The sequence below is a fragment of the Pristiophorus japonicus genome (genome assembly GCF_044704955.1).
Source record: "Pristiophorus japonicus isolate sPriJap1 chromosome 24 unlocalized genomic scaffold, sPriJap1.hap1 SUPER_24_unloc_2, whole genome shotgun sequence".
Lineage (NCBI taxonomy): Eukaryota > Metazoa > Chordata > Chondrichthyes > Pristiophoridae > Pristiophorus > Pristiophorus japonicus.
This window is the reverse complement of record NW_027250649.1, coordinates 437,328-509,416: the sequence shown is the minus strand read 5'-3', so window position 1 is coordinate 509,416 and position 72,089 is coordinate 437,328. Positions and strand designations below refer to the sequence as shown.

The 72,089-nt window shown below is 46.0% G+C and overlaps 1 protein-coding gene and 1 non-coding gene across 2 annotated transcripts; one reads left to right on the top strand and one right to left on the bottom strand.

Annotated features, from left to right (window-relative positions):
* Positions 1-20,083: 20,083 nt before the first annotated feature.
* LOC139241220 (zinc finger protein 615-like) lies at positions 20,084-51,267 on the top strand. Its single transcript, XM_070869881.1, has 4 exons — positions 20,084-20,141; positions 24,896-25,083; positions 25,123-25,257; positions 50,489-51,267. Exons 1-4 carry the CDS (start codon positions 20,084-20,086, stop codon positions 51,113-51,115), a joined length of 1,008 nt encoding a protein of 335 aa, XP_070725982.1. The 3' UTR covers positions 51,116-51,267.
* LOC139241235 (U2 spliceosomal RNA) lies at positions 43,791-43,986 on the bottom strand. Its single transcript, XR_011588828.1, has one exon. It is a non-coding gene; the product is annotated as a U2 spliceosomal RNA (small nuclear RNA).
* Positions 51,268-72,089: the final 20,822 nt, after the last annotated feature.

The window sequence follows — 72,089 nt, the reverse complement described above, 5'->3', positions numbered from 1 at the left end:
TTGAGTACAGGGGCAGGGAGGTGTTACGACAGTTCGACAGGGCCTTGGTGAGGCCACACATGGAGTATTGTGTGCAGTTTTGGTCTCCTAACCTGAGGAAGGACTTTCTTGCTATTGAGGGAGTGCAGCGAAGGTTCACCAGACTGATTCCCGGGATGGCGGGACTGACAAATCAAGAAAGACTGGATCACCTGGGCTTGTATTTGCTGGAGTTCAGAAGAATGAGAGGGGATCTCATAGAAACATTTAAAATTCTGACGGGTTTAGACAGGTTAGATTCAGGAAAAATGTTCCCAATGTTGGGGAAGTCCAGAACCAGGGGTCACAGTCGAAGGATAAGGGGTAAGCCATTTAGGACCGAGATCGAGATGAAGAGAAACTTCTTCACCCAGAGAGTGGTGAACCTGTGGAATTCTCTACCACAGAAGGTTGTTGAGGCCAATTCACTAAATATATTCAAAAAGGAGTTAGATATCTTTACTACTAAGGGGATCAAGGGGTATGGCGAGAAAGCAGGAATGGGTCCTGAAGTTGCATGTTCAGCCATGAATTCATTGAATGGCGGTGCAGGCTTGAAGGGCCAAATGGCCTACATCTGCACCTACTTTCTATGTTTCTATGATGTAATTGGCATCACAGAGACATGGCTCCAGGGTGACCAAGGCTGGGAACTCTACATCCAGAGCTATTCAACATTCAGGAAGGATAGACAGAAAGGAAAAGGAGGTGGGGTGGCGTTGCTGGTTAAAGAGGAAATTAATGCAATAGTAAGAAAGGACATTAGCCTGGATGATGTGGAATCGGTATGGGTGGAGCTGCGGAATACCAAAGGGCAGAAAACGCTAGTGGGAGTTATGTATCGACCACCAAACAGTAGTCGTGAGGTTGGGGACAGCATCAAACAAGAACTTAGGGCTGCGTGCAATAAAGGTACAGCAGTTATAATGGGCGACTTTAATCTACATATTAATTGGGCTAATCAAACTGGTAGCAATGCGATGGAGAAGGATTTCCTGGAGTGTATTAGGGATGGTTTTCTAGACCAAAATATTGAGGAACCAACTAGAGGGCTGGCCATCCTAGACTGGGTGATGTGTAATGAGAAAGGACTAATTAGCAATCTTGTTGTGCGAGGCCCCTTGGGGAAGAGTGACCATAATATGGTAGAATTCTTTATTAAGATGGAAGGTGATACAGTTAATTCAGAGACTAGGGTCCTGAACTGAAAGAAAGGTAATTTCGATGGTATGAGTCGTGAATTGGCTAGAATAGACTGGCAAATGATACTTAAAGGGTTGACAGTGGATAGGCAATGGCAAACATTCAGAGATCACATGGATGAACTTCAACAATTGTACATCCTTGTCTGGAGTAAAAATAAAACGGGGAAACATAGAAACATAGAAAATAGGTGCAGGAGTAAGCCATTCGGCCCTTCGAGCCTGCACCATCATTCAATAAGATCATGGCTGATCATTCACCTCAGTACCCCTTTCCTGCTTTCTCTGCATACCCGTTGATCCCATTAGTCGTAAGGGCCATATCTAATTCCCTCTTGAATATATCCAATAAACTGGCATCAACAACACTCTGTGGTAGGGAATTCCACAGGTTAACAACTCTGAGTGAAGAAGTTTCTCCTCATCTCAGTCCTAAACGGCTTACCTCTTATCCTTAGACTATGTCCCCTGGTTCTGGATTCCCCAACATCGGGAACATTCTTCCTGCATCTTGCCTGTCCAGTTCTGTCAGAATTTTATATGTTTCTATGAGATCCCCTCTCATCCTTCTAAACTCCAGTGTATAAAGGACCAGTCAATCCAGTCTCTCCTCATATGTCAGTCCTGCCAACCCGGGAATCAGTCTGGTGAGCCTTCGCTGCACTCTCTCAATAGCAAGAACGTCAGATGAGGAGACCAAAACTGAACACAATATTCCAGGTAAGGCCTCACCAAGGCCCTGTACAACCGCAGTTAGACCTCACTGCTCCTATACTCAAATCCCCTAGCTATGAAGGCCAACATACTATTTGCTGCCTTCACCGCCTGCTGTACCTGTATGCCAACTTTCAATGACTGATGTACCATGACACCCAGGTCTCGTTGCACCTCCCCTTTTCCTAATCTGCTATTCAGATAATATTCTGCCTTTGTGTTTTTGCCCCCAAAGTGGATAACCTCACATTTATCCACATTATACTGCATCTGCCATGCATTTGCCCACTCACCTAACCTGTCCAAGTCACCCTGCAGCCTCTTAGCATCCTCCTCTCAGCTCACACCGCCACCCAGTTTAGTGTCATCTGCAAATTTGGAGCTATTACACTCAATTCCTTCATCTAAATTATTAAAATATAGTAAATAGCTGGGTTCCCAGCACTGAGCCCTGCGGCACCCTACCAGTCACTGCCTGCCATTCTGAAAAGGACCCGTTTATCCCGACTCTCTGCTTCCTGTCTGCCAACCAGTTCTCTATCCACGTCATTACCCCCAATACCATGTGCTTTAATTTTGCACACCAATCTCTTGTGTGGGACCTTATCAAAAACCTTTTGAAAGTCCAAATACACCACATCCACTGGTTCTCCCTTGTCCACTCTACTAGTTACATCCTCAAAAAATTCCAGAAGATTTGTCAAGCATGATTTCCCTTTCATAAATCCATGCTGACTTGGACTGATCCTGTCACTGCTTTCCAAAAGCACTGTTATTTCATCTTTAATAATTGATTCCAACATTACACTTGGTCCCTTCATCCAAGTTGTTAATATAGATTGTAAATAGTTGGGTCCCACACTGATCCCTGTGGCACCCCAATAGTTACTAATTGCCAACCAGAGAATGAACCATTTACCCCAACTCTGTTTTCTGTAAGGTAGCCAATCCTCTACCCATGCACAATATTACACCCAACCTCATCACTTTTTATCTTGTGCAATAACCTTTTATGTGGCACTTTGTCAAATGCCTTCTGTAAGTCCAAATACACCACTTCCACTGGTTCCCCTTTATCCACCCTGTTCCTTTCATCCTCAAAAAATTCCAGCAAATTTGTCAAACATGACTTCCCCTTCATAAAATCCATGCGGACTCTGCCTGACTGAATTAAGCTTTTCCAAATGTCCTGCTACTGCTTCTTTAATAATGGACTGCAACATTTTCCCAATCACAGATGTTAGGCTAACTGGTTTATAGATTCCTGCTTTTTGTCTGCCTCCTTTTTTAAATAGGGGCGTTACATTTGCAGTTTTCCAATCTGCTGGGACCTCCCCAGAATCCAGGCAATTTTGGAAAATTACAACTATTGCATCCACTATCCCTGCCGCTACTTCTCTTAAGACCCTAGGATGTAAGGCATCAGGTCCAGGGGATTTATCTGCCTTTAGTCCCATTATCTTACTGAGTACCACCTCCTTAGTGATTGTGTTTGTGTTAAGTGCCCCCCATAGCCCCTTGATGATCGATTGTTGGGATATTTTTAGTGTCCCCTACCGTAAAGACTGATACAAAATATTTGTTCAGAGTTTCTGCCATCTCCATGTTCCCCATTACTAATTCCCCGGTCTCATCCTCCAAGGGACCAACATTTACTTTAGCCACTCTTTTTCTTTTTCTATACCTATAGAAACTCTTGCTATCTGTTTTTATATTTCATGCTAGTTTACTTTCATCGTCTATCTTCCCTTCCTTAATCATTTTTTTCGTCATTCTTTGTTGGCTTTTAAAAGTTTCCCAATCTTTTGTCCTCCCACTAGTTTTGGTCACTTTGTATGCCCTTGTTTTTAATTGGATACCATCCTTTATTTCTTTAATTAGCCACGGATGGCTATCTTTTCTTTTACACACTTTCCTCCTCACTGGAATATATTTTTCTTGAGAGTTGTGAAATATCTCCTTAAATGTATGCCATTGTTCATCAACCTTCCTACACTTTAATCTATTTTCCCAGTCCACTTTAACCAACGCTGACTTCATACCTTCATAGTCTCCTTTATTTAAGCTTAGTACGCTGGTTTGTGATCCAACTTTCTCACCCTCCATCTGAATTTGAAATTCAACCATGCTATGATCACTCATTCTAAGAGAATCCTTTACTAGGAGATTACTTATTAATCCTGTTTCATTACACAGGAGGCAGGCTATCACAGGACAAGATCTATGACAGCCTGCCCCCTGGTTGGTTCCATTACATACTGCTCAAGGAATCCGTCCCTTTTGCACTCTATGAACTCTTCCTCAAGGCTACCCTGACCAATTTGATTTGTCCAATCAATATGGAGGTTAACATAGAAAATAGGTGCAGGAGTAGGCCATTCGGCCCTTCGAGCCTGCACCACCATTCAATATGATCCTAGCTGATAAAGCAACTTTAGTACCTCATTCCTGCTTTCTCTCCATACCCCTTGACCCCTTTAGCCGTAAGAGCCACATCTAACCCTCTTTTGAACATATCGAACGAACTGGCCTCAACAACTTTCTGTGGTAGAGAATGCCACAGGTTCACAATTTTCTGAGTGAAGAAGTTTCTCCTCATCTCAGTCCTAAATGGCTTACCCCTTATCCTTAGACTGTGACCCCTGGTTCTGGACTTCCCCAACACTCATCATTATTGCTGTTCCGTTTTTACAAGCCCCCACTATTTCTTTGTTGATACTCTGACCAACAGAGTTGCTACTGTTAGGGGGCCTATAGACTATGCACACCAGTGACTTTTTCCCCTTATTATTCCTTATCTCCACCCAGACTGTTTCAACATCCTGATCATTTGAGCCAATATCATTTCTCACTATTGCAGTGATTCCATTCTTTATTGACCCAGCTACCCCACCTCCTTTTTCTTTCTGTCTGTCCTTCCGAATTGTCTAGTACCCCTGAATGTTTAGTTCCCAGTCTTGGTCACCTTGCAACCACGTCTCTGTTGGCTATCAGATCATACCCATTTGTATTTATTTGTGCCGACAGCTCATCTAATTTGTTACGAATGCTGCGTGCATTCAGATAAAGAGCTTTTAAATGTGTTTTCTTAAAACTTTCTCGTGCTGTGGTCCCAGTTTCTGATACACTCTTATGTTTATAGATTCTGTCCCTTCCTCATTGCTCTGGTTTTTGTTTCCCCTAATGCTACCCTGCTCTATTGCCTTCACCTTGTTCTTTGAGCTTGTAGGTTTCTGCTCACCTGAACACTCCCCGGCCCCTCCCCCCACCACCACTAATTAGTTTAAAGCTCTCTCTGCACCCCAGTTATTCGGTTCGCCAGGACACTAGTCCCAGCATGTTTAAGTGGAGTCCATCCCAACGGAACAGCTCCCTCGTACCCCAGTACTGGTGCCAGTGCCCCTGGAACCAAAACCCATTTCTCCCACACCAGTCTTTGAGCCACGAGTTTAGCTCTCTGATCTTATTTACCTTCTGCAAATTTGCTCGTGGTTCAAGATGTAATCCGAATTATTACCTTTGTGGTTCTTTTTTTTTGGCCCCGAGCTGTTCATAATCCCTGAGCAGAACCTTCTTGTCTGTCCTATGTATGTCATTGGTACCCACGTGGACCACGACAACTGGATCTACCCCTCCCACTCCAGGTTCCTCTCCAGCCCTGAGGAGATGTCCTTAATCCTGGCACCGGGCAGGCCACACAGCATTCAGGACTCATGCTCACGGCTGCAGAGAACTGTATCTATCCCCCTAATGATACTGTCCCCTACTCCTACAATGTTTCTTTTTACTCCCCCCACCGCCTGATTGTCCCCCTGTACCACGGTGCTGTGGTCAGTTTGATCATCCTCTCTGCAGTCTCTGCCCACGTCCACACAGGGAGTAAGAGCCTCGAACCTGATGGACAAGAGCAAGGGCCGAGGCTCCTCCATCACTACCTCCTGGATCCCCAGACCTTCCTCACTCGTAGTCACACCTCCTGTCCTTGACCACTAGCCAAATCTGAGTTCGTTAACCTAAGGGGTGTGACTACCCCCTGGAACACAGTGTCCAGGTAACTCTCCCCTCCCTGATGTGTCGCAGTGTTTGCAGCTCGGACTCCAGCTCATCAACGCGGAGCCGAAGTTCCTCGACCTGTAGACACTTGCTGCAGGCACGGTCACCGTGGACCTCAATGGGGTCCACCAGCTCCCACATGTTGCAGCACTGACACATCACCCGTCCTGCCATCTTAACGTTCATTCCGTTTTATTTTTAGCCCCACCAATGCACAGAATTCTAACCCTTGTAAAACACACATGATTGCTATTCTGTAAACAGTTGAATCATTAATTAAGCAAGAAAGGAGACATAACTCATCAGCCAATCACTTCCCTGCTTTCCTGTGATGTCTGACATAGTCACACAGTTCCACCTCGTCGCAGTCACCTACCTGCTTCCTGCAGTATCGAGCCCCCCGCCCTGCCCCGAGTATCGAGCCCCCATGCTGCCTGTGGGTGGGGGGGGGGGGGTGGGGGGTGAGGTGCTTACCTGAGATCGTGGTGGTCTGGAGCTAAACTAGATCAAACAATTAAGTAATCAAATTTAAATAATAAAAAATTATGAATGAACTAATCAAATAAAGAAAAGTTAATAAAAACAGAAAAAGCTGGAAATCTCAGCGGGTCAGGCAGCATCTGTGGAGAGAAGCAGAGCCAACGTTTCAGGTCTGTGACCTGTCGTCAGAACTGGCAAAAGTTTCAAATGTAACATATTCTTAAGGAAGTGCTGGGGCCCTGAAAGGGGGAGGGGAGGAGAGAACAAAGGGGAATATCTGTGAAAGGGTGGGAGGCAGAAGAGATTTAAGAGAGAAAAGCGATGATCGACCAAACTGATACAGTAATGGCACAAGTTCGGAAACAAAAGATGAGTCTAGATAGGGTGTGAATGTGTGAATAATTACCAGCTGCCACGGGAAACTGGGAGAAGGTTGTAAAAAAAAAAGGGAGGAAAGGGAACAAAATATGGGCAGAGATTATGGTCTGAAATTGTTAAACGATGTTGGTCCAGAAAGCGATAAAGTGCCTGAAAGAACGATGAGGTGCCGTTCCTCGAGCTTGCGGTGAGCTGCACTGGAACAGTGTCGGAGACCGAGGACGGAGAGGTCAGAGTGGGAGTGGAGAATTAAAGTGACAGGCAACCGGAAGCTCAGGGTCACACTTGCGGATTGAATGGCGGTGTTCCGCAAAGTGCTCACCCAATCTGCATTTGGTCTCCCCAATATAGAGGAGACCACACCGTGAGCAGCGAATACAGTATAGCAATTGAAAGAAGTACAAGTAAATCGCTGTTTCACCTGAAAGGAATGTTTGGGGCCCTGGACAGTGGGAAGGGAGGAGGTAAAAGGGCAGGTGTTGCATCTCCTGTGCTTGCTCGGGAAGGTGCCGTGGGAAGGGAAGGGGTTGCCAGGGGCGACTGCGGAATGGACCAGGGTATCGCGGAGGGAGCGGTCCCTTCGGAATGCTGGGAGGGGAAGTTGTGATTGGTGGTGGGATCACGCTGGAGGTGGTGGAAATGGCGGAGGATGATCCATTGAATGTGGAGGCAGGTGGGGCGAAAGCTGTGGATAGAGGATTGGCGAACTAACAGAAAACAGAGTGTGGAGATAAATGGGTCATTTTTCGATTGGCAAACAGTGATCAGTGGGTGCCGCAGAGATTGGTGCTGGGTCCCCAACAGTCTATATTGATAACTTGGATGAAGGAACCGAGTGTAATGTAGTGAAGTTTGCTGATGATACAAAGATAGATGGGAAAGCAAATTGTGAGGAGGACACAAAAAATCTGCAAAGGGAAATAGACAGACTAAGTGAGTGGTAAAAAATTTGGCAGGTCGAGTATAATGTGGGAAAATGTGAGGTTATCCACCTTGGCAGAAATAATAGAAAAGCAAATTATTATTTAAATGGAGAAAAATTGCAAATTGTTGCAGTACAGAGGGATCTGGGGGTCCTTGTGCATGAAACACAAAAAGTTAGTATGCAGGTACAGCAAGTAATCAGGAAGGCAAATGGAATACTGGTCTTTATTGCAAGGGGGATGGAGTAAAAAAGCAGAGAAGTCCTGCTACAACTGTTCAAGGTATTGGTACGGCCACACCTGGGAGTACTGCGTCCAGTTTTGCTCTTTCTATTTAAGGAAGGATATACTTGCATTGGAGGCTGTTCGGAGAAGGTTCACTAGGTTGATTCAGGACATGAGGGGGTTGACGTATGAAGATAGGTTGAGTAGGTTGGGCCTATATACATTGGAGTTCAGAAGAATGAGAGCTGATCTTATTGAAACTTATAAGCTAATGAAGGGGCTCGATAAGGTGGATGCAGAGAGGATATTTCCACTCATAGGGGAAACTAAAACTAGAGGGCATAGTCTTAGAATAAGGGGCCCCCCATTTAAAACTCAGATGAGGAGAAATTTCTTCTCAAAGGGTTGTAAATCTGTGGAATTCTCTGCCCCAGAAAGTTGTGGAGGCTGGGTCATTGAATATATTTAAGGCGGAGATGGACAGATTTTTTTTGCGATAAGGGAATAAAGGGTTATAGGGAGCGGGCAGGGAAGAGGAGCTGAGTCCATGATCAGACCAGCCATGATCTTATTGAATGGCAGAGCAAGCTTGAGGGGCCAAATGGCCAACTCCTTCTGCTATTTCTTATGTTCTTGTAAGGGGAAACCTATTGTGACTCTGAGAAGGAGGGGAAGGGGTGAGAACAGAAGTGCAGGAAATAGAACGGACACTATCGAGGGCCATGTTAACCATGGCGGAGGGGAATCCTCGGATGAGGAAAAAGGAAGACATTTCAGAGGCACTCGTGTGGAAGGTGGCATCGTCAGAGCAGATGTGACAGAGACGGAGAAACTGGGAGAATGGAATGGAATCCTTACAGGATGTGGGGTGAGAGGAAGTGTAGTCCAGGTAGCTGTGGGAGTCCGTGGGCTTATAGTGAATGTCTGTCAATAGTCTATCCTCAGAAATGGAGACACAGAAGTCGAGGAAGGGAAGGGAAGAGTCAGAGATGGACCATGTGAAGGTGAGGGAAGGGTGGACATTGGATCCAAAGTGAATGATATTTTATAGTTTAAGGCGAAAGCAGGAGACGGCACCGATATAGTCATCAATGTACCGGAAAAAGAGGTGAGGGAAGGGACACGAGTAGGACTGGAAGACAGAATGTTCCTATATCCCTATGGAAAAGGCAGGCATAGCTAGGATCCATGCAGGTTCCCATAGCAACACCTTTAATTAGGAGGAAGTGAGTGGAGATAAAGGAGAAGTTGTTCAATGTGAGAATAAGTTCAGCCGGGCGGAGGTGGATGGGACTGGTTGGGCCTCTGCTCCAGGAAGAAGCAGAGCACCCTCAGGTCATCCTGGTGGGGATGGAAGTGTAGAGGGATTGGACATCCAGTGAAAAGGAGACGGTTGGGGCCAGGAAACTGTTAAAGTGGCGAAAGGCCTCGGAAGAGTCACGGATAGAGAATTCAAACAGGCTGCATTTAGACAGACTGTGAGAATTCACAGACACCAAGTCAGAGATGCATTAAGTCATCAATCAACTTGACATTTTAGGACTTTGGGTAGCGAGCCAATTAAAAGGTTAAAATACTATTAATTGAGCCAATAAGGTCAAAGAAGGCGAGTTCTTTTCTGTAAATTGATCCAGGGATAAGTACAGCCATTTTGACCATGTAGTCTCAGAAGGACAAAGACCTGGCTTAAAGCCAAGAGCTTCTTACAGCTGCCAGAAATAAAGTGACATTAAAACTACAATCGGAGTTCGTATTTCATTGGAAATTAAGAGATCCAACAATTTTGGCGTCACGAACACGATCGCTGAGGAAAGAAACTGAATTTTGGACATCGGACCAACATACTGAGGTAAGGACTCCTCTTTATAAAAGTCCTCGGTCAAAAGTCTAAATTCGCCTCCTTCTACGCGATTCTGAAAGCCTCCGGTTTGCGAACCCTCCGGTTGGTAGTCGGTTCAAGGTCCCATAGACGTCTAAACTTCAGCGGTGTAATCACCGACCTGTTGATCGGCTGGAAAGCCTACGACTCGAGACCCCAGTAAAGAAATCAGTATTATGGCAGCAGGAGATAAGAGCAAAGAATTGCCTACAACTATTAAAGGTGGGCAGGCACCACCTGAAGTTTCGCTAGATTTAACTCTCGAACAGTTTGAAAGAATACATAGAGCAACAATTCAATTTATCTAAAACCAAAATTAAGATCGAACAAAAGTACGGAACCTCCAAAGGACAATGGTCCTTGGACGAGATTAAAAAGGTCTGGGGAAAAACGACCCATATGAAAAATAAAGAGTGAATTAGATGGTCCCTAGCCGTTATGGGCCAGATCCGAAACCGGAATGAAATTATAATGCGTTCCCAACATGATCGAGAACTGACCAGTACAAAGGATCAATTGCAAGCAGTTTGTGAACAGCTGCGACAGAAAAAATTGAACTTGAAAAGCTGGAAGCGGAAGTTAAAGATCTTAAAGGTGAAATTAAAGAATGGAAAAAATCATTCGGTCAAGAGACAGTAATCGGAAAAGGAAAATGTATCGGTCAATTCCCAGGGTACCCATGTTTGGATAAATTAAAAGCGCAAACCCGAAGACACGACCGAGGAATAGATACGAATCCAGAATCCTCCGACGATACAGGGTCGGAGGATGAAGAATTAGGGGTGCGCTTTGCCCCGTTTAAAAAAAAGACGAGTTGTGGTCAAATCAGAAGAGACTGCAGATGAGGGCGGAACCAAAAAAACGAAGAAAAGGCTGCATAAAAAATACTTAGTTAATGATCCGGCAGACCTAGAGAAAATTGATAAATGGTCCAAGGAATTGCCCAATCTAAAGAAAGGGGGAGTAAAAACGTGGGACCAATTGGACATCTTAAGAAATATATATCAACTTCATCCCTGGGACGGAGTGCAAATTATGACCATAATGTTGCAAAAAACACAGGGAAGAAAATTGCACGACAAGGTAGAAGAAGCTTTGGGGCAGAATGAGCAAGAATTAGACGCAGGATGGGAGGTGATTAAACACTGGCTGCAAGCCTTCAGTCCAGCTAAGACAGACTGGGGAAAAATTGCAGCCTGCCAACAGAAAGGAACAGAGGAGGTCCTGGAGTATGACGAGCGGTTTAGATGCACGTGGCCAGAACATTCGGGTATGAATAAGAAGGATGAGGAAATGGATGAACAAGTGTTTGGACCCCTGAAAGCAGCTTTTGTGGCAGGTCTAAAGCCAGAACTGTCCAAAATGCTTAAGGTAGTGTTACCGGACTGGGAAGGTAGAGGAACTACCTTTGCAGCATTGGTGGATCGATGTAACCAATTCGATCGGGATATGGGAGCTAAAGTCCGAGCTGTACAGGCTATGGGATGGAAATCCCAGGATTCCGATAAACAGTCATTTGGAAAATTACCCAGAAAATATCATTATTGTGGGAAAGAAGGTCACTGGGCCAAGACGTGCGGGGCAAAACAGCAAGGTCGTGGCTGGGGAAAGAGGACGCAGCCAGGGATACAATTCAGCCAACAAACCAGGCTTGTCACAAGATAACGACCTCATAGAAGCATTTAAGCGACTGACAATACAACAACAGAAGGGAGTTATTTGGGATAGCAAAAAACGATTAGAGCCCACCCTGGCCCCCCTCCTCGCACTAATACAACAAAGGGGAGATGGGCTATATATAACTGTGAGGATGGGTGATAAAGATGTAGACTGTCTTTTAGACACAGGGGCGGAATTAACATGCTTACCCCTACAATATGGAGACTTTTTGCCGTTGGATGGTCGTGCATGTACAGCCTATGGAGTTGGGGGCCATAAAATGGAAATTAGAAGGACAACACCGGTACTTATAGGGTTGGGTTCACATGAACTAACCATGCCGGTCTGGATAGGCCCAGTAGATCAACTCCTTTTGGGAATGGACGTTCTAATCCAAATAGATTAATCGTTGCATTTCGAGAATGGTCGGGTGACATGGTCAATTAGAACGTTGAAGAAAGAAGAATTGAAGGAACACCCGATATGGCCTAAAGATAAGAACAATTGTGGCCTGCTCCAGATGGAGGCTGCGTCATTTAGCGGGACCAAACCTCCATGCACTAAACAGTATCCCATCAGTCCAACTGCCATCGCGGGAATCTTACCAGTTATTCAGCAATTGGAGAAACAAGGGGTGCTTATTAAAACACATAGCTCCTCCAATAGTCCCGTGTGACCGGTACAGAAACCGATTGAGACTTGGCGTTTGACTGTCGATTATAAGAAAGCTAACCAGTGTATTGATCAAAAGGCTCCTTTGGTCGCGGATCCCTCCACCATTTTTAATGCCCTCAAGCAGGAACATAAATATTTCTCGGTTATAGATATGGCCAACGGATTTTGGTCGGTGCCTCTGGCACCGGAGGTTCGACAGTGGTTTGCTTTCACTGTCCAAGGATAACAGTATACTTGGACCCGGTTACCGCAGGGTTTCCACAACAGCCCTACGGTATTCCACATGGCTTTACAAAGCCATTGCGAGAATTACCTCCCCTGTCATCCACAGTCATCCAATATGTAGATGATGTCTTGCTAGCTTCAAACACGGAAGACCAGCATGAACAAGATTTACGAGCTTTGCTGGACCACCTTCGGCTGAAAGGACATAAAGCCAGCATCGACAAAGCACAAATATCCCAAGAAGAGGTTGTATACCTGGGACAAAAGAATTCACAAGGAAAGAGAGAACTTACCCAGGATAGAACTGCAGTCATTCGGGCTGCTAAAAAAAACCACCACTATTCAAGAACTAAGGTCTTTTTTGGGATTGTGTAACTTTAACAGAAATTGGATTGACTCCTTCACACAGCTTGCTCAGCCACTGAATGATATTTTAAAGGCCCTCTAAAGAAGCCATCACCCTCATTAAGGAACAGCAAGAGGCCTTCCTGAGTTTGAAAAAGGCTTTGTGTTCGGCACTGGCTCTGGGAATCCCCGACAGTGGTAAGCCATTTACCCTGTTTGTTCATGAGAAAGAAGGATATATGACAGCTATACTGACACAAGAAAATGGGGATCGGCAAAGACCTATTGGCTATTATTCGGCAAAACTGGATGCGGTAGCCCTCGGATGAGGAAGTTGCCGAAGGGCCATGGAAGCTACATGTCGAGCGGTAATGATCACTGCGGGTCTAGTCCTCGAAACAAAAGCTGATTGTCAAGTGTCCCCACACCGTACACGCTTTGCTGTCTATGAATAGAATGTCTCAGGTGACGGCAGCTAGATGGACCCGCTGGACAGCAGTTTTGGAAGCTCCTAATCTCCATATCGTCTGGGCCAGCCCGGTTAATCCCGCAACTATGCTCCCGATGTCAGAATCGAGGGAGCAAGAGGGGGGAGAATGTGAAGAGCATGACTGCGTGGAGATTTTAAAAGAAACAGAAGAAGCAGCCTTAGCAGCAGAGGAGACTCTGCACAACCCAGACCTCATCCTGTTTACAGATGGTTCCTCCTTTGTTGACAATGGTACCAGAAAAACAGGATGGGCAGTTACAACCTTATATGAGGTAATGGCAAAAGGACGTTTACCCTCAGGAATGTCAGCACAACAGGCCGAGTTACGGGCCCTGTCAGAAGCATGTCGAATAGCAGAAGGACAGACAGCTAATGTCTACACAGATTCGCGTTATGCTTTTGGAGTCGTTCACGACTTTGTTCTGTTATGGCAGAAAAGAGGATTCCTCACTGTTGCTGGTACACCTATCCGAAATGGAAAAGAAGTCCGAGACTTACTGGAGGCCATACAATGACTTCAGGAAGTGTCCATCTGAAGTGTAAGGCCAATACCAAGGAAAATACCACAGAAGCACAGGGAAATGCCCTAGCCGACCAGGCAGCAAAAGATGCCGCCTCACAGGGCGTTCCTCCAGAAGAACCAACACAGATGTGCAGATTGAAAGCACTCAGGACTCTGACACGAGACCTTCAAAAAATGCAAGGCGAGTGCTCCCGAGAGGAAAAATGGACATGGATTGAGGCAGGAATTAAGCTATGTGAAGATGGTGTCTGGAGACAAAGAGTTACCGACAAGACAGTCGCGCCACAAGTGCTTATGCCTTTTTTAGCCCAACAGATCCACTCGTGGGGACACTTGGCCTCACAACAGATGACGGCATGGTTCCAGAAAAGCTGGTGGTGTCGGGGATTTAAAAAACATGCCCAGCTGGTAACAGACTGCTGTGTGGTCTGCCAGAAAAATAATTCTGGACCCATCACGATAATGCCCCAACTGAGGCCCCTGCCCCTGTCGGACCATTCCAGCATCTGCAGGTTGATTATATATCTCTTCCTTCATGCCAAGGATACACTAACATTCTTGTCATGGTCGACAGATTCTCTAGATGGGTAGAAGCTGTCCCAACTAAAAGAACAACAGCCAATCATACTGCAAAGGTCTTGTGTAAGGATTACATTCCCCGATGGGGAGTCCCGAGTAGCATTGACTCAGATCAGGGAACACACGTCACAGGTGCTGTCTGCCAAGAAGTCTGTAGGTTACTGAACATTACGTGGGATTTACACTGTCCTTATCATCCACAATCATCAGGACAAGTAGAACGAATGAATCGTACTCTGAAACAACGGCTTGCCAAATATCACCAAGAAGGAACACCATGGCCCCAGGCACTACCAATAGTGCTATGTAGCATTATGGCAACCCCGAACAGAACTACAGGTCTAAGCCCATTTGAAATTATAACAGGAAGACCCATGTCGCTGCCAGGAACTATCGATTTACGGAAAGCTGATGTTCACTTAATGAGTGACACTTTGTTATCATACTGTCAGAACCTAACCAATGCTATTAGTTCCCGACAGGTATCGGCAGCTTGGGGTAATTCACCCGAAGGAGGACACGACATCATCCCGGGAGTCTGGGTGGATGTGAAAAAGTTGCATAAAGAACCTTTGGGTGCCAAGTGGAAGAGACCTTATCAAGTGTTATTGACCACCCAGACAGCTGTTAAAGTCCAAGGAAAGAAAGCCTGGATCCACGCTTCACACGTTAAACGAGCACCCGTAACTGAAGCTGAAATCTAATAAGGACAATTACTTTTTGCCAAAATGTATAAATTTACTGTATTACTGATTGTAGGTATTCTATGCATTTGCCTACTTCTTACTAGCCGACCTTCTGCACCAAAGGGATATAGTAGGGGAGCAAGCGAATTACATGTAAATACCTTTTTATATATCTCATACATTTATGCCAAACAAGGTAACATTTCTATTGTTTGGTGTGTGCGCATATTCCTATTCACTCAAAGGGAGGGATTCCCTTGAGGCCAGTTCCCTTGAATATCTCGGAAATGGCTGAGTGGATAATTAATCAAAATAAAACAGGCAATGCGTTTCAGGATACGGAAAACTGGGCATGTAAATGGAAGTCAGCAGGTGACAATCTGATTACCTTTGAAGGGGGATACCAACCGTGCTACAATAATTCCAAACGGCCCCCATTTTTTGTTATCACCAATATAACGGGAATAGGAAGACCGGGGGAATCGGTCTGTCTGATTAGAAACATCAAAGGAGGCCAAAATACTGGGTATAGTAACTGCTCCCGGAATTATAATATAATCAAGCCACGGAACCGTCCAAACTGGGCCGATGTGGGAACTTTTAATGTAACGGGGATTCTGAATAAAACAGATGGAAAAACCTGGACAGGCCCCGGAGTGTTGCTGACAAAGAAACAGATGACATTCATTGCCTATAATGGCACCTATTGGGTGTGTGGCCACAAGGCCTACCCTTGGCTGCCCCAGAATTGGACGGGATCCTGCTATTTAGCCTACATTGTGCCTTATATGTATCATATAAAGTCACTGTCGGAACATTTACACCGTCCTAAGAGAGCTATCACAGAAACAGAGAGGTTCTTTGCCATTCTGATCCCCAGGTATGGGCCCGCCAAACTGGCAAGGGAATCCATTAACATGGCATCCATTGTGGAACGGGTAGCCAATGATACCTCAGAGGCCCGAGTTAAAATTAATGCAGAAATGGTAGCAATCCGCACAGTAGCCCTACAGAATAGACTGGCCCTTGATTACATCCTGGCTGAAAAGGGAAGTACTTGCCCCCTACTCGGAACTGAGTGTTGCACATATATCCCAGATAGCTCCGAAGAAATTATCCACATATCCAAAAGGAGGTAGAAAAACTTAAGCAACCCCCATCATTCACTTTGTGGAGCAGAGCCACTGAATGGCTAGGTTCAATAGGAACTTCATTGGTGGAAGGTTTAATTCTATTTGTTGTAATTATTTTACTTTTATATTGTTTGTTTATGTTGATTAAATGTTGTTGCGACCAGGCGGCTGTAGCTGCTGTCCCGCAGGTGAGACACCTTGCAGGTCCCAGCAGACCGTCTGTACGTGGCACAGGGGTATATTATGCTTAAGGGAAGTTTGTTTACTGGTTGAACTAAGATATTGATTTGGATTAAATTGGAATAAGGTTAATTAACCTACTAAAACCAGACTTCCATTGTAGCCACGATGGAACTCGGGTTGGTGTAAATTTGTGTGGAAGCTACTAGTCCGGACATGTGGCGAAACACATCAACAAATTTTAGAAGGAAATTATTTTGTAGGATATTTAACCAGTGATACCTGATGTTTTATGATTCAGTTTGTGAAAGAATTAAAGGGGGGGATTGATAGAGAATTCAAACAGGCTGCATTTAGACAGACTGTGAGAATTCACATACATCAAGTCAGAGATGCTACGTGAGTGGGAGCATGTTGCATTAAGTCATCAATCAACTTGACATTTTAGGACTTTGGGTAGCGAGCCAATTAAAAGGTTAAAATACTATTAATTGAGCCAATGAGGTCAAAGAAGGCGAGTTCTTTTCTGTAAATTGATCCAGGTATAAGTACAGCCATTTTGACCACGTGGTCTCAGAAGGACGAAGACCTGGCTTAAAGCCAAGAGCTTCTTAGCTTCCAGAAAGAAAGTGACATTAAAACTACAATCCGAGTTCGTATTTCATTGGAAATTAAGAGATCCAACAGTCACGGATGTAGGTGGGAAGAGACTGGACAAGGGGAGAAAAAATAGGAATAAGTAAGTTTTGTGGGGCAAGAACAGGCTGAAACGATGGGTTTGTGGATCTTGGGAAGGAGGGAGAAGTGGGCTGTATGGGGTTGGGGATCTATGAGATTGGTGGCTGTGGAGGGAAGATCTCCAGAGGAGATTAGGTCAGTGATGTTCTGGGAAATGATGGCTTGATGTTCAGTGGTGGGGTCATGGTCCGGGGGAGGTAGGAGGAAGTGTCAGAGAGTTGGCGATCAGCCTCTGCAAGGTAGAGGTCGGTTCTCCAAACAACAACAGCCACCCTTGTCAGCAGGTTAAATGACAATGTAGGGGTTGGATCTGTGCGAGCGGAGTGCTGCAAGTTCAGAGGGAGAGAGGATGGAGGGAGTGAGGGGAGCAGTGAGATGGCCAATGTCCCATCGGCAGTTTGCAATGAAGAGATTTAGAGCGGGCAAGAGGCCAGAGGGAGGGGTCCAGGTAGAGCGAGAATTCTGAAAACGGGAGAAAGGGTCAGCTGTGCGGGGGGAAGACTCCTGGCCGAAGAAGTGGGCATGGAGGCAAAGGTGGTGGAAAAAGAGCTCAGCATCGTGCCGAGCTCAAAATTCATTGCGGTGGGGGCGTAAGAGGATGAAGCTCAGGCCTATGCTGAGGACTGATCTTTCGGGGTCAGAGAAGGGAAGGTCAGAGGGGATTGTGAAAACACGGCAGGGGGTGAGATTGGAAGAAGGGATGGGATCAGAGGGAAGTGAAGGGGAAGAAGGTTCCGAAGAGCAGTTGATGTCGAAGACTTGTTGAAGAAAGAAGGTTAGATAGACAGGGCAGGGCAGGTGGTTTGCCGTAACTGCAGCATGTGGGAGTTTGTGGGGAGCATGGCGATCCTGAGCACCAACGTCGGTTGTAAGTGTCTGCAGCTCAAGTAACTTCGGCTCAGAGTTGTTGAGCTGGAGTGTGAGGTGCAGACATTGCGGGACATCAGGGAGGTGGAGACTTATCTGGATACTTTATTCCAAGAGGCTGTCACACCCCTTGGGTTAAGTAATGCTTTAGAGTTTGTCAATGGTCAGGGACAGGATGCAGGTATGGGAACCCAGGATGTAGTGATGGAGGAGCTAACAAGGAAAGGGATTAACCATTAAATGGTGGGACACTGAGAAGTGTAGAGGAACAAAGGGATGTGGGATTGCATGTCCACAGATCCCTGAAGGTAGCAGGCTAGGTAGATAAGGCATACGGAATGCTTGCCTTTATTAGCCAAGGCATAGAATACAAGAGCGGGGAGGGGGTAATGCTTGAACTGTATAAAACACTGGTTAGGCCACAGCTGGAGTACTGCATGCAGTTCTGGTCACCGCATTACTGGAAGGACGTGATTGCACTGGAGAGGATACAGAGGAGATTGACGAGGATGTTGCCGGGTGTGGAGAATCTTTGCTATGAAGACAGATTGGATAGGCTGGGTTTGTTTTCCTTGGTACTGAGGAAGCTGAGGGAAGACCTCATTGAGGTGTATAAAATTATGAGGGGCCTTAATATAGTGGATAGGAAGGACCTATTTCCCTGAGCAGAGAGGTCAACAATCTGGGGGCATAAATTTAAAGTAATTGGTAGAAGGTTTAGAGGGGATTTGAGGGGAACTTTCTTCACCCAGAGGGTGTGGGGGTCTGGAATTCACTGCTTGAAAGGGTGGTAGAGGCAGGAACCCTCATCACATTTAAACAGTACCTGGATGTGAACTTGAATCCTGCAGGGTTACAGACCGAGAGCTGGAAAGTGGGATTAGGCTGGAGTGCCTCTTGTTGGCCGGTGGCACGATGGGCTGAAATGGCCTCCTTTCGTGCTGTAAACTTCTATGATTCTATTTAAGAAAGGAGGAGAGAGAGAACATGGGGAACTACAGACCAGTTAGCCTGACATCAGTAGCAGGGGAAATGCTAGAATTTATTATTAAGGATATGGTAACAGGGTATTTAGACAATAATAATAAGATTGGGCAGAGTCAACATGGATTTATGAAACGGAAATCATGTTTGACAAATCTGTTAGTTTTTGAGGATGTAACTAGCAAAATAAATAAGGGGGAACCAGTGGATGGGGTGTATTTGGATTTTCTAAAGACATCTGATAAGGGGCCACACAAGAGGTTATTGAACAAAATGAGGGCTCATGGGATTGAGGGTAAAATACGAGTATGGATTGAGCATTGGTTAATGGAGAGAAAACGGAGGGTAAGGAATAAACGGGTCATTTTCGGGTTGGCAGGCTGTAACTAGTGGGATACCCCATGGATCGGTGCTTGGGCCCCAGCTATTCACAATCTATATCAATGATTGGGATGAAGGGACCCAATGTAACACAGGTTGAACCTCTCCAGTCCGGCAACGTCGGAACCTGACTGGTGCCGCAGCAAAGAATGTTCCAGACCACGGGAGATTACACAGACCCAAGACTTAAAAATCCCATTGTCAGCAAAGTTTCCGGACAGGTTTCTGCTCCATTCACGGAATCCAGGTCAGAGTCCAGTTGACACGAGATGCCGTGCAGATATTGCCCAGAGCTCTCCGTTAGAAAAAGCAAAACCAAACCACACAGGCATTACAGTTAAACAAGATAAAGTGCACTGCTGACCTGGGGCCGGCTGCTCCACCTCCCCTCGCCGCCTCCGGTGCTCCCCTACCCCCGGCAACCTCGTCAGCAGGCCGGCACAATGTGTCCTGTGTCCCGGGGGGGGGGCCCGCTGTGTCCTGTGTGCCGGGGGGAGGGGGGAACACTGTGTCCCGGCCGGGGGGGGAGGGGCACCCTGTGTCCCAGGGGGGAACGCTGTGTCCTGTGTTCCCGACGGGGGTGGGGGGCACCCTGTGTTCCGGGGGGGAATGCTGTGTCCTGTGTTCCCGGCGGGGCGGGGCACCCTGTGTCCCGGGGTCGGCTACTTTCCCCTCCCCGGTCGGGTCGGCGCAGAGAGGGAGCAAGGAGCGCGGCGGCCAACCGAGGCACCCAAGTTGGGCCTGAAATGATGTGCAAAGACCCGGCTGTGGTGAAGGGAATAAAGGATTATGGGGAGCGGACAGGCAAGTGGACCCGTGTCCATAATCATGTTGGGTGGTGGAGCAGGCTCGAGGGGCTGTATAGCCTACTCCTGTTCCTATTTCTTATGTTCGTTTGTGCTTATGTTCTACACTCTCTCATCAAACTCTCCCAGGACAGGTACAGCACGGGTTAGGAGCAGAGTAAAGATCACTGTGCACTGTACCATCAAACAGAGCAGGTACAGCACTGGTTAGATAGAGAAAATCTCCCTCTATACCTTTCCATCAATCACTCCCAGGGCTGGTACAGCACAGGTTAGATACATAGTAAAACTCACTCTACACTGTCCCATCAAATACTCCCAGGGATGTGACAGCTCGTGTAAAATACAAAGCAAAGATCCAGCTACACTGTCCCAACAAGCATTCTCAGGGCAAGTACACAAACGTCAGATTCAGAGTAAAGCTCCCTCTATACTTCCATCAGACACTCCCAGGGCAGGTACAGCACGGGTTAGATACATAGTAAAGCTCACTCTACACTGTCCCATCAAACACTCCCAGGGCAGGTACAGCATAGGGTTAGATACAGAGTAAAGCTGCCTCTACACTGTCCCGTCAAACACTCCCAGGGCAGGTACAGCATTGGATAGATACAGAATAAAATTCCATCTACACTGGCCCATCAAACATTCCCAGGGCAGGTGCAGCACGAGTTATATGTAAAGAAAAGCTCCCTCTACATTGTCCCTTCAAACGCTCCTGCGGCAGCTACAGCACAGGTTAGATACAGAGTAATGCTCCCTCCACACTGTCCCATCAAACAGGGAAGGTACAGCACCGTTAGATAGAGAAAAGCTCCCTTTATACTTTCCCATCAATTACTCAGCATAGTTTAGATGCAGAATAAAACTTGCATTGCAATTACCATCAAACACTCCCAGGGCAAATACAGCATGGTTTAGGAACAGAGTAAAGCTCCTAGATATGGTGTAAAGGTCCCTCTACTCTGGTCCGTCAACCGTTCGCAATGCAGGTACAGTATGGGTTAGGTAAAGAGTAAAGCTCCCTCTACACTGTCCCATCAAACATTCCCAGGCAGATACAGCAAGAGCTAGATACAAAGTAAAGCTTCATCTACTGTCCCATTAAGCACTCTGAGAATGGGACAGCTCGCATTAAATACAGAGCAATGATCCCTTTACATTATCCGAGCAAGCATTCTCAGGGCAGGTACAGCAAGGGTTAGATACAGAGTAAAGCTCCATCTGCACTGTTCCTTCAGGGGAGGAGAGGAAGGGGAACCAGTGAATGTAGAACTGAACCCTGCCAGAATTGGAGGTGAAAATTGGGAGTGGAGGAGAAACAGCCTAGAGACGTCCGATGGGTTTGGATTTCAGCACAGCAGGAGGGACAGTGTGTGGGACAGGGATTTACAGCTTTAGAAGAACAAGAGAGGAAAGAATGTTCTATGGAAATTAGATGTGTCCATTCTGAATTTCTGTCTTGTACTGACAGTGATAAGTTTTGTTATCTCCTTTTACAGTGTATTAGAAGGGGAGATTTCAGACAGGAAACACAAACCAAACATCACGTCAAGATCTGACGGAGTCAATCGTTTCATCAGGATCTGAATATCATCGGCCTTTAAAAGTGGAAGGAGAAATGTTTGTCTGTTCTGTCTGTGGGAAAATATTTCAAATATCAGTGTGACTGGAAAAGCACCAAGACACACACACCCGAGTGAGTGTTCCAGTGGAAAGAGCTTTAACAATTTACACAGCCTGAAAAAGCATCGCACCATTCACAGCGGGGAGAAACTGTAAACGTGTTGTGTGTGTGGGCGAGGCTTCAATAGATGTTAACAAATATGATGTGATTGGGATTACGGAGACGTGGCTCCAGGATGATCAGGGCTGGGAACTCAACATCCAGGGGTATTCAACATTCAGGAAAGATAGAATAAAAGGAAAAGGAGGTGGGGTAGCAGTGCCGATTAAGGAGGAAATTAAGGCAATAGTTCGGAAGGACATTAGCTTGGATGATGTGGAATCTATATGGGTAGAGCTGCAGAATACCAAAGAGAAAAAACGTTAGTGGGAGTTGTGTACAGACCTCCAAACAGTAGTAGTGATGTTGGGGAGGGCATCAAACATGAAATTAGGGGTGCGTGCAATAAAGGTGCAGCAGTTATAATGGGTGACTTTAAAATGCACATAGATTGGGTTAACCAAACTGGAAGCAATACGGTGGAGGAGGATTTCCTGGAATGCATAAGGGATGGTTTTTTAGACCAATATGTCGAGGAACCAACTAGGGGGGAGGCCATCTTAGACTGGGTGTTGTGTCATGAGAGAGGATTAATTAGCAATCTCGTTGTGCGAGGCCCCTTGGGGAAGAGTGACCACAATATGGTGGAATTCTACATTAGGATGGAGAACGAAACAGTTAATTCAGAGACCATGGTCCAGAACTTAAAGAAGGGTAACTTTGAAGGTATGAGGCGTGAATTGGCTAGGATAGATTGGCGAATGATACTGAAGGGGTTGACTGTGGATGGGCAATGGAAGACATTTAGAGACCGCATGGATGAACTACAACAATTGTACATCCCTGTCTGGCGTAAAAATAAAAAAGGGAAGGTGGCTCAACCGTGGCTATCAAGTGAAATCAGGGATAGTATTAAAGCCAAGGAAGTGGCATACAAATTGGCCAGAAATAGCAGCGAACCCGGGGACTGGGAGAAATTTAGAACTCAGCAGAGGAGGACAAAGGTGTTGATTGGGCAGGGGAAATGGAGTACGAGAAGAAGCTTGCAGGGAACATTAAGATGGATTGCAAAAGTTTATATAGATATATAAAGAGAAAAAGGTTGGTAAAGACAAACGTAGGTCCCCTGCAGTCAGAATCAGGGGAAGTCATAACGGGGAAGAAAGAAATGTCGGACCAATTGAACAAGTACTGTGGTTCGTTATTCACTGAGGAGGACACAAACAACCTTCCGGATATAAAAGGGGTCGGAGGGTCCAGTAAGGAGGAGGAACTGAGGGAAATCATTATTAGTCGGGAAATTGTGTTGGGGAAATTGATGGGATTGAAGGCCGATAAATCCCCAGGGCCTGATGGACTGCATCCCTGAGTACTAAAGGAGGTGGCCTTGGAAATAGTGGATGCATTGACAGTCATTTTCCAACATTCCATTGACTCTGGATCAGTTCCTATCGAGTGGAGGGTAGCCAATGTAACCCCACTTTTTAAAAAAGGAGGGGGAGAGAAAACAGCCTGACACCAGTAGTGCGTAAAATGATGGAATCAATTATTAAGGATGTCATAGCAGTGCATTTGGAAGGAGGTGATATGATAGGTCCAAGTCAGCATGGATTTGTGAAAGGGAAATCATGCTTGACAAATCTTCTGGAATTTTTTGAGGATGTTTCCAGTAGAGTGGACAAGGGAGAACCAGTTGATGTGGTATATTTAGACTTTCAGAAGGTTTTCGACAAGGTCCCACACAAGAGATTAATGTGCAAAGTTAAAGCACATGGTATTGGGGGTAGTGTGCTGACATGGATTGAGAACTGGTTGTCAGACAGGAAGCAAAGAGTAGGAGTAAATGGGGACTTTTCAGAATGGCAGGCAGTGACTAGTGGGGTACCGCACGGTTCTGTGCTGGGGCCCCAGCTGTTTACACTGTACATTAATGATTTAGACGAGGGGATTAAATGTAGTATCTCCAAATTTGCGGATGACACTAAGTTGGGTGGCAGTGTGAGCTGCGAGGAGGATGCTATGAGGCTGAAGAGCGACTTGGATATGTTAGGTGAGTGGGCAAATGCATGGCAGATGAAGTATAATGTGGATAAATGTGAGGTTATCCACTTTGGTGGTAAAAACAGAGAGACAGACTATTATCTGAATGGTGACAGATTAGGAAAAGGGGAGGTGCAAAGAGACCTGGGTGTCATGGTACATCAGTCATTGAAGGTTGGCATGCAGGTACAGCAGGCGGTTAAGAAAGCAAATGGCACGTTGGCCTTCATAGTGAGGGGATTTGAGTACAGGGGCATGGATGTGTTTCTACAGTTATACGGGGCCTTGGTGAGGCCACACCTGGAGTATTGTGTACAGTTTTGGTCTCCTAACCTGAGGAAGGACATTCTTGCTATTGAGGGAGTGCAGCGAAGATTCACCAGACTGATTCCCGGGATGGTGGGACTGACCTATCAAGAAAGATTGGATCAACTGGGCTTGTATTCACTGGAGTTCAGAAGAATGAGAGAGGACCTCATAGAAACGTTTAAAATTCTGACGGGCTTAGATAGGTTAGATGCAGGAAGAATGTTCCCAATGTTGGGGAAGTCCAGAACCAAAGGACACAGTCTAAGGATAAGGGGTAAGCCATTTAGGACCGAGATGAGGAGGAATTACTTCACCCAGAGAGTGGTGAACCTGTGGAATTCTCTACCACAGAAAGTTGTTGAGGCCAATTCACTAAATATATTCAAAAAGGAGTTAGATGAAGTCCTTACTACTAGGGGGAATCAAGGGGTATGGTGAGAAAGCAGGAATGGGGTACTGAAGTTGCATGTTCAGCCATGAACTCATTGAATGGTGGTGCAGGCTCGAAGGGCCGAATGGCCTACTCCTGCACCTATTTTCTATGTTTCTATGATCATCCAACCTGGAGAGACACAAGGACACCCATACCACGGAGAAACCGTGGAAATATGGGGACTGTGAGAATGTATTCAGATCACCGTCTGCGCTGGAAATTCATCGACGCAATCACACTGCAGAGAAGCCGTTCACCTGCCCTGTGTGTGGGAAGGGATTCATTACGTCATCGCATCTTGTAACTCACCAGCGAGTTCACACTGGGGAGAGACCGTTCACCTGCTCTGAGTGTGGGAACCGATTCAATCAGTCATCCAACCTGCTGAAGCACCAGCGAGTTCACACTGGGGAGAAGCCGTTTACCTGCCCTGTGAGTGGGAAGAGATTCACTTGTTCATCCCAGTTTGTAGCTCACCAGCGAGTTCATACTGGGGAGAAGCCGTTCACCTGCTCCGACTGTGGAAAGCGATTCACTCGGTCATCCACCCTGCTGACACACCAGCGAGTTCACACTGGGGAGAAACTGTTCACCTGCTCTGAGTGTGGGAAGCGATTCACTCGGTCATCCACCCTGCTGACACACCAGCGAGTTCACACTGGAGAGAAACTGTTCACCTGCTCTGAGTGTGGGAAGCGATTCGCTCGGTCATCCACCCTACTGAGACACCAGCGAGTTCACAAGTGACTGCAGAGGTTGGAATCTGCTATTATTCCTGCTGTTAATCACATTCTGACTGAACCATGTTCATTCTGACAGTTGGGGTTTGTTTCTGCTGATAATAACCCTATAACGGGGCTGGACTTTAATATTCTGGATTTATTGCTGATGGTGTTCTCAGGGCTGCAGTGTCCATTTAAGAAACGCTGTGTGGTATCTTTCCCCTGAGTTCAGCGACTCTCAAAAGAAATTTAGTTTGCAATAAAATTATGAACGTTTGCTACAATGCTTTGTTCAAAACCTACAATAGTGTGAAAGTTCACACTCAATAAAATCTCCAATTAGAAAGAGCTTGCTTACAATTCTTACTGACTTGCACATTACACACAGTGGCCCCTCCATTATCCACCAGAAAGAAGCGGAATGGGAATTGGTGGGGAATCTGTGTCCCCAAATGTTGCCCCTCCCGTCGATGTAGCAATCCCCTCGGCACGGGAATCCGCTATTTCCAAGGCCACCTCCTTAAGTACTCTGGAATGCAGACCATCAGGCTCTGGGGATTTATCGGCCTTCAATCCCATCAATTTCCCCAACACAATTTCCCAACTAATAAGGATTTCCCTCAGTTCCTCCTCATTACTAGACCCTCTGACCCCTTTTATATCCGCAAGGTTGTTTGTGTCTTCCTTAGTGAATACCGAACCAAAGTACTTGTTCAATTGGTCTGCCATTTATTTGTTCCGTTATGACTTCCCCTGATTCTGACTGCAGGGGACCTACGTTTGTCTTTACTAACCTTTTTCTCTTTACATATCTATAGAAGCTTTTGCAGTCCATTTTAATGTTCCCTGCAAGCTTCTTCTCGTACTCTATTTTCCCTGCCCTAATCAAACCCTTTGTCCTCCTCTGCTTTGTTCTAAATTTCTCCCTGATTTCCCTCGATAGCCACAATTGAGCCACCTTCCCTTTTTTTATTTTTACGCCAGACAGGGATGTACAATTGTTGTCGTTCATCCATGTGGTCTCTAAATGTCTGCCATTGCCCATCCACTGTCAACCCCTTACAAAGTATCATTCACCAATCTACCCTAGCCAATTCACGCCTCATACCTTCAAAGTTACCCTTCTTTAAGTTCTGGACCATGGTCTCTGAATTAACTATTTCATTCTCCATCCTAATGTAGAATTCCACCCTATTATGGTCACTCTTCCCCAAGGGGCCTCGCATAACGAGATTGCTAATTAGTCCTCTCTCATTACACAACACCCAGTCTAAGATGGCCTCCCCCCTAGTTGGTTCCTCGACATATTGGTCTCGAAAACCATCCCTTATGCACTCCAGGAAATCCTCCTCCACCGTATTGCTTCCAGTTTGGTTAGCCCAATCTTTGTGCATATTAAAGTCACCCATGATAACTGCTGCACCCCTAATTTCCTGTTTGATACACTCCCCAAAATCACTACTATTGTTTGGCGGTCTGTACACAACTCCAACTAACGTTTTTTGCCCTTTGGTGTTCTGCAGCTCTACCCATATAGATTCCACATCATCCAAGCTAATGTCCTTCCTAACTATTGCATGAATCTCCTCTTGAACCAGCAATGCTACCCCACCTCCTTTTCCTTTTATTCTATCATTCCTGAATGTTGAATACCCTTGAATATTGAGGTCCCAGCCGTGATCATCCTGGAGCCACATCTCTGTAATCCCAATCACATTATATCTGTTAACATCTAATTCATCCACCTTATTACGGATACTCATTGCATTAAGACACCAAGCCTTCAGGCTTGTTTTTTTAACACCCTTTGTCCTTTTAGAATTATGATATAGTGTGGCCCTTTTTGTTTCTTGCCTTTGTTTCCTCGGCCTTGGGATGTTTTTAGTGTCCTCTACTGTGATACAAAATATTTGTTCAAAGTCTCTGCCATTTCCGTCTTTCCCATTATTAATTCTCCAGTCTCGTCCTCTAAGGGACCAATGTTTACTTTAGCTACTCGTTTCGTTTTTATTTCCCTGTAGAAGCTCTTACTGTGTTTTTATATTTCTTGCTAGTTTGCTCTCATCTGCTATTTTCTCTGTATTTCGTTTTTTTTTAGTCGTCCTTTACTGAGTTCTCAAAGTTTCCCAATCTTCTGGCCTTCCACTGTCCTTCCCAATATTATATACCTTTTTTTCCAATTTGATACCATCCTTTACTTCCTTAGTTAGCCAGGGATGGTTCATCCTTCTCTTAACATCTTTATTTCTCACTTGAATACTTTGTTGAGAGTTATGAAACATCTCCTTAAATGTTTCCCACTGCGTTTCTACAGTCTAACACTTGAACATATTTTCCCAGTCCACTTGGTGTCAGACTGTGAAGCTGGTTCAACCTTCGTTGACCTGACCAAGGCCTTTGACACTGTGAACCGTGAGGGATTATGGAGTGTACTCGGCAAATTCGGCTGTCCTCAAAAATTTGTCACCATCCTCCGCTTGCTTCATGATAACAGACAAGCTGTGATCCTGACCAATGGATCCACCACAGACCCAGTTCATGTACGGACCGGGGAGAAGCAAGGCTGTGTCATTGCACCAACGCTCTTCTCGACCTTCCTTTATGCAATGCTGCATCTCACCCTCAGTAAGCTTCCCGCTGGAGCGGAGATAATCTACAGAACAAACAGGAAACTGTTCAACCTCCATCGCCTTCAGACCAGATCCAAGGTCATGCCATCCTCTGTCATCGAATTACAATATGCAGATGATGCTTGCGTCTGCGCTCACTCGGAGGACGAACTCCAAACCATGGTCAACACATTCACTGTAGCGTCTGAGAGCATCGGCCTTACATTAAACATTCGTAAAACAAAATTGCTCTATCAACCTGCCCCGCCACACATCACTGCCCGCTCTCCTCCCCCGATTATCAAAATCCATGCTGAGGTCTTGGACAATGTGGACCATTTTTCATACCTCAGGAGCCTACTGTAAACAAGGGCAGATAGCGATGTTGTGGTCCAACACCTCCTTCAGTTCCCAGCGCAGCCTTTGGTCGCCTAAGGAATCGAGTATTTCAGGACCAGAACCTTCAAACCGGCAGATGTTGATATGATTCTTAAATGAATACTTTGCATCTGTTTTCACAAAGGAAAGGGGCAATGCAGATACTGCTATTGAGGAGTGTGAAATTCTTAATGAAATAAACAGTGAGAAAGGAGGGATTAACGGGTTTAGCAGCTTTGAAAGTAGATGTCCCCAGGCCCAGATGAAATGCATCCCAGGCTGTTGAGCGAAGTAAAAGAGGAAATAACAGATCCCTTGACCATCATTTTCCAGTCCTATTTGGATTTGGGCATGGTGCCGGAGGACTGGAGGACTGCTAATATGGTACCCTTGTTTAAGGTGGTAGAAAGGGATAGGCCAAGTAATTACAGGCCTGTCAGCCTAACCTCAGTGGTGGAAAAAATCCTGTAAGACAGCATAAATCTACATTTGGTGAGGCAAGGATTAATTAAGGACAGTCAGCACGGATGTGTAAAGGGAAGATCATATTTGACTAACCTGATTGAATTTTTTGAGGAGGTAACCAGGAGGGTTGATGAGGGTAGTGCATATGATGTAGTGTATCTGGACTTTAGCAAAGCTTTTGATAAGGTCCCACATGGTAGACTGGTCACGAAAATTAAAGCCCTTGGGATCCAGAGCAAAGTGGCAAGTTAGATCCAAAATTCGCTTAGAGGTAGGAAGCAAATAATAATGGTTGATGGATGTTTTTGTGACTGGAAGGATGTTTCCAGTGGGGTTCTGCAGGGCTCAGGACTGGGTCTCTTGCTTTTTCTAGATGATGTAGGGAGTATGATTAAGACGTTTGCAGAGGAGACTAAAATTGGCTGTGTGGTTGATAATGAAGAGGAAAGTCATGGACTGCAAGAGGATATCAACCTACTGGTCAGAGCAGTGTCAAATGGAATTTAATTCGGAGAAGTGTGAGGTAATGCACTTTGAGAGCGCTAATAAGGAAAGCGTGTACAAATTAAGCGGCAGATGATCAAAGGGACCTTGGAGCGCTAGTCCACAGATCCCTGAAAGTAGCAGGCCAGGAGGATATGCTCGTTAAGAAGGCATACGGAATGCTTGCCTTTACTGGCCGAAGCATAGAATACAAGAGCAGGGAGGTTATGCTTAAATTGTATAATACTCTGGTTAGGCCACCGCTGGAGTTCTGGTTGCTGTATTATAGGAAGGACGTGATTGTATCAGAGATGGTACAGAGGAGAATTACTAGCATGCTGCCTGGAATGGAGAATCTTAGCTACGAGGACAGATTGGATAGGCTGGGTTTGTTCTCATTGGAACAGAGGAGGCTGAGAGGAGATCTCATTGAGTGAATATACTGGATATAGTGAATAGCAAGGGCCTATTTCCTTTGGTGCAGGCGTCAATTACGAGGGGCCATAGTTTTAAGATGGTTGGTGGAAGGCTCAGAGGGGATTTGAGGGGAGGCTTCTTCACGTAGAGGGTTTTGGGGGTCTGGAACTCTCTGCCTGGAAGGGTGGTGGATGCAGAAACCCTCACCACTTTTAAAATGTGCTTGGATGGGCACTTGAAGTGCCGTAACCTGCAGAGTTATGGAGCTGGTAAGTGGGATTAGACTGAATAACCTTGTGTTGGCTGGTGCAGATATGACGGTAAGTACTGCAGGGAATCGAATACTGCCAGGGTGATCTCCTGGACGGGTCAGAGAGGAATTTTTTCCAAAGAAAACAACCGCAGTCGAGCCAATCTTTCCTCATAGCTAAAATTCTCCAGTCCAGGCAACTTCCTCGTAAATCTCTTCTTTACCCTCTCTTTCCTGTAATGTGGTGACCAGAATTGCACGCAGTAGTCTAGCTGTGGCTTAACTAGTGTTTTATACAGTTCAAGCACAACCTCCCTGCTCTTGTATTCTATGCCTTGGCTAATAAAGTCTAGTATCCCGTATGTGTTCTTAACCACTTTATCTACCTGTCCTGCTGCCTTCAGGGATTTGTGGACATGCACTCCAAGGTGCCTTTGTTCCTCTACACTTCTCAGTGTCCTACCATCTATTGTGTATTCCCTTTCCTTGTTGGCCCTCACCAGATGCATTACCTCACACTTCTGTGGATTGAATCCCATTTGCCCCTGTTCTGTCACCTGACAGGTCCATTGATACGTTAATGAAGAAGAAAGCTGTAGACTGCAGTATCAACCACACGACCAATTTTCATATCATCTGAAAACTTCGTAGTCATACCCCCTACATTCAAGTCTAAATCATTGATTTATACCAGAAAAAGCAAGGGACCTAGTACTGAGCCCTGCGGAACCCCACTGGAAACAGCCTTCCAGTCACTTGGTCATCCCACCTGCTGACACACCAGCGAGTTCACAAGTGACTGCAGGGGTTGGAATCTGCTGTTATTGCTGCTGTTAATCACATTCCGACTGAACCATGTTCATTCTGACAGTTAGAGGTTTGTTTCTGCTGATGTTAATAACCCTATAACTGGGCTGGACTTTAGTATGTTGGATATATTGCTGATTGTGTTCTCGGGGCTGCAGTGTCCATTTAAGAAACGCTATGTGTTATCTTTCCCCTTAATTCAGCAACTCTCAACAGAAATTTAGTTTGCAATAACAGTATGAACTTTTACTTTACTCCGAAATTGATCTTTGATAAAAATCTACAATAGTGTCAAAGTTTCCACTGAATAAAATCTCCAATTAGAAAGTTTGCTGACAATTCTTACTAACTTGCACATTACACAGAGTGGCCCCTCCATTATCCACCAGAAAGAAGGGGAATGGGAATTGGTGGGGAATCAGTGTCCCCAAATGTTGCCCCTCCCGTCTGGTGTTGCAATCCACTCTGCATGGGAATGGAGACAAGTCCAGACCAAAACTGTGTGCAGTACTCCAGGTGTGGTCTTACCAAAGCCCTGTACAGTTGTACAGGACTTCCCTACTTTTATACTCCATCCCCCTTGCAATAAAGGCCAGCATTCCATTTACCTTCCTGATTACTTGCTGTACCTGCATGCTAACTTTGAGTTTCATGTACAAGGACCCCCAGATCCCTCTGTACTATAGTATTTTGTAATAGTCCCCATTTAAATAATAATTTGCTTTTTTATTTTTTCTACTGAAGGGGATAACCTGACATTTTACCACATTATAGTCCATCTGCCAGATTTTTGCCCACTCACTGAGCCTGTCTATATCCTTTTGTAGATTCTTTGCATCCTCCTCACAACTTGCTTTCCCACCTATCTTTGTATCATCAGTAAATTTGGCTGCATTACACTCGGTCCCTTCATCCAAGTCATTGATATAAATTGTAAATTGTTGAGGCCCCAGCACTGATCCCCGCGGCACCCCACTAGATAAAGTTTGCCAACCTGAAAATTACCCATTTATCCTGACTCTCTGTTTTCTGTTAGTTAGCCAATCCTCTATCCATGCTGATATATTACCCCAAACCCATGAACTCTTAGCTTATACAATAACCTTTTGTGTGGCAACTTATCGAATGCTTTCTGGAAATCCAAATTATACGACATCAACTGGTTCTGAAACAAATTTGGCAAACATGATTTCCCTTTCATAAAACCATGCTGACTCTGCCTGACTGCAATATGATTTTCTAAATGTCCTGCTACTACTTCCTTAATGATGGACTCCAGTATTTTCCCAATGACAGATGGTAGGCTAACTGGTCTATAGTTTCCTGCTCTCTGTCTCCCTCCCTACTTGAATCGGGGTGTTACATTTGCGGTTTTCCAGTCCGCTGGGACCTCTCCAGAATTCAGGGAATTTTGGTAGATTACAACCAATGCATCCATCACCTCTGCAGCCACTTCTTAAGACCCGAGGATGCATATCATCAGGTCCAGGGGACTAGTCCACCTTTAATCCCACTTGTTTAATACTTTATCTCTAGTGATAGCGACTATTTTAAGGTCCCCGCCCTCCTCCCTGCAATAGCTCCTTGATTATCAACTATTTGGATATTTTTAGTGTCCTCTACCGATACAAAATATGTGTTTTTATATTTCTTGCTAATTTGCTCTCATATGCTACCTTCTCTGTCTTTATCATTTTTTTTAGTCGTCCTTTGCTGGTTTCTGAAAAATGTCGCAATTTTCTGACGTTCCACTGTCCTTTGCAACACTGTATGCTTTTAAAAAAAAATTGATACCATCCTTTACTTCCTTAGTTAGCGACGAATGGTTCAACCTTCTCTTAGCATCTTTATTTCTCACTTGAATAAATCTTTGTTGAGAGTTATGAAATATCTCCTTAAATGTTTGCCACTGCATTTCTATAGTCTTACCCTTTAACATATTTTCCCAGTGCACTTGGTGTCAGTGACAAGGGTTTGTTTATATCACATGGGAGGAGATTGGTGTCAGTGACTGTGGGGTTGGTTCTTTGACCTGACCAAGGCCTTTGACACTGTCAACCGTGAGGTATTATGGAGTGTACTCGACAAATTCGGCTGTTCATATGCCCGATACAAGACTCCCAAAGGAGGCGCTCTACTCGGAGCTTCGGCACGGCAAGCGAGCCCCAGGGGGTCAGATTAGCAGAAAATTCATTGTTCATCACTGGTAACCCTGCACTTTGTGTGAAAACCAGCCTGGTGAAAATTCCACCCGGTTGCCCTGTGCATGTCTGTATCTTGCGACATAACCGGAAAATGGCGGAGCTTTGAAGTTTAAAACAATAACGGCATTCTTTATTTAATTAACAGGATTGGGAATAATTTGCAATAATTAGACATGAAGATGTCACTTTACCGCATTTTCTAAATCCAAGATATTTTGCCCTTCATTTGGTCATACATCCTAATATATAAGACTTATTTCCCCTCGTTGTTTGTATACAGTTTACAATTGATGTTTCTAGCAGCAAGTCTCTCGAGTCACAACCCCTTGTTAAAGAGGGAGCAGCGTGCAGTGGTCCGGCCTGGAAATCAGTGCGGTCCCAGCCTGCAAGACCATCAGCAGGTCAGGGCCACTACAGGGAGCAGCGTGCAGTGGTCCGGCCTAGAAATCAGCACAGTCCTGGCCTGCAAGACCATCAGCAGGTCACGGCCATTACACGGAGCAGTGTGCAGTCGCGGTATACCACTGCAGGGTGCAGCGTGTGCTGCTGCAGGAGGACGATGGCAGGTACAGCAGGAGCAGTGAGGTCGGGGCGAAGGAGCAGCAAGAGTTCATAGAGGGATGTGATCGGGGCCCAGGAGAGGTGAGATTTCGGGGCCCAGGAGAGGTGAGAGTTCGGGGCCCAGGAGAGGTGAGAGTTCGAGGCCCAGAAGAGGCGAGGGCCCAGGGGCAGCACAGACCAGCCCACACTGCGATATGTGTGCACTAGATCCGTGCAGCAGAGTAGGTCTCCAGTCGTCTTGGTTAATCCTTGCCACTGGACCAAGACCTTCCTCTGTCAAGCCCGTGTGGTGGCTGGGGTGCAATGGCCACCACACGTTAATAAAAATCCCCACACAGGCATCTTCCACCCTTCAACATGTAGTTTGGGATCCGGAATATTAGGTCCTTCATTGAAACACCGTGAACTCAGCCCTTTTCGGCGAGGAAGCAAGTTATCCTCGTTTTGAGGGACTGCCTATGATGATGATGATGGTTTATATCAGACAGGAGATTAGTGTAAATACAGTGACATCTCTTGCAAGGTTTTGCCCTGTGAAAATTCTGATGGGTAGTTGGGAATGTGGGTAATGGAAATCTCTTGTGTAAATAATTACAGAATCACAGCCTCCTCATCATGGATAGAGGGATCTTTACTCTGTATCTAAACCGTGTTGTACCTGCCCTGGGAGTGTTTGATGGGGCTATGTAGAGGGAGCTTTACTCTGTACCTAACCCGTGCTGTACCTGCCCTGGGAGTGTTTGATGGGAAAGTTTAGAGGCAGCTTTACTCTGTACCTAACCCGTGCTGTGCCTGCCCTGGGAGTGTTTGATGGGACAGTGTAGAGGGAGTTTTACTCTGTATCTAACCCCCTGTACCTGCGCTGGGAGCGTTTGATGGGGCTATGAAGAGGCAGCTTTACTCTGTATCTAACATTATCCCCACCGGTTCCTGGTTCCTCCTGCATCGTTCCAGCCCGAAGCGTAACAAAGCGGCCCCATGGCAAACTCCAGGACAGGAAGTGAGTCAGGGAGAGTCTGTAAATAAAGGCAAATTGGTGACTAGTTGAGGAGAGCCCCTCACCAAAATTAGAGGGAAGGATTATAGCGAAGGGCAGAGTATTGGGAAGGAGGAATAGAGCCAGAGTCAGCACTTTCCAGGGGAGGAGAGGGAGGGGAACCAGTGAGTGTCGAACTGAACCCAGCCAGAGTCAGCACCTTCAGGGTAGGAGAGGGAGGGGAACCAGTGAGTGTCGAACTGAATGCAGACAGAGTCAGCACCTTCAGGGGAGGGGAACCTGTGAGTGCAGAACTGAACCCAGACAGAGTCAGCACCTTCAGGGTAGGAGAGGGAGGGAACCAGTGAGTGTGGACCTTAACCCAGCCAGAGTCAGCACCTTCAGGGGAGGAGAGGGAGGGAACCAGTGAGTGTAGAACTGAACCCAGCCAGAGTCAGCACCTTCAGGGGAGGAGGGGGAGGAGAACCAGTGAGTATAGAACTGAACCCAGTCAGAGTCAGCATCTTCAGGGGAGGGGAACTTGTGAGTGCAGAACTGAACCCAGACAGAGTCAGCACCTTCAGGGGAGGAGAGGGAGGGGAACCATTGAGTGACGAACTGGACCCAGCCAGAGTCAGGGAAGAAAACTGGGAGAGGAGGAAAATCCGTTGGGAGATGGTGCGATGGATTTTGATTTAAGTGCAGAGAGAAGGGAGATTGTGTGGGACGGGGAGTTACAACTTTCAGAAAAGTATAGGAGATAATACTCCATAAAAACTAAAATTGTTTGTTCTCAATTTCTATCCTGTACTTACAGTGATGGCTTTTGTAAACTCCTTTTACAGGGTATTAGAAGGGGAGGATTTACAGACAGGAAACTCAAACCAGACAGTGCACTGGAACACTCTCACTCGGGTGTGTGTGTCTCGGTGCTTTTCCAGTCACACTGATGTTTGAAATCTTTTCCCACAGACAGAACAAAAACATTTCTCCTTCTAATTTCAAAGGCTGATGATATTCAGGTCCTGATGAATCGAGGGACTCTGTCAGATCTTGATGTGATGTTTGGTTTGAGTTTCCCGTCTGTAAATCCTCCCCTTCTAATACCCTGTAAAATGAATTTACAAAAACCATCACTGTAGGTACAGGATAGAATATCAAAACAGACAATTCCAGCTTCCATGGAATATTCTTTCCTCTCTTGTTTCCACAAACATGTGATCCAATCGAACTAAAATGCGGCAAAATAAGCAACAAAAGCAAAGGGCACCTTCCCAACTAAACCAGAATGTAGTTCCCAGTGTGTATGAGACACTCCGTACCCTGAGGTGCCACCGGTCGTGGAAGGCATCAAGGAACCAGTGCACATCGCATGCTCCCTCTCCAGGGCCATCCAGGCACCGACAAGACAAAGGACCACAAGAATTAGGTGCAGGAATAGGTCACACGGCCCCTCGAGCCTGCTCCGCCATTCAATAAGATCACGGCTGATCTTCAACCTCAGCTCCACTTTCCTGCCCGATCTCCATATCCCGTGATTCCCCCAGAGTCCAATAATCTATCTATCTCAGTCTTGAATATACTCAACACCTCAGCACCGACAATCCTTTGGTCTGGAGAATTCCAAAGATTTACAACCCTCAGTGAAGAAATTCCTCATCTCAGTCTTGTATGGCCGACCCCCTTATCCTGAGACTATGGGCTCTATTTCTCGATTCTTCAGCCGGGGGAAACAACCTCTCAGCCTCGACTCTGGATCAGTTCCTATGTACTGAAGGGTAGCTAATGTAACACCACTTTTTAAGAAAAGAGGGAGAGAGAAAACGGGTAATTATAGACCGGTTAGCCTGACATCAGTAGTGGGGAAAATGTTGGAATCAATTATTAAGGATGAAATAGCAGCGCATTTGGAAAGCAGTGACAGGATCGGTCCAAGTCAGCATGGATTTATGAAAGGGAAATCATGCTTGACAAATCTTCTCGAATTTTTTGAGGATGTAACTTGTCGAATGGACAAGGGCGAACCAGTGGATGTGATGTATTTGGATTTTCAAAAGACTTTTGACAAGGTCCCACATGAGATTAGTGTGCAAAATCAAAGCACAATGGTATTGTGGGTAATGTATTGACATGGATAGAGAACTGGTTGGCAGACAGAAAGCAAAGAGCCGGGATAAATGGGTCCTTTTCAGAATGACAGGCAGTGACTTGTGGGGTGCTGCAGGGCTCAGTGCTGGGACCCCAGCTATTTCCAATATACATTAATGATTTAGATGAAGGAATTGAGTGTAATATCTCCAAGTTTGCAGATGACACTAAGTCGGGTGGCGGTGTGAGCTGTGAGGAGGACGCTAAGAGGCTTCAGGGTGACTTGGACAGATTAGGTGAGTGGGCAAAAGCATGGCAGATGCAGTATAATGTGGATAAATGTGAGGCTATCCACTTTGGTGCCAAAATCACGAAGGCAGAATATTATCTGAATGGCGGCAGATTAGGAAAATGGGAGGTGCAATGAGACTTGGGTGTCATGGTACATCAGTCATTGAAAGTTGGCATGCAGGTACAGCAGGCGATGAAGAAGGCAAATGGCATGTTGGCCTTCATAGCTAGGGGATTTGAGTGTAGGAGCAGGGAGGTCTTACTGCAGTTGAACAGGGCCTTAGTAAGGCCTAACCTGGAATATTGTGTTCAGTTTTGGTCTCCTAATCTGTGGAAGGACGTTCTTGCTATCGAGGGAGTGCAGCGAAGGTTCACCAGACTGATTCCCGGGATGGCAGGACTGACATATGAGGAGAGACTGGATCGACTGGGCCTGTATTCACTGGAGTTTAGAAGGATGAGAGGGGATCTCATAGAAACATATAAAATTCTGACGGCACTGGACAGGTTAGATGCAGGAAGAATGTTCCCGATGTTGGGGAAGTCCAGAACCAGGGGACATAGTCTAAGGATAAGGTGTAAGCCATTTAGGACTGAGATGAGGAGAAACTCTTCACTCAGAGAGTTGTTAACCTGTGGAATTCCCTACCGCAGAGAGTTGTTGATGCCAATTCATTGGATATATTCAAGAGGGAGTTAGATATGGCCCTTACAGCTAAAGGGATCAAGGGGTATGGAGAGAAAGCAGGAAAGGGATACCGAGGTGAATGATCAGCTATGAGCTTATTGAATTGTGCTGCAGGCGCGAAGGGCCGAATGGCCTACTCCTGCACCTATTTTCTATGTTTCTATGCTTCTATCCTGTCAATCCCCCTCAGAATTTTAAGTTTTGGAAATCCTGCAATATTACAGCCACTGGTTCCCCTTCATCCACCCTACTAGTTATATCCTCAAAAAGCTTAATAAGTTTGTTAAACACGATTTCCCTTCAACAAAATCATATTGACTCTAAATAATCAGACCATGATTTTCTAAGTACTCTGTTATCACTTCTGTGGTAATGGATTCCAGCATTTTCCCAACTACTGATGTCAGGCTAACTGGCCCGTAGTTCCCCGTTTTCTCTCTCCTTCCTTTCCTGACCGTGGAAGAGAGGCAGGCAGCCAGAGTGACCCACCCCTGGGGCCTGCCCATCCTGGACCTACAACTTGCTGTTTGAGCCAGGCCCAAGAGCAGGTCCAGGAGAAGATCCTCCATCTTACCCAACCCCTCCGCACCGGGCGACCAAAGATTAGGAGCATGGGGTTAAAGTGCAACCAAGAGTTGAGGAGCAGCCCCTTCAGGTAACTATCCAGGTGCTGCAACCTCTCACACAATATATACATGGCCCATGGAGTCCCCTAGGCCGCAAACAGCACAGGTAGCCTGGGAGTAGGAGGAAGCAGAAAAAGAATGCGTATGACAGATGTCAGGTCGAGAATACATCTGAGAGATCTGATGGTTTATGTGCACAAATCGCTGAAGGTGGCAGGACAGGTTATGAAACCAGTTAAAAAAGCTTTCTGGATCCAGGGCTTCATGATTAGAGGTATAAAGTACAAAAGCATGGAAATTATGATGAACCTGCATAAAACACTGGTTCGGCCTCAACTGGAGAAGTGTGTCCCATTCTGGGCACCGCACTGTGGGAAGGATGTGAAGGGCTTAGTGAGGGTGCAGAAAAGATAAACGAGTATGATTCCAGGGGTGAGGGACTTCAGTAACGTGGATAAACTGGAGAAGTTGTTCTCTTTAGAGCAGAGAAGATTTGATAGAGGTGTTCAAAATCATGAGAGGTCTGGGCAGAGTAGATAGAGAGAAACTGTTCCCATTGGCGGAAGGGTAGAGAACCAGAGGAGACAGATTTAAAGTGATTGGCAAAAGTACCACAGGCAACATGAGAAAAAACTTTTTTACACAACGAGTGGTTAGGATCTGGAATGCACTGCCTGAAGGGATGGTGGAGGCAGACTCAATCACTGCTTTCAAAAGGGAGTTGGATATGTATCTGAAGGAGAGAACATTTTAGGGCTACGGGGAAAAGGCAGGTGAGTGGGACTAGCTGAGGTACTCTTGCAGAGAGCCGGCAAGAGTTCAACAGGCCGAATGGCCTCCTTCTGTGCTGTAACTATTCTATGATTTTAACGACACCCAGCTCTACCTCACCACCACTTCTCTCGACCCCTCCACAGTCTCCAAATTGTCAGACTGCTTGTACGACATCCAGTACCAGGTGAGCAGACATTTTCTCCAATTAAATATTGGGAAGACTGAAGCCATTGTCTTTTGTCCCTGTCACAACCTCTGTTCCCTAGTCACTCACTCCATCTTTCTCTCTAGCATCTGTCCGAGGCTGAACCAGACTGTTCGCAAATGTGGTGTCATATTTGATCCTGAAATGAGCTTCCGAGCACGTATTCCCACCTTAACCAAACCCGTCTATTTCCACCACGAGAATATTACTCGTTTCCGCCCCTATCTCAGCTCATCTGCTGCAGAACCCCTCAACCATGCCTTTGTTACCACTAGACTTGACTATTCTAACACACTCCTGGCTGCCCTCCCACGTTCTACCCTATGTAAACCCGAGGTCATCGAAAACTCGGCAGCCTGTGTCCTAACTCGCAGCAAGTCCCACTCACCCATCATCTGTGTGACCGACACTGGCTCCCTGTTATGCAACGTAACAATTTCAAAATTCTCATACTTATTTACAAATCCCTCCCTGGCCTCTCCCTCCCTATCTCGATCATCTTATTCAGCCTCACATGCCCGCACCTCCCCAAATATCTGATCTCCTCAAATTATGCCCTCTTGAGGATCTCTAATTATAAACACTTAACCATCGGTGGTCCTGCCTTCTGTTGCCTCGGCCCCAAACTCTGAAACTCCCTCACTCTGCAGGTAGGAGGTTTAGAGGATACATTTCTTCACCCAGAGGGTGATGGGGTCTGGAGCCCACTACCTGAAAGTTTCTGCCTCGACCACGCTTTAATAAGATTTAAACAGTACCTGGATGTACACTCGAAGTGTCGTAACCCACAGGGCTCTGGACCGAGAGCGGGTGCAGGACATTCTAAAAAGGGAGGGAGATCAGCTAGTTGTCGTGGTGCACATTGGTACCAACGACACAGGTAAAAAAAGGGATGAGGTTCTACGAAACGAATTTAAGGAGCTAGGAGCTAAATTAAAAAGTAGGACCTCAAAAGTAGTAATCCCGGGATTGCTACCAGTGCCACGTGCTAGTCAGAGTAGGAATTGCAGGATAGCGCAGATGAATACGTGGCTTGAGCAGTGGTGCAGCAGGGAGGAATTCAAATTCCTGGGGCATTGGAACCGGTTCTGGGGGAGCTGGGACCAGTACAAACCGGACGGTCTGCACCTGGGCAGGACCGGAACCAATGTCCTCGGGGGAGTGTTTGCTAGTGCTGTTGGGGAGGAGTTAAACTAATATGGCAGGGGGATGGGAACCAATGCAGGGAGACAGAGGGAAACAAAAAGGAGGCAAAAGCAAAAGACAGAAAGGAGATGAGGAAAAGTGGAGGGCAGAGAAACCCAAGGCAAAGAACAAAAACGGCAATTGAACAGCAAAATTCTAAAAGGACAAAGGGTGTTAAAAAACAAGCCTGAAGGCTTTGTGTCGTAATGCAAGGAGTATCCGCAATAAGGTGGATGAATTAACTGTGCAAATAGATGTTAACAAATATGATGTGATTGGGATTACGGAGACATGGCTCCAGGATGATCAGGGCTGGGAACTCAACATCCAGGGGTATTCAACATTCAGGAAAGATAGAATAAAAGGAAAAGGAGGTGGGGTAGCATTGCTGGTTAAGGAGGAAATTAAGACAATAGTTCGGAAGGACATTAGCTTGGATGATTTGGAATCTATATGGGTAGAGCTGCAGAACACCAAAGGGCAAAATACATTAGTGGGAGTTGTGTACAGACCTCAAAACAGTAGTAGTGATGTTGGGGAGGGCATCAAACAGGAAATTAGGGGTGCATGCAATAAAGGTGCAGCAGTTATAATGGGTGACTTTAATATGCACATAGATTGGGTTAACCAAACTGGAAGCAATACGGTGGAGGAGGATTTCCTGGAGTGCATAAGGGATGGTTTTTTAGACCAATATGTCGAGGAACCAACTAGGGGGGAGGACATCTTAGACTGGGTGTTGTGTAATGAGAGAGGATTAATTAGCAATTTCGTTGTGCGAGGCCCCTTGGGGAAGAGTGACCACAATATGGTGGAATTCTGCATTAGGATGGAGAATGAAACAGTTAATTCAGAGACCATGGTCCTGAACTTAAAGAAGGCTAACTTTGAAGGTATGAGGCGTGAATTGGCTAGGATAGATTGGCGAATGATACTGAAGGGGTTGACTGTGGATGGGCAATGGCAGACATTTAGAGACCGCATGGATGAACTACAACAATTGTACATTCCTGTCTGGCGTAAAAATAAAAAATGGAAGGTGGCTCAACCGTGGCTATCAAGGGAAATCAGGGATAGTATTAAAGCCAAGGAAGTGGCATACAAATTGGCCAGAAATAGCAGCGAACCCGGGGACTGGGAGAAATTTAGAACTCAGCAGAGGAGGACAAAGGGTTTGATTGGGCAGGGAAAATGGAGTACGAAAAGAAGCTTGCAGGGAACATTAAGACGGATTGCAAACGTTTCTATAGATATGTAAAGAGAAAAAGGTTAGTAAAGACAAACGTAGGTCCCCTGCAGTCAGAATCAGGGGAAGTCATAACGGGGAACAAAGAAATGTCGGACCAATTGAACAAGTACTTTGGTTCGGTATTCACTGAGGAGGACACAAACAACCTTCCGGATATAAAAGGGATCGGAGGGTCTAGTAAGGAGGAGGAACTGAGGGAAATCATTATTAGTCGGGAAATTGTGTTGGGGAAATTGATGGGATTGAAGGCCGATAAATCCCCAGGGCCTGATGGACTGCATCCCAGAGTACTTAAGGAGGTGGCCTTGGAAATAGCGGATGCATTGACAGTCATTTTCCAACATTCCATTGACTCTGGATCAGTTCCTATCGAGTGGAGGGAAGCCAATGCAACCCCACTTTTTAAAAAAGGAGGGAGGGAGATAACAGCGAATTATAGACCGGTCAGCCTGACATCGGTAGTGGGTAAAATGATGGAATCAATTATTAAGCATGTCATAGCAGTGCATTTGGAAAGAGGTGATATGATAGGTCCAAGTCAGCATGGATTTGTGAAAGGGAAATCATGCTTGACAAATCTTCCGGAATTTTTTGAGGATGTTTCCAGTAGAGTGGACAAAGGAGAATCAGTTGACGTGGTATATTTGGACTTTCAGAAGGCTTTCGACAAGGTCCCACACAAGAGATTAATGTGCAAAGTTAAAGCACATTGGATTGTGGGTCGTGTGCTGAAATGGATTGAGAACTGGTTGTCAGACAGGAAGCAAAGAGTAGGAGTAAATGGGGACTTTTCAGAATGGCAGGCAGTGACTTGTGGGGTACCGCAAGGTTCTGTGCTGGGGCCCCAGCTGCTTACATTATACATTAATGATTTAGACGAGGGGATTAAATGTAGTATCTCCAAATTTGCGGATGACACTAAGTTGGGTGGCAGTGTGAGCTGCGAGGAGGATGCTATGAGGCTGCAGAGCGACTTGGATAGGTTAGGTGAGTGGGCAAATGCATGGCAGATGAAGTATAATGTGGATAAATGTGAGGTTATCCACTTTGGTGGTAAAAACAGAGAGACAGACTGTTATCTGAATGGTGACAGATTAGGAAATGGGGATGTGCAAAGAAACCTGGGTGTCATGGTACATCAGTCATTGAAGATTGGCATGCAGGTACAGCAGGCGGTTAAGAAAGCAAATGGCATGTTGGCCTTCATAGCGAGGGGATTTGAGTACAGGGGCAGGGAGGTGTTGCTACAGTTGTACAGGGCCTTGGTGCGGCCACACCTGGAGTATTGTGTACAGTTTTGGTCTCGTAACCTGAGGAAGGACATTCATGCTGTTGAGGGAATGCAGCAAATGTTCACCAGACTGATTCCAGGGATGGCGGGACTGACCGATCAAGAAAGACTGGATCAACTGGGCTTGTATTCACTGGATTTCACAAGAATGAGAGGGGACCTCATACAAACGTTTAAAATTCTGACGGGTTTAGACAGGTTAGATTCAGGAAGAATGTTCCCAATGTTGGGGAAGTCCAGAACCAGGGGTCACAGTCTAAGGATAAGGGGTAAGCCATTTAGGACCGAGATGAGGAGGAATTTCTTCACCCAGAGAGTGGTGAACCTGTGGAATTCTCTACCACAGAAAGTTGTTGAGGCCAATTCATTAAATATATTCAAAAAGGAGTTAGATGTAGTCCTTACTACTAGGGGGATCAAGGGGTATGGCGAGAAAGCAGGAATGGGGTACTGAAGTTGCATGTTCAGCCATGAATTCATTGAATGGCGGTGCAGGCTCGAAACGCCGAATGGCCTACTCCTGCACCTATTTTCTCTGTTTTTATGGACAGTGGCATTAGGCTGAATAGCTCTGTGTTGGCCGGCGCGAACACAGGCTGAATGGCCTCATTCTGTGCTGTAAATTTCTGTGATTCTAAATCTCGATGTCAAATTATTCTCTTATAAAATCCTAAGAAACACCTGTGGATATTTTACTAGGTTGAAGGCGCTATATAAATCCAGGCTGGTGTTTTTTTTTTTGTTTTATTCGTTGCCAATCTTTCCAATTATTTGTCAGATCACATTGTCCGCTCATAAACGCCAAAGGTCACCTTGCACCCATCAAGGATCACTCTGCACCAGTGTTTTTGCTCTTAGCCAAAAGGCCTGGAGCCCAAGCACCGTTCCTGGTGTACTGCTACCAGGTTCGTGCCATGGAGGTGGACGGGTCAGGCCCCCAATCCACCTCCTATTTCCAAAAAGCACAGGAGAACCACCTTCCTGATCCAGGGAGAACCACTTTCTGGTCATGGTCACTCCCCTGTCAGGTCAGTTACGCATGATCTTAGCCAAAAGGCCGAGAAATCCAGGCTGGTGTTCCGAGGGCATGACATGCCTCTTGCCTCGGTTACTGTTGCGAGGCGATGACGCGCCTGTTGCCAGGGTTACTGAGACCCTGAAGCCCCGCCCACTCACTGTTCCTGGCCATGGTGGCCGCGCATGCGCCCTGTGCAAGATGGCGGCCAGTGACCCCGCTGAGCCGGGCCTGTCACCGCGGGGAAAACCCGGGGTCTGTGGGCTCTGATTCTGAGCCTGAGGCCTACACCGGGTGTATATGAATTCTCCCCCGGCCCACCCGCGGGTCCACATCCTCTCCGCGCCCACAATCTCCGACTGTCTCCCCGAAGTGTCCGTCTTCTCCGCCCGCGCATGCTCAGTGAGTGTGATTCGGGCTCAGCCCCGCCCACATGGGAACCTCAAGCCCCGCCCCTCTGAACTCCGATTGGTTGGAGGACCAACTGCCTCTCGGTCCTGTAGTCCCGCCCCCCCACTTCCTATTGCTCCTGAGCTGCCGTCAATCTCCGGGGCAGTGTGAGCTGAGCATGCGCAGAGCGAGCACTGGAGACGCACGGACGCTGAGACGAGCTCAGGCTGGAGCCGGACTCTGCACCGGGTGAGAATCAGCGGGGCGCAGGGGAGTCATCGATCGGCAAGTGGGCGGGGAGGCTTCAGAAACAACTGGAGTAGGCCGCAAGCCCCGAGAAATAGCCCGAAACTCCCGCCTTTGCAGCGACGGGTTTTTCTCCCGTTAACAGGCCCGGATTCACCGCCATCTTTGTACAGGAAGGCGGGAAGGTTCAGAGTGCAGTCCGCTCGCTTCATCGCGTAACAGCGCATGCGCAGCCATCATTGCACGGGAACAGAGTGGGCGGGGCTTCAGTGTCTGTTCCCAACCGGGTCCCAGTGTCCGGGAGTGAAAGGTATTGAAACACAGAAAATAGGTGCAGGAGTTGGCCATTCGGCCCTTCGAGCCTGCACCACCATTCAAAAAGATCATGGCTCATCATTGCCTCTGTACTCTTTTCCTGCTTTCTCTCCATATCCCTTGATCCCCATAGCTGTAAGGGCCGTATCTAACTCCCTCTTGAATATATCCAATGAACTGGCCTCAACAACTCTCTGCGGCAGGGAATTCCACAGGTTCACAACTCTCTGAGTGAAGAAGTTTCTCCTCATCTCAGTCCTAAATGGCTTACCCCTTGTCCCCTGGTTCTGGACTTTCCCAACATCGCGAATAATCTATCCGCATCTAACCTGTCCCGTCAGAATGTTTCATGTTTCTACGAGATCCCCTCTCATCCTTCTAAACTCCAATGTATAAAGGACCAATTGATCCAGTCACTCCTCATATGTTAGTCCTGCCATCCCTGGAATCAGTCTGGTGAACCTTCGCTGCACTCCCTCAATAGTAAGAACGTCCTTCCTCAGATTAGGAGACCAAAACTGAACACAATATTGCAGGTGAGGTCTCACCAAGGCCCTGTACAACTGCAGTAAGACCTCCGTGCTCCCATACTCAAATCCCCTAGCTATGAAGGCCAACATACCATTTGCCTTCTTTACCACCTGCCAACTTTCAATGACTGATGTACCATGACTCCCAGGTTCCGTTGCACCTCCCCTTTTCCTAATCTGCCACAATTCAGATAATATTATGTCTTCGAGTTTTTGCCCCCAAAGTGGATAACCTCACATTTATCCACATTATACTGTGTCTGCCATGCATTTGCCCACTCACCTAACCTGTCTAAGTCACCCTGCAACCTCCGAGCATCCTCCTCACAGCTCACACTGCCACCCAGTTTAGTGTCATCTGCAAACTTGGAGATATTACACTCAATTCCTTCATCCAAATCATTGATGTATATTGTAAGGAGCTGTGGTCCCAGCACTGAGCCCTGCGGCACTCCACTAGTTACTGCCTCATTTATTTTATTCTCACTCTCCCCACATCATATTTCTCACCATCTCTCCTGAAGGTGATGGTAAGTGCCCAGCTTACGGTTTACATCCCACACAATTCTAACAGAAGAGCCCCAGAGCTGGACCCCCTTCTACAGTCCCAGAGTTAGAATCCCCATGTACAGTCCCTGGGTTAGAATCCCCATGTATAGTCCCAGGGTTAGAATCCCCATGTACAGTCGCTGGGTTAGAATCCCCATGTACAATCCCAGGGTTGGAATCCCCATGTACAGTCCCAGGGTTAGAATCCCCATGTACAGTCCCAGGGTTAGAATCCCCATGTACAGTCCCAGGGTTAAAATCCCCATGTACAGTCCCAGGTTTGGAACCCGGTGCACGGAAGTGGAATTTCAGCCTCGGTGTTACAAGTTTCATCGGTTAAAGGCTGGAGTGAAGAATAATTCACTGATGGGCCCTTTTAAATTTGTGTAGTCGGGTATTCAACTTCCTCGTAACACTAATCCTGCATATAAAGGAGGGGAGAGCTGTGTATAAAGCGGAAAAATCTGTTAGAAATTTCCAATTGATAGTTTTTGACCAATATTGACTCCCACATGGTGCAGGAATTCTGTAACAAGGAAGAAACTGGGCGAGATTTGAAAAATGTCAACAAAGGATTCGAGGGACTCTTACATTTGGGATCTTTATTTTGTTTACTCAAGGATTTTGATAACAGACTTCCTCCTGTTAATATAGAGCTGTATTATTGGGCCATGATCTGTTTACATGTTCATCTTCTGTTAAATAAATTTGCTGAGTGAATTTAAATTTAAAATCAGGTTTGCAGGCATGATGCTCTATTCACACATTGACAGTCAGGGATGCTGTGGGGTATTCGCTGAGCCCCTAACTGAAAGTAATTAATACACTGAGTTTTGGGTGAGAAACATAGAAAATAGGTGCAGGAGCAGGCCATCCAGCCCTTCTAGCCTCATTCAATGAGTTCATGGCTGAACACGAAACTTCAGTACCCCCTTCCTGCTTTCTCGCCATACCCCTTGATCCCCCGAGTAGTAAGGACTTCATCTAACTCCCTTTTGAATATATTTAGTGAATTGGCCCCAACCACTTTCTGTGGCAGAGAATTCCACAGGTTCACCACTCTCTGGGTGAAGAAGTCTCTCCTCATCTCGGTCCTAAATGGCTTACCCCTTATCCTTAGACTGTGACCCCTGGTTCTGGACTTCCCCAACATTGGGAACATTCTTCCTGCATCTAACCTGTCGAAACCCGTCAGGATTTTAAACATTTCTATGAGGTCCCCTCTCATTCTTCTGAACTCCAGTGAATACAAGCCCAGTTGATCCATCTTTCTTGATCGGTCGGTCCCACCATCCCAGGAATCAGTCTGGTGAATCTTCGCTGCACTCCCTCAATAGCAAGAATGTCCTTCCTCAAGTTAGGAGACCAAAATTGTACACAATACTCCAGGTGTGGCCTCACCAAGGCCCTGTACAACTGTAGCAACACCTCCCTGCCCCTGTACTCAAATCCCCTCGCTATGAAGGTCAACATGCCATTTGCTTTCTTAACCGCCTGCTGTACCTGCATGCCAATCTTCAATGACTGATGTACCATGACACCCAGGTCTCGTTGCACCTTCCCTTTTCCTAATCTGTTACCATTCAGATAATAGTCTGTCTCTCTGTTTTTACCAGCAAAGTGGATAACCTCACATTTATCCACATTATACTTCATCTGCCATGCATTTGCCCACTCACCTAACCTATCCAAGTCACTCTGCAGCCTCATAGCATCCTCCTCGCAGCTCACACTGCCACCCAACTTAGTGTCATCCGCAAATTTGGAGATACTACATTTAATCCCCTCGTCTAAATCATTAATGTACAATGTAAACAGCTGGGGCCCCAGCACAGAACCTTGCGGTACCCCACTAGTCACTGCCTGCCATTCTGAAAAGTACCCATTCACTCCTACTCTTTGCTTCCTGTCTGACAACCAGTTCTCAATCTACGTCAGCACACTACCCCCAATCCCATGTGCTTTAACTTTGCACATTAATCTCTTGTGTGGGACCTTGTCGAAAGCCTTCTGAAAGTCCAAATATACCACATCAACTGGTTCTCCTTTGTCCACTTTACTGGAAACATCCTCAAAAAATTCCAGAAGATTTGTCAAACATGATTTCCCCTTCACAAATCCATGCTGACTTGGACCTATCATGTCACCATTTTCCAAATGCGCTGCTATGACATCCTTAATAATTGATTCCATCATTTTACCCACTGCTGAGGTCAGGCTGACCGGTCTATAATTCGCTGTTTTCTCTCTCCATCCTTTTTTAAAAAGTGGGGTTACATTGGCTACCCTCCACTCGATAGGAACTGATCCAGAGTCAATGGAATGTTGGAAAATGACTGTCAATGCATCCGCTATTTCCAAGGCCACCTCCTTAAGTACTCTGGGATGCAGTCCATCAGGCCCTGGGGATTTATCGGCCTTCAATCCCATCAATTTCCCCAACACAATTTCCCGACTAATAAAGATTTCCCTCAGTTCCTCCTCCCTACTAGACCCTCTGACCCCTTTTATATCCGGAAGGTTGTTTGTGTCCTCCTTAGTGAATACTGAACCAAAGTACTTGTTCAATTGGTCTGCCATTTCTTTGTTCCCCGTTATGACTTCCCCTGATTCTGACTGCAGGGGACCTACGTTTGTCTTTACTAACTTTTTTCTCTTTACATACCTATGGAAACTTTTGCAATCCGCCTTAATGTTCCCTGCAAGCTTCTTCTCGTACTCCATTTTCCCTGCCCTAATCAAACCCTTTGTCCTCCTCTGCTGAGTTCTAAATTTCTCCCAGTCCCCAGGTTCGCTGCTATTTCTGGCCAATTTGTATGCCACTTCCTTGGCTTTAATACTATCCCTGATTTGCCTATATAGCCACAGTTGAGCCACCTTCCCATTTTTATTTTTACGCCAGACTGGAATGTACAATTGTTGTAATTCATCCATGCGGTCTCGAAATGTCTGCTATTGCCCATCCACAGTCAACCCCTTAAGTATCATTCGCCAATCTATCCTAGCCAATTCACGCCTCATACCTTCAAAGTTACCCTTCTTTATGTTCTGGACCATGGTCTCTGAATTAACTGTATCATTCTCCATCCTAATGCAGAATTCCACCATATTATGGTCACTCTTCCCCAAGGGGCCTCGCACAATGAGATTGCTAATTAGTCCTCTCTCATTACACAACACCCAGTCTAAGATGGCCTCCCCCCCTAGTTGGTTCCTCGACATATTGGTCTAGAAAACCATCCCTTCTGCACTCCAGGAAATCCTCCTCCACCGTATTGCTTCCAGTTTGGCTCGCGCAATCTAGGTGCATATTAAAGTCACCCATTATAACTGCTGCACCTTTATTGCATGCACCCCTAATTTCCTGTTTGATGCCCTCCCCAACATCACTACTACTGTTTGGAGGTCTGTACACAACTCCCACTAACGTTTTTTGCCCTTTGGTGTTCTGCAGCTCTACCCATATAGATTCCACATCATCCAAGCTATTGTCTTTCCTAACTATTGCATTAATCTCCTCTTTAACCAGCAATGCTACCCCACCTCCTTTTCCTTTTATTCTATCCTTCCTGAGTGTTGAAGACCCCTGGATGTTGAGTTCCCAGCCCTGATCATCCTGGAGCCATGACTCCGTAATCCCAATCACATCATATTTGTTAACATCTATTTGCACAGTTAATTCATCCACCTTATTGCGGATACTCCTTGCATTAAGACACAAAGCCTTCAGGCTTGTTTTTTTAACACCCTTTGTCCTTTTAGAATTCTGCCGCACAGTGGCCCTTCCTGTTCCCCGCCCCGGGCCTCTCCGCCCCCCACCCCCCCCCCCCCCATCTCCCCTCAGTCTCCTGCCTCTGTCTCCCTGCATTGGTTCCCATCCCCCTGCCATATTAGTTTAACTCCTCCCCAACAGCACTAGCGAACACTCCCCCTAGGACATTGGTTCCGATCCTGCCAAGGTACAGACCGTCCGGTTTGTACTGGTCCTACCTCCCCCAGAACCGGTTCCAATGCCCCAGGAATTTGAATCCCTCCCTGCTGCACCACTGCTCAAGCCACGTATTCATCTGCGCTATCCTGCGATTCCTACTCTGACTAGGGTTAAATGATCCTGGGCATGTAAAGGAACATTGTCCAGAAACTAGAATTGTCGGTTCTGAATTTCTATTCTGTACTTACAGTAAACTCCTTTTACAGGGTATTCGAAGGGGAGGATTTACAGACGGGAATCTCAAACCAAACAACATCAAGATCTGACAGAGTCACTTGATTCATCAGAACCTGAATATCATCGGCCTTTGACTGTGGAAGGAGAAATGTCTATCTGTTCCGTCTGTGGGAACAGATTTCAAACATCAGTGTGACTGGAAAAGCACCGAGACACATACACCCGAGTGAGAGTGTTCCAGTGCACTAACTGTGGAAAGAGATTTAACCAGTTACACAGCCTGAAAAAACATTGCACCATTCACAGCGGGGAGAAACCGTACACGTGTTGTGTGTGTGAACGAGCCTTCAATTGATTGTCCAACCTGGAGAGACACAAGGATACCGGCAGCACGGAGAAACCGTGGAAATGTGAGGACTGTGGGAAGGGATTCAGATTCCCATCCCGGCTGGAAACTCATCGGCGCAGTCACACTGGGGAGAGGCCGTTCATCTGCTCCATGTGTGGGAAGGGTTTCCCTGATTCATCCAACCTGCTGACACACAAACGAACTCACACTGGGGAGAGGCCATTCATCTGCTCGAAGTGTGGGAAGGGATTCACTCGGTCATCCGGCCTCCTGAAACACCAGCGAGTTCACACTGGGAAGAGGCCGTTCATCTGCTCCGTGTGCAGGAAGGGTTTCAGTGATTCATCCTGCCTGCTGACGCACCAACAAACTCACACTGGGGAGAAGCCGTTCATCTGCGCCGTGTGTGGCAAAGGATTCACTCAGAGATCCACCCTGCTGATACATCAGCGAGTTCACACCGGGGAGAGGCCGTTCATCTGCTCCAAATGTGAGAAGGGATTCACTCAGTCATCCGGCCTCCTGAAACACCAGCGAGTTCACACTGGGGAGAGGCCGTTCACCTGCTCCGTGTGTGGGAAGGGATTCACTCAGAGATCCACCCTGCTGAAACATCAGCGAGTTCACAATTGACGGCAGGGGCTGGATTCTGCTGTTAATCACAACTGGGACTGAACCATGTTCATTCTGGCAGTTGGAGTTTATTTCTGCTGAGGTTAATAACCCTGTAACTGGGCTATAGTTTGATATTCTGTAAGTGTCAAATAAATCAGCTTTCTTTTAAACACCGTGTGCCTAGTCCTTGATATCTCAATGATAAGACGAGCTGATTGAGGAATTGTTATGAACTGGGTGGAATTTATTTAGAATGGAGTTCCCACAACTTTTTAAAAAATGGATCTACACGATGTCCAAGTCTGACATTCGATTTCACCCGATGGGAAATATTCTGATAATCTGTTACTGTCATGGGACAAAGCAGCATTGTTACTTTAACATCAGTTTAATCAAACTCAATGGGCAATCCGATCTCCAAAGGGAAATGACTCCTTAAAGCTGACGATGTCGGCAGTTCTGTAGCTCATTTCTCACTGTGTTTGTTCTTTATTTGTTCATTCTCGGGATGTGGGCGAACCAGCCTGCATTTATTGACCATCCTTAATTGCCCCTTTAGAAGGTGATGGTTAGCTGCTGCCTTCTTGAACCGAGCACAGGGGTGATGGGCGAATTAGGTTATCACAATAGGCCCTGACTTTCACACACTATCGGTGAGACCCAATCTTTGTTTTGTTGCACTAGATACTGCCTGTGTGATCATCACACTAGATCCACAGTGTGTTCAGCATTACACTAGAGTCTGCCTCTGTTATTATTGGATCAAACACTGTCTTGTTACTCTCACAGTGGGCCATGCATTTGCTGTTATTACTCTGGACCCTGTCTCCACTCTTACTGTATGAGACCCTGTCTCTGGAACTGTTACACTAGACCTGGCCTCTGCTATTATGTTTATATTTCTGTTTCCATTACACTGGACCCTGTCTCTGTTTATATTACACGAGACCCTGTCCCTGTTTATATTAAACCAGACCGTGTCTCTGTTTATATTGCACTGAACCCTGTCTCTGTTTATATTACACTCGGCCCTGTCTCTGTTTATATTACACTGGACCCTGTCCCTGTTTATATTACACTGGATCCTGTCCCTGTTTATAGTACACTGGACCATGTCTCTGTTTATATTGCACTAGACCCTGTCTCTGTTTATATTACACTCGACCCTGTCTCTGTTTATATTACACTGGACCCTGTCTCTGTTTATATTACACTGGACCCTGTATCTGTTTATATTACACTGGACCATGTCTCTGTTTATATTACACTGGGCCCTGTCTCTGTTTATATTTCACTCGACCCTGTCTCTGTTTATATTACACTGGACCCTGCCCTGTCTCTGTTTATATTACACTGGACCCTGTCTCTGTTTATATTACACTCGACCCTGTCTCTGTTTATATTACACTCGACCCTGTCTCTGTTTATATTACACTGGACCCTGTCTCTGTTTATATTACACTGGACCCTGTCTCTGTCTATATTACACTGGACCCTGTCCCTGTTTATATTACACGAGACCCTGTCTCTGTTTATATTACACTAGACACTGTCTCTGTTTACATTATACTAGACCCTGTCTCTGTTTACATTACACTAGACCCTGTCTCTGTTTATATTACACTAGACCCTGTCTCTGTTTATATTACACGAGACCCTGTCTCTGTTTATATTACACTAGGCCCTGTCCCTGTTTGTATTACACTAGACCCTGTCCCTGTTTATATTACACGAGACCCTGTCTCTGTTTATATTACATTAGACCCTATCTCTGTTTATATTACACTAGACCCTGTCTCTGTTTATATTACACTGGACCCTGTCTCTGTCTATATTACACTGGACCCTGTCTCTGTTTATATTACACTAGACCCTGTCTCTGTCTATATTACACTGGACCCTGTCTGTTTATATTACACTGGACCCTGTCTCTGTCTATATTACACTGGACCCTGTCTCTGTCTATATTACACTAGACCCTGTCTCTGTCTATATTACACTAGACCCTGTCACTGTTTACATTACACTAGACCCTGTCGCTGTTTACATTACACTAGACCCTGTCTCTGTTTATATTACACTAGACCCTGTCTCTGTTTGTATTACACTAGACCCTGTCCCTGTTTATATTACACGAGACCCTGTCTCTGTTTATATTACACGAGACCCTGTCTCTGTTTATATTACACTACACCCTGTCTGTTTATATTACACTGGACCCTGTCCCTGTTTATATTACACTAGACCCTGTCTCTGTTTATATTACACTGGACCCTGTCTCTGTTTATATTACACTGGACCCTGTCTCTGTTTATATTACACTGGACCCTGTCTCTGTCTATATTACACTGGACCCTGTATCTGTCTATATTACACTGGACCCTGTCTCTGTCTATATTACACTGGACCCTGTCTCTGTCTATATTACACTGGACCCTGTCTCTGTTTATATTACACTGGACCCTGTATCTTTTTATATTACACTGGACCCTGTCTCTGTTTATATTACACTGGACCCTGTATCTGTTTATATTACACAAGACCCTGTCTCTGTTTATATTACACTGGACCCTGTCTCTGTTTATATTACACTGGACCCAGCCTTTGTTATTACTGCACTCGACGATGCCAACAAATATTGGAAGTGGTTGGGGAGGAAACAGAAACTGTGCAAATTTCACTGGAGAGTTGCAAGTGTTTGATTCCTTTGCAAATGGAGGACATAATAAATCAGAAAATTACAGATTTATTAACCACAGCAGGTGTAGGTACAGTTTCATTTTTACCATCACCAATGATCCACACCGGAGGTAAATATCAGGAGCTTCTGTGTGATGGTGATGTGATCACTGGACAATAAATCTCAGAGACCGGTGCGGGGCTGCTCATTATCCTCGGTGTAATTTAATCCCCCTTCCCACTGAATACTGGAAACAGTTTCATTTTTACCTGAGGTAGCTCAGGGTCAGACACTGAACACACTGCACCCCACAGGGACATCACACACTGCCCCCTCTCTGGGACAGCTCAGGGTCAGACACTGAATGTACTGCACCCCAGAGAAACATCACACACTGCCCCCTCCCTGGGGCAGCTCAGCGTCAGACACTGCTCCCCACAGGGACATCACACACTGCCCCTTCCCTGAGGTAGCTCACGGTCAGACACTGAACATACTGCACCCCACAGGGGCATCACACACTGCCCCCTCCCTGAGGTAGCTCACGGTCAGACACTGAACATACTGCACCCCACAGGGGCATCACACACTGCCCCCTCTCTGGGGTAGCTCAGTGTCAGACACTGAACATACTGCACCCCACAGGGACATCACACACTGACTAATATCTGATGAGTCTCTGAATTAAGGGGTAATATCACAGGCAGCATTTCTTAAAGGGACACTACAGCCATGAGAACAAAATCATATATATATCCAAAATATTAAACTCTAGCCCAGTTATAGGGGTTATTAATATAAGCAGAAACAAACCTGAACTCTCAGAATGAACATGGTTCAGTCCTGGATCTGACCAAGAGCAGTATCCAACCCCTGAAGTCTCATGTGATCTTGCTGGTGTCTCAGCAGGTGGGATGACTGAGTGAATCCCTTCCCACACTCAATGCAGGTGAACGGCCACGCCCCAGTGTGAACTCGCTGGTGTCTCAGCAGGTTGAATAACTGAGTGAATCCCTTCCCACACTTGGAGCAGGTGAACGGCCTCGCCCCAGTTTGACTGCACTTGTGTCTCCCCAGTTTGGGACGATCGACTGAAGCTTTATCCACAGACAGAGCACATGTATGGTGTCTCTCCGCTGTGAATGGTGCTTTTTGGTTCCACGTTCAGAGGTCGATAATATTCTGGTCCTGATGAATCGTGTGACTCCATCAGATCTGCAAATCCTCTGCTTTTAACACCCTGTAAAATGAATTTCAAACAGGAAAAAGGGTGTGCGTAAGAGAACCCACAACATTTCTGGTTCATTAATGTCCTACAAGGAAGGGAACCGACCTCCCCTGACAGTCCCACATCGGAAATTGTTGGTCCTACTGGGCTCAGAAGTACTCGGGGTGAAAGCCAGCAGTTTCTTCTCCATCCCCACTGCAGCTCAAACTGATGCAACAAACAGACCTACACAGAAGGCCCGGGACCGACTATCGCAAGGTAAGACCTCACAGGGTTGGGGGTAATATATTAGCATATATTTAGAGGATTGGCTAACTAACAGAAAACAGAGAGTTGGGAAAAATGAGTCATTTTCAGGTTGGCAAACTGTAACTAGTGGGATGCCACAGGGATCAGTGCTGGGGCCTCAACTATTTACAATCTGTATTAATGACTTGGATGAAGGGACCGAGTGTAATGTAGCCAAATATGCTGATGATACAAAGATGGATGGGAAAGCAAGTTGTGTGGAGGATGAAAAGAATCTGTAAAGCAATATAGATAGGCTTAGTGTGTGAGCAAAAATTTGGTAGATGGAGTATAATGTGTGAAAATGTGAGATTATCCACTTTGGTCGGAAAAATAAAAAAGCAAATTATTATTTAAATGGAGAGAGATTGCAAAATGCTGCAGTACAGAAGGATCTGGGGATTCTTGTACATAACACACAAAAGGTTAGTATGCAGATACAGCAAGCAATTCAGAAGGCAAATGGAATGCTGGCCTTTATTGCAAGGTGGGTAGAATATAAAAGCAGAGAAGTCCTGCTACAACTGTACAGGGTATTGGTGAGGCTGCACCTGCAGTACTACGTACAGTTTTGGAATCCTTATTTAAGGAGGGATATACTTACTTTGGAGGCAGTTGAGAGAAGGTTCACTTGGTTGATTGCTGAGATGAAGGAGTTGACTTATGCAGAAAGGTTGAGCAGGTTTGGCCTGTACACAATTGAGTTTCGAAGAATGAGAGGTGATCTTATTGAAACGTATAAGATTCTGAGGCTGCTTGACAGGATAGAAAGGGAGACTGGGGCAGAGATAGACCGGGGTGGGGGGGAGACCGGGACGGGGGGGTGGGAGACCAGGAGGGTGGGGAGGTGGGGTGAGAGACCGGGGGTGGGGAGACTGGGAGATGGGGGGGCAAGGAGAGACCGGCGGGTGGGGGGGACGTGAGGGGGTGAGGGTGTCCGGGGGAAGGAGCGGGACTGTGGGGTGGGGGGAGACCAGGGGTGGGAGGTGGAAGAGACCGGGGGGAGGGGGAAGAGACCGGGGGGGGTGGTGACGGGCCGGAGTGGACCAGGAGGTGGGGACCAGGAGAGAGAGAGACTGGGGGAAGGGGGGGCTGGGGAGAGACCGGGGGAAGGGGCAGTGAGACCGGGAGAAGGGCGGGGAGGGGAGACTGGGGGAAGGGATAAATGGGTCATTTTCCAGGTGGCAAACAGTAACTCGTGGGGTGCTGCATGGATTGGTTCTGGGGCCTTAACTATTTACAATCTATATTAATGATTTGGATGAAGGGACCGAGTGTAATGTAGCCAAATTTGCTGATGATACGAAGATGGGTGGGAAAGCAAATTGTGCGGAGGACACAAAACATCTACATTGGGATATAGACAGGCTAAGTGAGTGGACAAAAATTTTGCAGATGACATATAAAGTGGGAAAATGTGAGGTTATCCACTTTGGCAGAAAAAATACAAAAGCAAATTATAATTTAAGTGGAAAACAATTGCAAAGTGCTGCAGTACGGAGGGACCTGGAGGTTCTTGTGCATGAAACACAAAGTTAGTATTCATATACATCAAATAATCCAGAAGGCAAATTGAATATTGGCTTTTATTGCAAGGGGGATAGAGTTTAAAAGCAGAGAAGTCCTGCTACAACTGTACAGGGTATTGGTGAGGCCACGCCTAGATTACTGCGTGCAGTTTGATCTCCGTATTTAAGGAAGGATATACTTGCATTGGAGGCTGTTCAGTGAAGGTTCACTCGGTTGATTCCGGAGATGAGGGGGTTGATTTATGAAGATAGGTTGAGTAGGTTGGGCCTATACACATTGGCATTCAGAAGAATGAGTGATGATTTATTGAAACTTATAAAATAATGAGGGGCTCGACAAGGTGGATGCAGAGAGGATATTTCCACTCGTTGGGGAAACTAAAACTAGGGGACATTGTCTCAGAATAAGGGGCCCTGAGATGAGGAGGAATTTCTTCTCTCAGAGGGTTGTTAATGTCTGGAATTCTCTGCCACAGAGAGGTGTGGAGACTGGGTCATTGAATATATTTAAGGCAGAGATAGACATATTTTTAAGTCACAAGGGAATAAATGGTTACGGGGAATGGGCAGGTACGTGGAGCTAAGTCCTTGGTCAGTTCAGCCCTGATATTATTAAATGCTGGAGCAAGCTCGAGGGACCAGGTGGCCTACACTGGCTCCTATTGCTTATGTTCTAATGTTCTTATATACTCAGCAATTTATTGGGAAGTCGAACCAGGAGTTGGGTCTCATTAACAAGATGAGCTCGGCGATGGCATTACTGGAAATAGTGGAATATTGGGTGTTGAGGTGAATATCGTCACTTTTTAATTAGAAACGGAGAATAGGGGAGGTAAGGGTAACATGATGAGTGTTTAATTAGAATCAAAGGACAGGGAAATTAAGGGGAACACTGGACCTTTTTAATTAGAATATGAAAAACGAGGAAGAAAGGAGCATACTGTAACTTTTTAAATGAGAAATAGAGGAGAGGAAAATTTATGGGAACACAGTGACTGTTTCATTAGAATCAGAGGACAGGGAAGGTAAGGGGAGCAAAGTGAGTGTTTAAATAGAAATAGAGAGTGGGGGCAGTAGGGGAACAAAGTGGCTGTTTAATTTGAGCCAGAGGTTGGGAGCGATAAGGGGAACACAGTGACTATTTAAATAGAAATAGAGAATGGGGAAAGTTAGTGGAACGCAGTAAATGTTTAAGTAGAAACTGTTATGTATTGATGTGTGTATCGTCCTGGTACCTTAAATGTATAATAAGCACAATGGTACACCACAGAGGGCGCTATGATGGGAGACCTGAAAGTACCTGCAACAGGTGCTATATAAGGCTGACCACCACACCTGAGAGTCACTCTGGAGCTGTTCCATAAAGGACCAAGGTCACAGCAGTTAGATTTACACCAGACCATGCGGAGTCAGTAATTTATGTGCTACATACATCACATTGGCGACAAGGAAGCGGACGAACTCCACGCAACCATGGCTACACTGGGCTCGCTAAAGAATTTTACCGTGGGCAATGATTGGGAGGCCTTTACGGAAAGGCTCGAGTACTACTTCACAGCAAACGATCTGACGGAGGACATGAACGCACTGAGAGAGAAGCGTAAGGCGATATTGTTCTCCAGTTGTGGCGATGAGGTTTATTGTCTCGTCAGGGATTTGCTGGCACCCGCGAGCACCAGGGACAAGTCATACGAGGAGCTGACTGAACTAATTCGTGACCAGTTGAAACCGAAGGAGAGCATCCTCACAGCCAGATAGAAACTTTACCATCACTGCAGACCCGAGGGCCAGGATGTCACCAAATATGCTGCGGACCTCAGGAGACTCGCGGTGCCGTGTGATTTTGGCGCACACCTTGACGAGTTGTTGCGGGACATTTTTGTTATGGGGATTGGCCATGTGGGCCTCCTTCACAAGCTGCTAGCCACGGAACCCACAGTCACCCTGACAAAGGCCATCATCATCAGCCGGGCATATATAACCTCGACGTGCAGCACCAAGCAAATGATCCACACACTCTCGAACCCGGCAGGCACTGTCCATAGGATAGCGCCCACCATGGACAAAACTGCAGAACATGGCTCTGCCCGGGGCAGATAGCACGGACCTCGGGGTCCTGGAGGTCAGAGTCCGTTGAGGGGGGCCAATCAAGCAGCACCATGCTGACGTTGTGGAGGAAGCCATGGGGCTCACAGGTGCAGGTTTGCGGAGTATACGTGCATTACCTGCCATGTTAAAGGCCACCTTCAGCGTATGTGTAAAAGAAATCAGACTCACCGTGTGGCTGAGGAGATGGGGGATGATCCACTGTTCAGCGAGGAGCAGGTAGAAGATGATAAGGTGTTTGGACTGTACATGTGTACCGACGATTCGCCCCCAGTGATAAGGGAAGTAAAAATCAACGGGGTCCCTGTGAGTATGGAGGTGGACACGGGCTCGGGTCCGTCGTTGATGAGTCGGAGAACTTTTGATAAACTGTGGATTAACCTAGCTGCACGACCCAAGCTGGTCCTGGTCACGGCGAAGCTGCATACCTACACCAGGGAACTAATACCTGTTCTCGGCAGAGCGATGGTGCAGGTGTCCCAAGGGGACGAGACGCACGCTTTAGCTCTGTGGGTCGTTGCAGGCTCCTCGGCCGGAGGTGGATGGGGACGGTCCGTGGGAGCTGGGAAGACTTCATTCCTCCACAGGCTGCTGCTCCCCGGGGTGCTGCCGTGCCCCGGGTCCCCAGAGAGCAGCGCCGACCGAGCTGGAGCTGCAGCCTCAATCCACCCACAGGCAAGCCCCAGGCCCGGGCCTCACACAGACCCTGAAGCCCCAACCCTCACAGGCAAGTCCCAGGCCAGGGCCTCACACAGAGACCCTGCAGCCCCAGGCCCCACAGGCAAGTCCCAGGCCCGGGCCTCACACAGAGACCCTGCAGCCCCAGGTCCCACAGGCAAGCCCCAGGCCCGGGCCTCACACAGAGACCCTGCAGCCCCAGGCCCCACAGGCAAGCCCCAGGCCCGGGCCTCACACAGAGACCCTGCAGCCCCAGGCCCCACAGGCAAGACCCAGGCCCGGGCCTCACACAGAGACCCTGCAGCCCCAGGCCCCACAGGCAAGACCCAGGCCCGGGCCTCACACAGAGACCCTGCAGCCCCAGGCCCCACAGGCAAGCCCCAGGCCCGGGCCTCACACAGAGACCCTGCAGCCCCAGGCCCCACAGGCAAGACCCAGGCCCGGGCCTCACACAGAGACCCTGCAGCCCCAGGCCCCACAGGCAAGCAGACCTGCAGAAAGGGGCCTAGTGGCCGGGAGGGGGTGAGCCGGCGGGGCGCTGCGGGCGGGGTATGAGAGATGCAGGATGGCCGGCGGATCGGAGGGGCCCACGCAGAGCGAGAGTTGGGAGGCCGCAGGTGAGGCGGCAGGTCAGGTGGCAGCGCAGGGGAGCGGAGGCTGCGGCGGCGGAGAGCAAGATGGCAGCGGCCTCGTGTCCAAAGCAGCAGAGCATCAAAGATGGCGGCGCCCAAGGAGCAGCCTTGTGGAATCCAAAGATGGCGCCTTAAAAAGGAAATGCACCCGGGAGTCTTAAAAGGGCCTTACCACATGGTGGTCCCCACAAAATGACTTTTGTAAGGCAAGAGCGAGTCTAACATGAGCTATGTTAATGTGAGTTGACGGATTTATAATAAGAATTAATATTTTAATGTTGAATAGTCACTGTGTTTGTGTAAAATAATCGATATGAAGTACAATTAATGATAAGAGCGAATAAGAAAATCAGGGATCCGATACCATGTCACTGCACCTCATTGAGAGGAGCTGGGATTTAATAACTACTTAATGTAACCGCTCAGTGTACCCGCAACCCGTTGACACAACATCTGTACCAGATAACATGTACCATACAAACGCACTATCTATGCATACCTGCCTTCCATTGGACAAACACAGCCGCGATCCCCGGCAACTGCTTTGGGACTGAGGGGGGGAAGTGAGATGTTATGTATTGATGTGTGTATCGTCCTGATACCTTAAATGTATAATAAGCACAATGGTACACCACAGAGGGTGCTGTGGTGGGAGACCTGAAAGTACCTACAAGAGGCAGTATAAAAGGCTGACCACCACACCTGAGAGTCACTCTGGAGCTGTTCAATAAAGGACCAAGGTCACAGCAGTTAGATCAACACCAGACCGTGTGGAGTCAGTGATTTGTGTGCTACATACATCACAGAAACAAAGAGGGGAATTTACGGGAATGCTGCAGCTGGTTTATTAGCAATAGGGGCATGGTGTGATAGATAAACCATTTATTTAGAAATAGAGGCCATGGTAAGATTTTAACTGTTTAATAATAAATAGAGGAAACGGGACGGTCAGGGTTACACATTAACTCATTCATTAGAAATAGAGAAAGTCAAGGCAACACGTCAACTGTTTAATTAGAAACAGGGGCGATGAAACATAGAAACATAGAAAACATAGAAAATAGGTGCAGGAGCAGGCCATTCAGCCCTTCTAGCCTGCACCGCCATTCAATGAGTTCATGGCTGAACATGAAACTTCAGTACCCCCTTCCTGCTTTCTCGCCATAACCCTTGATCCCCCGAGTAGTAAGGACTTCATCTAACTCCCTTTTGATGTCTGGGATGGAGTGTGACACGATAATCTAATGGTAAACTTTGATTTCTGTTTTACCGTTACATATTGGGTGATATGGTCAATTGCACCTCGGCTTCTCATGATGGCAGCTGTGTGCAGATGCATCATTGCCTGACTGAATTAAAATATCTGCCTGTTGCCAGTTAGCTTAAAGATTGTTGCACGTTCAATGAAAATGTACCGACAGCAAAAAGCTGCCCGCGACGCACGAGCACTTTCCCCAGGAGCTGGATGCCAGCTGTACTGGCAGAGCCTGGGATAAACGGGGGCCTGCAACCTTGTGGAGTTTGGCTTTTGGAGAATCTCAGGATCAAGTGGGACATTAAAGTGCGATGGGTAATGTGTCCACATAATCACAATTAATAAATGAATCCCATTGACATTTAAATTACTAAGGCTATTGTTAGACCAAGGTTTTAAATAAGGTTCTTCAATATTGAAGTGAGGTGGTATAGCTGTGTTGAGCACGCAGTACATGCAATAGTGCTTAAACACATACTTAAAATGTGCACATTGCATCCACATTTGATGCTGGTTGATTGATGACTCAAATGTGTCACCGTTCTGAGCTGAGTATCTTAGGCTTTTAAAATGTCTAATACTCATTAAAAACAGCTATTTTCTTTAAATTGCTCTCACTTCTCCACCACACAATTCTGCATTACATAATGATCGAATCGTTAAAATTCAACGCAAAATAGAGAATTAATTTGCATATCTGTTATTAATCAAAATAGTTTTCTTGCTAAACAAGGTGTTTTTCCCCATTGGCCTAACAAGTATTATAAGAACATAAGAATTGGGAGCAGAAGTAGGCCACAAAGCCCCTCGAGCCTGCTCCACTATTCAAAAATATCATGGCTGATCTGATCATGAACTCAGCTCCACTTGCCTGCCCACTCCCCATAACCCCTTATCCCCTTATCGTTTACGAAACTGTCTATTTCTGTATTAAATATATTTAATGGTCCAGCTTCCACAGCTCTCTGAGGCAGCGAATTCCACAGATTCACAGCCGTCTGAGAGAAGAAATTTCTCCTCATCTCAGTTCTAAATGGGCGGCCCCTTATTCTAAGACTATGCCCTCGAGTTCTAGTCTCCCCCACGAGTGGAAACATCCTCTCTGCATCCACCTTGTCAAGCCCCCTAATAATCTTATTCGTTTCGATAAGATCACCTCTCATTCTTCTGAATTGCAATGAGTAGTGGCCCAACCTACTCACCCTTTCCTCATAAGTCAACCCCCTCATCCCCGGGATCAACCTATTAATAGAAACATCGAAACATAGAAAATAGGTGCAGGAGTAGGCCATTCAGGCCTTCTAGCCTGCACCGCCATTCAACGAGTTCATGGCTGAACATGAAACTTCAGTACCCACTTCCTGCTTTCACGCCATACCCCTTGATCCCCCGAGTAGTAAGGACTTCATCTAACTCCCTTTTGAATATATTTAGTGAATTGGCCTCAACTACTTCCTGTGGTAGAGAATTCCACAGGTTCACCACTCTCTGGGTGAAGAAGTTTCTCCTTATCTCGGTCCTAAATGGCTTACCCCTTATCCTTAGACTGTGACCCCTGGTTCTGGACTTCCCCAACATTGGGAACATTCTTCCTGCATCCAACCTGTCCAAACCCGTCAGAATTTTAAACGTTTCTATGAGGTCCCCTCTCACTCTTCTGAACTCCAGTGAATACAAGCCCAGTTGATTCAGTCTTTCTTGATAGGTCAGTCCCACCATCCCGGGAATCAGTCTGGTGAATCTTCGCTGCACTCCCTCAACAGCAAGTATGTCCTTCCTCAAGTTAGGAGACCAAAACTGTACACAATACTCCAGGTGTGGCCTCACCAAGGCCCTGTACAACTGTAGCAACACCTCCCTGCCCCTGTACTCAAATGCCCTCGCTATGAAGGCCAACATGCCATTTGCTTTCTTAACCGCCTGCTGTACCTGCATGCCAACCTTCAATGACTGATGTACCATGACACCCAGGTCTCGTTGCACCTTCCCTTTTCCTAATCTGTCACCATTCAGATAATAGTCTGTCTCTCTGTTTTTACCACCAAAGTGGATAACCTCACATTTATCCACATTATACTTCATCTGCCACGCATTTGCCCACTCACCTAACCTATCCAAGTCACTCTGTAGCCTCATAGCATCCTCCTCGCAGCTCACACTGCCACCCAACTTAGTGTCATCCGCAAATTTGGAGATACTACATTTAATCCCCTCGACTAAATCATTAATGTACAATGTAAACAGCTGGGGCCCCAGCACAGAACCCTGCGGTACCCCACTAGTCACTGCCTGCCATTCCGAAAAGTACCCATTTACTCCTACTCTTTACTTCCTGTCTGACAACCAGTTCTCAATCCACGTCAGGACACTACCCCCAATCCCATGTGCTTTAACTTTGCACATTAATCTCCTGTGTGGGACCTTGTCGAAAGCCTTCTGAAAGTCCAAATATACCACATCAACTGGTACTCCTTTGTCTACTTTATTGGAAACATCCTCAAAAAATTCCAGAAGATTTGTCAAGCATGATCTCCCTTTTACAAATCCATGCTGACTTGGACCTATCATGTCACCATTTTCCAAATGCGCTGCTATGACATCCTTAATAATTGATTCCATCATTTTACCCACTACTGAGGTCAGGCTGACCGGTCTATAATTCCCTGCTTTCTCTCTCCCTCCTTTTTTAAAAAGTGGGGTTACATTGGCTACCCTCCACTCGATAGGAACTGATCCAGAGTCAATGGAATGTTGGAAAATGACTGTCAATGCATCCGCTATTTCCAAGGCCACCTCCTTAAGTACTCTGGGATGCAGTCCATCAGGCCCTGGGGATTTATCGGCCTTCAATCCTATCAATTTCCCCAACACAATTTCCCGACTAATAAAGATTTCCCTCAGTTCCTCCTCCTTAATAGACCCTCTGACCACTTTTATATCCGGAAGGTTGTTTGTGTCCTCCTTAGTGAATACTGAACCAAAGTACTTGTTCAATTGGTCTGCCATTTCTTTGTTCCCCGTTATGACTTCCCCTGATTCTGACTGCAGGGGACCTACGTTTGTCTTTACTAACCTCTTTCTCTTTACATACCTATAGAAACTTTTGCAATCCGCCTTAATGTTCCCTGCAAGCTGCTTCTCGTACTCCATTTTCCCTACCCTAATCAAACCCTTTGTCCTCCTCTGCTGAGTTCTAAATTTCTCCCAGTCCCCAGGTTCGCTGCTATTTCTGGCCAATTTGTATGCCACTTCCTTGGCTTTAATACTATCCCTGATTTCCCTCGATAGCCACGGTTGAGCCACCTTCCCTTTTTTATTTTTACGCCAGACAGGAATGTACAATTGTTGTAATTGATCCATGCGTTCTCTAAATGTCTGCCATTGCCCATCCACAGTCAACCCCTTAAGTATCATTAGCCAATCTATCTTAGCCAATTCATGCCTCATACCTTCAAAGTTACCCTTCTTTAAGTTCTGGACCATGGTCTCTGAATTAACTGTTTCATTCTCCATCCTAATGCAGAATTCCACCATATTATGGTCACTCTTCCCCAAGGGGCCTCGCACAATGAGATTGCTAATTAATCCTCTCTCATTACACAACACCCAGTCTAAGATGGCCTCCCCCCTAGTTGGTTCCTCGACATATTGGTCTAGAAAACCATCCCTTATGCATTCCAGGAAATCCTCCTCCACCGTATTGCTTCCAGTTTGGCTAGCCCAATCTATGTGCATATTAAAGTCACCCATTATAACTGCTGCACCTTTATTGCATGCACTCCTAATTTCCTGTTTGATGCCCTCCCCAACATCACTACTACTGTTTGGAGGTCTGTACACAACTCCCACTAACGATTTTTGCCCTTTAGTGTTCTGCAGCTCTACCCATATAGATTCCACATCATCCAAGCTAATGTCTTTCCTAACTATTGCATTAATCTCCTCTTTAACCAGCAATGCTACCCCACCTCCTTTTCCTTTTATTCTATCCTTCCTGAATGTTGAAGACCCCTGGATGTTGAGTTCCCAGCCCTGATCATCCTGGAGCCACGTCTCCGTAATCCCAATCACATCATATTTGTTAACATCTATTTGCACAATTAATTCATCCACCTTATTGCGGATACTCCTTGCATTAAGACACAAAGCCTTCAGGCTTGCTTTTTTAACACCCTTTGTCCTTTTAGAATTTTGCTGTACAGTGGCCCTTTTTGTTCTTTGCCTTGGGTTTCTCTGCCCTCCACTTTTCCTCATCTCCTTTCTGTCTTTTGCTTTTGCCTCCTTTTTGTCTCCCTCTGTCTCCCTGTATAGGTTCCCATCCCCCTGCAATATTAGTTTAACTCCTCCCCAACAGCACTAGCAAACACTCCCCCTAGGACATTGGTTCCGGACCTGCCCAGGTGCAGACCGTCCGGTTTGTACTGGTCCCACCTCCCCCAGAACCGGTTCCAATGCCCCAAGAATTTGAATCCCTCCCTGCTGCACCACTGCTCAAGCCATGTATTCATCTGCGCTATCCTGCGATTCCTACTCTGACTAGCACGTGGCACTGGTAGCAATCCCGAGATTACTACTTTTGAGGTCCTACTTTTTAATTTAGCTCCTAGCTCCTTAAATTCTTTTCGTAGGACCTCATCCCTTTTTTTACCTATGTCGTTGGTACCAATGTGCACCACGACAACTGGCTGTTCTCCCTCCCATTTCAGAATGTCCTGCACCCGCTCCGAGACATCCTTGACCCTTGCACCAGGGAGGCAACATACCATCCTGGAGTCTCGGTTGCGTCCGCAGAAACGCCTATCTATTCCCCTTACCATCGAATCCCCTATCACTATCGCGCTCCCACTCTTTTTCCTGCCCTCCTTTGCAGCAGAGCCACCTACGGTGCCATGAACTTGGCTGCTGCTGCCCTCCCCTGATGAGTCATCCTCCCCAACAGTACTCAAAGCAGTGTATCTGTTTTGCAGGGGGATGACCACAGGGGACTCCTGCACTATCTTTCTTGCACTGCTCTTCCTATTGAACCTCCTCTGAACTGCCTCCACAGCAAGTATATCCTTTTATAAATATGGAAACCAAAACTGCACGCAGTATTCCAGGTGTGACCTCACCAATACCCTGTACAGCTGTAACAAGACTTCCCTGCTTTTATACTCCATCCCCTTTGCAATAAAGGCCAATATACGATTGGCCTTCCTGATCACTTGCTGTACCTGCATACTATCCTTTTATGTTTCATGCACAAGTATCCCCAGGTCCCGCTGTACTGCAGCACTTTGCAATCTTTCTCCATTTAAATAATAAATTGCCCCTTGTTTATTTCTCCCAATGTGCATGACCTCCCATCTTTATATCGTCAGCAAACTTGGCTGTTACTCTCAGCCCCTTCTTCAATTCACCAATATAGATTGTAAATAGTTGGGGTGCCAGCACTGATCCCTGCAGCACCCCACTTGTCACTGATTGCCAACCAGAGAATGAACCATTTATCCTGACTCTCTGTTTTCTGCTCATTAGCCAATCCTCTATCCATGCCTATATATTACCCCCAACCACAAGATTTTTTTATCTTGAGCAGTAACATTTTATTTGGCACCTTGTCAAATGTCTTCTGGAAGTCCAAATACACCACATCCCTTTATCCATCCTGTTCTTTATATCCTCAAAGAATTCCAGAAAATTTGTCAAACATGACTTCCCCTTCATAAATCCATGCTGACTCTGCCTGACCAAATTTTGCTTTTCCAAATATGTTGTTACTGCTTCTTTAATAATGGACTCCAACATTTTCCCAACCACAGATGTTAAGCTAACTGGTGCAGAGCTTCCTTCTTTGTGACTGCCTCCTTTTTTGAATAGGGGCGTTACTTTTGCAGTTTTCCAATCTGCTGGGATCTCCCCAGAATCCAGGGAATTTTGGAAAATTACAACCAATGCATCCACTATCCCTGCCGCGACTTCCCTTAAGACCCTAGGATGCAAGCCATCAGGCCCAGGGGATTTATCTGCCTTTAGTCCCATTATCGTACTGAGTACCACCTCTTTAGTGATTGTGATTGTGCTAAGTTCCTTCCCCCCTATAGCCGCTTGACTATCCACTGTTGGAATATTGTTAGTGTCCTCTACCGTAAAGACTGATACAAAATACTCTTTTGGAGTTTCTGCCATCTCCATGTTCCCCATTACTAATTCCCCGGTCTTGTCCTCTAAGCGACCAACATTTACTTTAGCCACTCTTTTTCTTTTTATATTCCAATAGAAACTCTTGCCAGCTGTTTTTTTATGTTGTTGCTAGTTTACTTTCATAGTGTATCTTCATTTTATTAATCATTTTTAGTCATTATTTGCTGGCTTTTAAAAGCTTCCCAATCTTCTGTCCTCCCATTAGATCTGCACAAACAGCAATGTGCCGATAATTGCGGTCCTGCCGGGTCCATGCAAAGTGTGCACAGACTCGGAGAGGCCTCGCAAAAACCGGATGTCGGTGCGCGATGAGCATGCGCCAAAAACCGCTTTTTCGATCTGTCAAAATTTCTCTAGACAGATGGAACGCATCCCGGGAGAACGAAGTCTGCGCGGCAGGGATTAGGCTATTTGCCCAACTCATGCCCAGCGAATCTCCTTCAAACTTTTACGTCTGGTAAAAGCAGGTGCACAGCTTACTTTTATCAGCGTAACACTTTTAAAACATAGATAACCTAATTTAATCATTCATTTTTATGTTAAAAAAATCCCTGTCCATAAATGTAAGTTTATTTTACCGTTAAAAAATTAAAAAAAGAAAACAGTTAATTACATTTAATTTCAATTAATGTTAAGTATGCGATTTGTTTTTAAAACATTTTTTTGCTGTGTTTCTTATTTTCGGGGTTATTCTCATTGATGGTAATGGGAACTCGTACAAAGGGAGTTCCCATGTTGATCAATAAAATACCAGATAGTGATTGGTGGTCCAGGCTCACGTCATTGCAACACAGACGTGTGTACGTGAAAGTCATATCGACGTACACAGTGAATGCAGGCCACAGACCGGAATCCTATCTTTCTCCTGGAACAGGTAGTTTTGTAGATTTGTTTAGGGTCGGATGTGTTCGTCGGAAGGAAGCCTCGGATCGCAATTTCCCCAATATAGTAAGATCAGGCAGCACCAAACATCTCATACAAGCCAAAGCTGCCCTTTTTGGCGACCTATCAATGGATCCGGGGTCCGGGCATGTTTGACTGGAATCTGCCCTTGAATGTCCTGATTTTTGTTTGGTGATCAAGCTATAACATACTTGCTTCTCACAGGACAAGCAAGGAAACAACCATCTCCAAAAGTACGGTATCAATTAACAATTTTAGCTACAATTTTCTAACTTTGAATAGATTGTGCGTTGATACCAGGCTGATATCATTTGTCCCGTAGTACGCAGGTGATTTACTTCAAGAAAGGATGGGACAGGGCAGGTACAAGCAGGCTGCTTCCATTAGTTGTGGAATCTGTAAATCAATGCCATAGATTAAGCAATTGATAAATGTTGGTAGGAGAACCTTCTTCACAGGGAGAGTTGTGACATAGTGGCATTAACCGAGTCAGAAAATATGTCAATATTCAAGATTAAATTGAGAAGTTCGATAAAGAGATGTAGGTTGAAGTGATGTTGAGACAGAGCTGATAAAGTGATTGAAAATATTTATTAGGCTGTTGGGTAAACGCCGTCTAGGACTGGTTGGGTCGAATAGTTAATTCCTCTCATCGAACATTTCAACATTGTGATGATCAATTGAGATGTTTAGCAAATATCTGTGTAAAGGATGTCTAAGGCCACATTGAGGAGTCAAGTTCCTACCCTCTCCATCAGTCGTTTTTGCACCTTGTAGAATGCTTGTATACCCTTTTTATAACATGGAGACTCTTGCTATGCTCAGTATTCCAAGTATGGTCTAATCACGTTTCCATGCATTTCAACATAACTTCTCTGTTTCCATTCAATCTCCATAGAAATGAACCCCGGTGTTTGGTTTGCTTTTTTATGGCTTTGTTAATCTGTACCATTTGTGAATCTTATTATTGTTGATAACGGAGCTTTTGACTAGTCACAGCAAACAACCTCTTATCAATTAGTCTAAAACATCAACTTGCATTTATACAAAATCTCTTTGAATCTTGAACGGGATCAAAGCTGTTTCAGCTGGAATCGATAATGTTCAGCCAGGGAAAGCTGTAGGCATCACACGTATGGCACAAAGTGGGAGAAATGTTTGCTGGTACATGTTCATTATCACAAAAACAAACTATTTTCGTCCGAACAGAAAGACGGCCATTCTAAACGGGAACACGGGCTGTAATTTAGCTGTAGTTAGGACAGGATACTTTGGTTCCATTCTTTATTTTTTAACCAATATCAGAATCAATGTCCAAGGAGATTTCACCACCTTCTTCAGCTCGTCCCTGAATTTAGTTTGAGCAGCTGCATAGATACACGCGTTTATACATGAACTCAAATATATGAGCATATATCCGGTTTCTGTGGCGATGTATGCAGGAGTTGTATAACCACCACGGTAATGCGCGGTGTAAATCAGTCTGGTAGTTAAAAAACTAACCATAGATGTTAGCCACAACACCATAAAACTGCCCGATACACTGAACAATAAAATAATAGATTTCCTTCGGTTCTCCATCTCGGGATCTCTCTGATTCTCACTGCTGTGACCCCGGAGTCCACTGCGGGCTCTATTGGCCACCAAAATACGTCTGACTGTCAAGCAATTAAACAGTAATATCAGAGAAAACGGGCTCCATGTCGTTAATACACTTTGCATCCATGAGAATCCAACGCCTGCAGACGAAGTAAAGAACTCAATTCTGGGGAGACAACCCCGGTGAATATTGTTAATTATTTGTTCAAATTTATACGCAAAGAAAAATGGGAGGCTCTGGAAATAGACCAGGACAGAGGCTGTTGTTATAACCGCGGCTGCCGTTCTCAGTGTGCAATACTTCGTTTTAAACTTTTGACAACATATAGCTACAAATCGGTCAACTGTGAACAAGACTGTAAACCACACCGACAGATTCACACTGGTAGAATTGGAATAAATAATAAACTTACAAACAGCAGTGTAGGACAGGAAGGAATGTGGAAAGTGATATGTACAAATGTGATACACTATTACATTGAAGATCATGACCAGTAGATCTGCTGTTGCCATGGCCCCCATGTAGACAGAGACAGATTTGGAAAGGCCGCAGTTTCCTCGGAAGAGGATCACTATTGTCAGTAGGTTCGCTGTAAGAGAGAGGGACAGGAGGTCATAAGAATGTAACAACATAAGAAACAGGCATCGGAGTAGGTCATACGTACCTCGAGCCTGCTCCGCCATTTAATACAATCATGGCTGATCCGATCATGGACTCAGCTCCACTTCTCTGCCCGCTCCCCATAACCCCTTATCCCCTTATCGTTTTAGAAACTGTATATTTCTCTTTTAAATTTATTCAATATCCCCGCTTCTACAGCTCTCTGAGGCAGTGAATTCCACTGATTTACAACCCTCTGAGAGAAGAAATTTCTCCTCATCTGTTTTAAATTGGCGACCCCTTATTCTAAGATCGTGCCCTCTAATTCTTGTCTCCCCCACCAGTGGAAACATCCTCCTTGTCAAGCCCCCCTCATATTCTTATACGTTTCAATAAGATCAAATAATTCTTCTGCATTCCAATGAGAATGAGTAGAGGCCCAACCTACTTAACCTTTCCTCATAAGTCAACCCCCTCATCTCCGGAATCAATCTAGTGAACCTTCTCTGAACTGCCTCCAAAGCAAATATATATTTTTGTAAATATGGAAACCAAAAACTGTACGCAGTATTCCAGGTTTGGCTTCACCAATAACTTATATAGTTATAGTAAGACTTCCTTGCTTTTATACTCCATCCCGTTTGCAATAAAGGCCAATATACCATTGGCCTTCCAGATCACTTGCTGTACCTGCATACTTTCCTTTTGTGTTTCATGCACAAGTACCCCCAGGTCCCACTTTACTGCAGCACTTTGTAATCTTTCTCCATTTAAATAATAACTTGCTCTTTGATTTGTTCTGCCAAAGTGCATGACCTCACACTTTCCAACATTACACTCCATCTGCCAAATGTTTGCCCACTCACTTAGCCTGTATATGTCCTTTTGCAGGTTTGTTGTGTCCTCCTCACACATTGCTTTTCCTCCCATCTTAGTATTGTCAGCAAATTGGCTACGTTACACTCGGTCCCTTCATCCAAGTCGTTAATATAGATTGTAAATAGTCAGTAACAGGGAACTCAGGTAAATATTGCAATTATTTTAGGGAGATGTTATGCTATCTTCCTATTACATTTTTATAAAGTCGAGTGATGATGACATTTTGTGAAAAGTATTACATCATTCTACACTCAATATCGAGGGTCTGAGAACCCGCAGTCCAGCAAACTTCAGTCAGACATTCTCCTCTACATTGTGGAGACCAAAGGCAGATTTGCGGAACACCTCTGTTCATTCCGCAAGGGTGACCCCGAGCTTCCAGTCGCCTGTCACTTTAATTCTCCACTCCCAATCTGACCTCTCTGTCCGCG

Excerpts from the sequence above, each read along its gene's own strand:
- LOC139241220 (XM_070869881.1), top strand. The coding sequence starts at position 20,084 with ATGATGTGCAAAGACCCGGCTGTGGTGAAGGGAATAAAGGATTATGGG. Across the intron at positions 25,084-25,122 it reads AGAAGCCGTTTACCTGCCCT|GCTCACCAGCGAGTTCATAC; the intron begins GTGAGTGGGAAG and ends TCCCAGTTTGTA. Across the intron at positions 25,258-50,488 it reads TGTTCACCTGCTCTGAGTGT|TTGTCCAACCTGGAGAGACA; the intron begins GGGAAGCGATTC and ends GCCTTCAATTGA.